Source organism: Scardinius erythrophthalmus (assembly GCF_964197995.2).
Source record: "Scardinius erythrophthalmus genome assembly, chromosome: 11".
NCBI classification, from domain to species: domain Eukaryota; kingdom Metazoa; phylum Chordata; class Actinopteri; order Cypriniformes; family Leuciscidae; genus Scardinius; species Scardinius erythrophthalmus.
Genome location: NC_138231.1, coordinates 29,617,050 through 29,689,138, shown reverse-complemented (window position 1 = coordinate 29,689,138; position 72,089 = coordinate 29,617,050). Strand labels below are relative to the sequence as shown.

Here is a 72,089-nt window from a genome sequence, read left to right as displayed (position 1 = left end):
TATATATATATTATATATATATATATATATATATATATATATATATATATATATATATAATGTATGTATGTATGTATATATATATAATGTTGACAGATTTAAATTGGTTATTTATGATATAATATAACTGCGATAAAATTGTACTTTCTTTGGATGGCAAATTTTTTTTGCCGTTATCTCAAACAATTGCAATTAGATCGAGTAACCACGATTAGACGATTATTAATAATTGCGACAGGCCTACTTTAGAACACAAATTTTGTACTGTCCCTTTAAGACCACATATCAGTACACAACTGTGCAAAGCACATTTCAAAATGAATATTTATCACATTCACTATGTATGTATATATATATAATGTTGACAGATTTAAATTGGTTATTTATGATATAATATAACTGCGATAAAATTGTACTTTGTTTGGATGGCAATTTTTTTTGCCGTCATCTCAAACAATTGCAATTAGATCGAGTAACCACGATTAGACGATTATTAATAATTGCGACAGGCCTACTTTAGAACACAAATTTTGTACTGTCCCTTTAAGACCACATATCAGTACACAACTGTGCAAAGCACATTTCAAAATGAATATTTATCACATTCACTTGTAGCAAACTGATTTTCGTTTTTAGTGTGTTATTTTAAACTATAGATTTAGAATATCAACCAATGAGATAATAAAGCCATCTAAAAAAAAAATAGTACAGTCTTTGTGTTAAGCTGAGAAATCACACTTCTGCTGCTAATTATGCATTTACAAAATTGTGAATTTTTGCTGTTATTAATAAAATAAACATTTCATTGTTTTGATTTTAGGGACTTTTATTTTACAACAAACTATTTTTGTTGCTGTGTTCGGTCACCACTTGGTATCCAGGCCAAGTTGATTCAAAATACAGAAACAGCAATGATCAAAGTGATGAGAAATACCAGACACACTCATTCTGATCGACATGGAAAATTCCATCCCCTGTCAAATCAACAGAATCGCACAAAAACACTTATTGGCCACAGCAAAACGGCATTTGTGGAACATGTGGGCTGAAAAGTCATGCATAGAGAAAGTGTCACACTTTTGCCCAATAAAATGCCCTTTCAGACAGTTTCTCAGGACTGGGCTCAACCCAAATAGTTTGTGCACATCACATGTGTGGGCGCTCACAGTGGGGACATTACAAGAATGGAAACTGGAGCTTTACCATCCTCTTCTAGCTGGATAATTTAGTAGGCCTAAGTGTCATTTGCGGGTAGTTATCTGTTATTAGTTATTTTGACATGGAAAGTTACACCTCCTGACCTCAACAGTTAGGTTGACCCTCTAATCCATTAAAGGGACAATCTTAAAAACAAACTCACATAAATTTAAACAGGAGTTTCCCAAAAGGGACATGTCAAGGCAAAGCTCAATGAGACCACACTTATGAGACATACAACAAGACCACATGAAACAACACCCTGAGGCAGGTGGTTTAACGAATAGCTCTAAACTAAACACAAACTGCTCTCATTGAAATTCCACTCAAATCTACCTAATATCAAAATAGGCTAATTAAAAAAAAAAAACTCAAAACAAAAGTTCATCTATATTCTCAGATATTTAAGTGAATAATATCTGCCTGTGGCACGTCTGAAGAGCTTAGCTTCAAACCAGCCATTGCCATTCACGGTCAACACTGCCCTCTAAAGGACTTTCTACTGCACTTTAAGCTGTAGTTACCACATCATACATCAGCTACAACACTCAATCAATATTATAGTCCGTAAAGAACTGAAATGAGATCAGTTTTGAGATCACTTACATTATTTTGTATTTCCGGCTTTTCGCTGGCTCCAGACTGCTGGCTGAGATAGATGTAGATGCCGAGGGCAGCACAGGCGGCTGTTAATAAACCCTGGATGACGAACACCGCGAGCACTTTCCTCCGGCTCCGCCTGTTGCCACAGCGACAGCGCGCGCCACCGCCGCTCTCTAAACACTCTCGCGCATCCTTTGAGTCCATACCTAGTGACGGACAGAGTGAGTTTATCTGCCCTGAAAAGAAACTCCGCGCTTTTATAACTGCGAAAAGGCGGAGGAGGGAACAAACGAAACCCCGAAAAAAACATCCCCTTCCAACGCATCGAGCCAGAGGCCGTGTGCGTGGAGGATGCTGTAGTTTTGATGTGTTTGGCTTATTCAGACCGATCTTTCACACACTTACCTCAAGCAGGCTGATCGCGGCCAATGCAAAGTGAAATGCCTGCTAAATGGTCTTTAGGCTTCAATAATAATAATAATAATAATAGTATGTATTTCTTATTTACAAAGAAATGTTTACACGATACGAAATTCATTTATTCCATATATATATATATATATATATATATATATATATATATGTGTGTGTGTGTGTGTGTGTGTGTGTGTGTGTGTGTGTGCATTTTTTGTAGCGCATATATATATATATATATATATATATATATATATATATATATATATATATATATATATATCATTTCATTGCTCTAGTCTAGAAAGTTGTTACTGTTACTTTTACTGTTACTTTCTTTACTATCTTTCTGTAGATATTGAGCAGTAGTTTATGGTTTATTTTGACGTGACGGTGGTTAATACTTTCTCAGTAACAGTTAACGTTAGCAGTCAGTGCAGTGCACATGGTAGGCTAACAATTACTGTTAAATATATAAAAAATATAAAATGTCAATATGAATGATGTAAAGCAAACAATACTGTTTAATTGTGTGCATTATTGCACCTCATTCTATTATGCTTTTATATTATATTAGATTAGATTTATCAAATAGTTGATAAATAAGGAATAAAGGGGGAGAACTCCTTGGCTGCCATGCTTTCAGTTTTAAATGTTTATATTTTTTTCTCATATGAGATTCTTTGTTTGAATATTTTGTCTAATAAATGTAATTTATTCAAAGTGACATTGAATTTGGGAAAAACATGTCTGGATTATTTTGATAGTTTTTTGTATTTTGCTATTCTGTTTACTGAAGAAAAGTTTGCACTTTAAAATGTGTAGTGTGTGTTGGCTATTCTACATGTTTACAAAGTCAGCAAAGCTGTGAAGATTTTACTTTCTCTTTTTAGTGTTCTTAAGTTTTATACTGTGGTGCTGCCATTGTGTTATTGGTATTGAGTTATATGTTTGGTAATAAAAAGTTAAACTGGCAAAAACAAACTTTTTTTTTCTCGGGGTCGGGGTGGGGGGCATCATAAAGGAATTATGCTTAGGGCACCAAAATGGCTAGCAGCGGCACTGGATGTATGCACTGTAAAAATATATATTTGTTGGTTTAACTTAGAAGTAAGTAAGCTGGTTGCCTTAAAATGTTTAGTTAGGCCTAATTGAAATAAAAAATGTGAGTTAATACAATACAGGAGATTGATTTAATCAACAGAAACTCAAATTATTATGTTATCTGAACCACATGAATGATCTAAGTTGATTTGACAAAAGAAAACATTTTTAATAACACATATAGTAGAGTTACAGCATGCTAATATACATCTTTTCAAAATCTTTTTCACAACTCAGACTCAAAGTGGTTTAAAAATCAACAACAAAAGGCTGGCAGCTTATTCCACACATATTTCATCCTTTCTCTTTTCCTTTCCTTTTGAGATTAAAGAGGCATGGCTTTCGTTAACAATATACATCATGCTATGTTTCCAAAAACGGCATTAGAACAAACACTGTCTCATTTAACAAACTGTCACATTTAAAGTGAAACTCAAGGGAAGGCCAATGTGATTTTTACCGTATGGTAACCCATACGACCCCAGGGGAATAGGCGTGTGTGACAAAAAACTAATAGTATAAGCGCGTTGTGGACTAGGCTATTTATCAAATCTTATTTTGTTTTTGGATAAATAAGTGAATTAGTTAGAGTTAAAGGCATGTTTACACCAAGAACGACAACTATAAAAAATAACCATAAAGATAACTAGCCTTTATTACATGGCTTGGTTGAATTCTAATGTAGAATGCGGTCTGTTATTTCTTGATAACAGACGGCTGCTCAGTATAACCAAAGTCCTTGTCTCTGGTATAACAGACCGTTGCCATGAAAAACAGAGCGTTGCTATGGACGCAGGATTCTAACCTTAGAGACGGAAAGGACTATTTTCTTTAACAGAAGCAATACAATCGTTTTTAAATCAATAAACTCCTTTTTAAATCAATATTTTGTGTCAAATTATTGATTTACTTGGTAGGTAGCCATGTAATAAGCGGGATAATGTAGAGCGAGGCGGTTGTTATAGCGCATACAACCCCTTCAGGCTGATTCAAGGGGTTGTATTCTCTATAACAACCGCCTCGCTCTACATTATCCCTTACATAATTGAGTCTAACACCAGCGGACAATATCGTTATTTTGTTTATTCTAAGCGCGTGCTTGTCTGTCACTTTAAATGCTGGAGCTCATTACAGTAGAATGGATTCTGATTGGCTGACAATGTTTCTATCGTTCATCAGCTGGAAAAAAATCGTTCTGAACGCGATTCCAACCATATCGTTTCTCTGTGCCGTTATCTTTATAGCTGTGGTATGAACTCTGCTATTCTTTAATAATGAGAACGATTTTTAGAAATATATTTAGTTATCGTCCTAGCGTAAACGGGCCTTAGCCTTTTTTTTAACCCTTTTCTCTAAGACTTAAAACTCTATGTATCTGAAAAAGAAAAGAAAGCTGTGAAAACCATAAATCTTTTCAAAAGGAAGGAGCATTATTTACTCGCTCCCTGGAATAATACACTTTGCCGTTGACTGTTAGCCTAGAAATCTAGACGCACCCTAGCGGCAGCAAAATGTATTTCGCAGCCAGGTACGTCTAGCAACTCTCAATAAACCTTCTCGCTGCAAAAACCCAGATTGGGTCAGGCCAATCACGTTGTGTATAGAGTAGGCGGGGGCGGTCTTAACATACACGACAGAGTTGACGGTTACCTGGCTGCTGCTACTTGAAAACAAAGAATGGCGGCTGCTGATGGAGAACAACGGTCTTTCGAATCGGCTTTGGCCGCGACTCTGGAGGACTTGGAGTTAAGTTTTTCTTTGAGAAAAGAGCAAAGAACGGCACTTAAGTCATTCTTAAAAAAGGAAGATGTGTTCGTTGTTTTGCCGGCCAGATATGGCAAAAGTTGAATCTATCAACTAAGCTCCGCTGTTGGGAAAACGCTCTGGTTGGTTGAAGCGCTGTCCTACTGCGTGCAGAGGGAATTTGAAAGACAGCCGTTTATCCCGCCCCTCGGATTGAGCCGTGACTATGGTGAGTTTTTAGACCTAACATCTTGATGTAGGTCTGGCTTGCCAGGCTAGTTGACTGTCACTTCTCACTTGAGTTTCACAGCTTGCTGACAGTTGGCTGGAAGCGACGGCTGACCGTTTAAAAAGCTTACAATATTAGTATTTTCTCTCACAAACATATCGTTTTACTTCAGAAGACATTGGTTCATCAGCTGGGGTTGTATGCTATGGATTACTGTCGTGACCACTTTGTGTGTTTTTTAAAGTGTCAACTTTGAGAGACTCATAGGCTACATTTGCATGAGGGACTGGCAGAGCTTTTGTTTGTTGTTCATCTGAAGAGAGAAAGTCAGACATCTGGGACGGCATGACATTCTATCATCGTTTGAGGGTGTTGCTTTGTAAGAAATCACAGCTAAGAATTTTGTAAATTAAAAATAATAAACAAAGAAGGCCTAATCCTTTCCTGCGTTATAGCCTAAATCCCGAAATAATGAAACTGCACACCATACACAGAAACCACAGCACAAAATGGTTGATTTGTCAACGTCTCTTTACTAATGATCAGGATCCCGATGCAAAGTGCATCATTCTGAATGGGTTTAATTTGCACAAATCACTGTCGCAATGCCTACATGAATCCAGTTAGCCTATTACTTCCATAATAAATAAAGGAACACAAAATATTGATTTGAGTTCAATTTTTATCTAAGCTTCTGCTAAGAAAAATAGACCAGAAATCCATTCGCTAGACAAATTACTTAACAACACGAGCAATATTAAATACATATAATATTACAATACTTACATAGCCTATTATGTTTAAGATACGATCCAAGTTAGTCTAACGTTACTTGTCTTTCTGTATTTTAAGCTGTCATAAAGCTCGTTATTTTAGGCAATAATGCGGTGCATTACCGTGATTTTACGACAATTGAGTAGCTTTTAGACACATTGTTTTGTATCACTGTATCATGTCACGCTGCCTCTCGTGAGCTATTTCTTTATTCACAATCCCACCAGTGTTTTGTACCTTTCGAGCAGAGGTCAACTAGTCAGAGAACACTTAAGCATAGTGTCACATTTGTAACCACCATCAACAGTTGGAGTGGGGAAGCCCCTCTGGGACAGGAAGGCAGCAGAGGTAATTTCACAGAGGAGGGAATGCGAAAACTAATTGTTTAAAAATTAGGCTGGGCAAGTCAGCTACAGAAAGTTTGTGTGAAATTCTCTTATGATAAAAGAGATAAGGGTGTAATAGCTACGTGTTTGGGACTTCTCTCACCTTATCTCACTAAAGTACCTGAATCATCACATACACACATAAACCGTTTTGAAACAGAAAGAGTTAATTGCCAAATGTGTGTGTGTGTGTGTGTGTGTGTGTGTAATATATATATATATATATATATATATATATATATATATATATATATATATATATATATATATATATCAAGCTTGTATATTTAAGTTCAATAATTTCACTTAAATGACAATGCAAATTACCTATTAATTGTCATTTAAGTGAAATTACTTAACCTAAATATACAAGCTTTATAAAAATGATCATTCTAGAATAAAATTTCAGATGGCACACTTAGAGGCTTTTGCATCTGAACTCTTCATATATATATGAAGGAATGTCCAGTCAGTCAATGAAATGTTTTTGGATGGTTCCTAACATTCCTTTTTCTTATGCCACACTCACTATTTCCCCACTACAAATAACCTCATCCATGTCAAATTCAGTTCAGCTTAATACATAACAAAGAAAATATTTAATGACTACAACGCTTGATTCATCATGGTAAAGGATTCAAGTTGTTAAACTATAAAAAAGTAAAAGTTCTTCTTACAACCTCATCATGAGATGCTGCATCATTCTTTTGGATGCAGCCATGTTCATTTTCACAATTTATGTTATTTTTTTTTAATCATTTTTACAGTTCTTAGTTTTGTTTGACAAAAAAAAAAAAAAAAGTGTTGATAGGCAGGCACAGTGTTCAGAGATGTTCGGTACTAAAATAGAAAAGGAAATATATAAATATATATCCTAATCTTTAGCTCATTTTAGTCTTAACCTTTATGCAGCAATTTAAAGGTTTCAAACTTTTTTTCAAAGGTTGATTGTTTCAGGTTTGTTTCTTCTGTAAAATAATGACTGAAACTTTATAAAACAGATAAATGTATCACACGGAGAAACTAAGCACAAGCAAATTTGAAAAAGAAACCGAATCTTTGTGCTTAGATTGATCCATCAATGTAAAAGGTGTTATACCTAAACCCTGTGGGCAGACAGAGCTTTCTGAAGATTGGGATTGGTAACTGAAATGTTGTCACTAAATCTCTGATCGCTTCAGAGGGACTGTCCCTGTACCAAATGTACAATATTGTCGTGTTATGCAGGAATGACAAATGTGTAAATTCATGTTTAAATGGGGACTGTCATTGTGAACCAGGGACGGGAGGAAGACATTGGCACAGTCCTCTGTGATTAAAGGTGTAAAAAGTACAGATGCTGTCAAAATGGTACTTTAATTAAACATCTAAGTACCTAGCCAGAAAATACTTTTTACACAAAAATTTTACACAAGTGTGTTGTAAACAAGTAAAATCTTTTCTTAGCTTTTTAAATTTAAACAAGAGTTTAAAGTCACCTCAACACAGAATGATGCTAAAAGCATAATATATTAACTTAGCATCTGTCATTTAGGGGACAATCCCACAACCATAGCTCTCTAATAGCAAAAAGTTTGTATATTTATGCTTGCAAAATGCAGGGGGAAGTGCCCTTTCACAACTGATCAGTTAAAACCTAAAATTAATCATGTTACCACTGTGGCCCTGTTCTTAAACTATACTTCCAGTAGAGTTCACTTACGATTATTAAAGTAGGTCTGTAAAATGACAAAACTTAAGTTATCAACATTTATTTAAGCCACAACATTTTCTATCTATTAAATAATAATGTTTACTGAAACGTTGGAATTTTAGACTTAAGGTACATCTATTAATAAACCTCAGTCAGGGTAGCACCATATTTAATTTTTGACAGGAATGAAAACAAGAATGAATACAATGGTTCAATCGATTGTGCTGTTGTTTAAGAATCCAATTGTTAGTTGACTAATGTCTTTCTGGAGAGAAAAAAAAGTTCACTCGACAACATACTCATGACGTCATACACACTCACACTATCAGTGAAACAGCACGAAATAAACTCATAACACAAAATTAATGAATAAAGGAAAACATGAAACATACAATAACACTACAACTGTACTTTATCTCCGCATCACTCGTGCTAATCGCGACACGTTTGCTAACCAAACCGATCGTTAACACTAAACAGAGTTTATAGACACACTCTCTCATATAGGCTAGGCTACATCGGAAAACAATTAATACAGTGAACAGTTCTAATTATGAAGCTATCCACGACTTTCCCGAACTCTGACCTTTCCCGTGATCGCTATGGCAACGTAGAACAAGCCGGTAACGAACTTCCGGTTTACGTTAGCCTGAAGATACTGCTAACAGAGAGCCTCAACAAGCCCAAACAATTTGCTTGGATAATGAGGAGTAGAGCTTAGATCGGGCCCAAAAAATCAAGCCCGACCCTACCTGAGCCCGTTGTGTCCGAGCCTGGCCCGACACATTAACTGTAATTATGAGCCGAGCCCAATTTAGACCTAATCATTTTTAATACGTGGGCTGTTATAACCAGGGGCGGTGCCAGATAATTTTTTAACGTGTGCTGAGGGGGTGCTATATTATATATATAAATACTTTTAATAAATGAGCAAAAATTGGCCACTTAATATTTAATATTCAATTATTTTAATGATCACAATTAAAGTATTAATTTTATTAAATTGAACAAGCACAACATTCGGCATTCAATCAAATATTATTAAAGATTTATCATTAATAATGTTATTTCAACACAATATCTCGTTATTTCGACATCAAATGTGTGCCGAGTGTGCGTGCAATAAGCAAGATGTGCATTTGTAAATCCGGTGACACGCGTGCATTGATTTTTATTAGTAAACTAGTGTTTTCTGTCAGTGTCTGCTGCAAAGATGAAGATGATCATGGTGTTCACTTTTCATAATCAACATAGATGGAAAAAATTACATTATAATATTTGAACAAATATTTAACTAAATGCTCTTATTTAATGGCTACAACAAATATAGTAGGCCTACATACTCTCTATTTGCACAAATTGCTGCACATTCAAGTTAATTCTCGAATTAATTTTCACATTATTGAAAACAATAAACATACCACTTAAAAATATATATACGGTTGTACTGCAGTTTTTTCTAAGTAGCGTTACAAGAAACACTCTCTCTGCGTAGATCGAGGTCCGTTTATGTTGGAAACAACTCCCATTCATAAAATCCTTCAGTTTTCGCGTGTTGTTTGTGCACCTGACAACGGTACACGTTGAGCCACAAGGAGCCATTGCTTATCTGTCAGCATTACTACTTGTCAGTAATCAGTTTCACCCGTTTGTACCGCGACGCGAGTATCCCTTGTGTGCAAGCTTCATTGAGCGTTACGCTAAACCGGAACTGAGATACCGGCAACAGGAAGTATCGATTGTCATGGCGACGCCCATTAATACTCGCAGGAAAGTTGTGGATAAGAACAATGATGGTGTGCATTTTATACATTTGTTACCTGTAAAGGATGATATTATGCCCAAGCGATGGTTCATCCGTTTACCACACAACCACACATATTAAGTGTCGTAGAGGTGGTGAAATCTGGTGTTCCTCAAAGATCAATTTTTGGCCCTTTACTCATTTGCATCTACATTTTTCCAGTTGGTCAACTTTTAAGATCACTTGGTCCAACTTTCATTTTTATGCAGATGACACTCAGATTTACATCCATTGAATCCAATACATTCAAAACCTGATGATAATTTGGCTATTGCCTTTCTGTCTCAATGCGATAAAAAAAAATGGATGTCTCGAAATTTTCTTTGTTTAAACAGTGACAAGACTGAGGTTATACTCATTGGTTCACCCCACCAGCTACGTAAAGATGGGTCTTTAAATGAGGATGGCTCTATTTTAGAGATTCAAACTAAATTTTAATCTTTAAAACATTGCCAGACTACGCCCTATGTTGTAATTGCCGGTGGCTGAAAAGTTAATTAACACTGAAGGGGGTGGATTGGAAACCACTGCTGCTTCAATGTATATGTAATGAGTCATTATAATCAAGGTATTAATCAATAGTTTTCCTTCTAAATATCACATGAGTTGAATGACTTCTCTGAAGATTTTACTTTGTTATAGAAGTTACCAGTGTGATCACTGAAATGTTCTTTTAATGTATTCTTTAATATCTGTATTTGATATCTGAATGCAGTAACAGTGCTTGCTTATTTAGCCCGGCTGCAATAGGGACTTGTTTTGTGTTTGAGAAAGGTCTTCAGTGTGTTAAAAGTAACATATAGGGGTCATTGAAGCCAATAGTTTAAGGGACCATTTCTTTGTTAAAGCCTTACTTTCCAGTTAGACTAAAGTGTAGCTCTCCTTCAGAGAAAGAACGTATTATCTTGATGTTTTGAGAAAACTCTCCTGTTAGTTAGAGCCTGGCCAAATCCAACCTTGCAAAAGCTGTGTGTCGGTGTGTGTGTTAGTCTTCTTGGTTAAGGAACCACTGGCATTATTTGAGATTGACTGAGTTATTGTTCTCGACATGCTGGTGCCCAGCAACCCAAATCTGCGACCAGGAAGGTCACGACGTGCCTAACTTCAGCGTCCGAGTGTCAACTGCATAATTGATGGAGATATGCTTCCGTCTATCTGTATATGTGTGGAAAATTACTATGTTTATCTATTTCTTAGCTAATCAGAAACTGCAACCTGAAGCAAGGACGTAGCTTAGACCTTGGTGTAGGGTATAACTGCTGTGATCTTTGTAACTGTAAGAGGGGTGGCCTACGAACTCCTGTGCGAGTCTTGAAGCCGACTTCTGCTGATAAAACTACAAACTATCTTCAATAAAACTTATCTTCAATTTATTATAATTCTGACTCGGGGTCTTCTTTCAAACATCTGAGGCCTCATTTATAACCGTTACGTACGCACAAAACAGGCCCTGAAAGAGGCGTACGCCACTTCTGACGCATAAGTTGTGATTTATAAAAACAAACTTGACGGGAAAATGTGCGCACCTGCACGCAAACTCTGACCCATGCGTACAAACGTTTTGGAGATGGAGCAGTTTGGCGACACCGATGGTGAACTGGAGTTAAATGTCTTTTTGGTCACTTTTAGACAGAAAATCTAAAGAGAATTAAACATATACAGAAAGATAATACAAATATAATTTCACTCACCAAGCCTGTCACTGAAGCAAATATCCATCCCTTATTAAATATCCGCGCCAGCGAGCGCGTTGGCCGTTTAGTGAAACTGACGCAAATAACAGTTGAAATAAATAAAATAATTATTTAAACTATGTTTTACTTATGATATAAACATTTAGATTAAATATGCCATTCAAATTAATGGAGTTAAACACTTAAACATGAAATCAATACTGAGAAGTTACAACATTTTTTATATTCAATCAATAGAAATATTTGTTGTGGATGCGATTGTTTTTGAACACTTTTCCTGTGGCGTGCTGTGTTTAAATGTTTTAACCACAGAGATAACTGCTTATCATGATAATAGCAGATTGTCTGAGAAAATAGTTTTGTGCAAATAATGCCCAAGGCCTATCTGTTTCCATTAAAAATCGCCAAACTGCTCCATCTCCAAAACGTTCATACGCATGGGTCAGAGTTTGCGTGCAGGTGCGCAAATTTTCCCGTCAAGTTTGTTTTTATAAATCACAACTTATGCGTCGGAAGTGGCGTACGCCTCTTTCAAGGCCTGTTTTGTGCGTACGCAACGGTTGTAAATGAGGCCCCTGGTCCTTGGGTTCTAAGCTGTTACCCCCTAACAACACTTTTGTACTTTCTCGCATTGATTGATTATTGCAATGCTCTACTGTCTGGTGTTTCAAAAGCTACTCTAAACCAAATAACTGGTTAGTACGGTGACCGGGAAGGGACATGTTCGGTTCACTTATTTTTGTCGAGGCCACAACATATAAACTCGTGGGTACGTCATATTAAGTCGTGGGAACGTGATTATAAGTCGTGGCCACGAGATCATTTTGTTGAGGTAACGACATCATTATGTCGTGGCCACGCGATGCAAAGTCGTAGCCTCGAGATCATATGTTGAGGGAACGATATATTTTTCTCGTGGCCACGACTTCATATTTTGAGAGAACGACATCTATTTGTCGTGGCCACGAGTTATGTTGAGGGAGTCAAAGCGGCCAATACTGTAACCGTAGGCTACTATAGACTGGGCTACAGCAGAGATGGAGATTACAGAAGAAATAACATTTTACTTTAAATTAGGAATGTCATAAGATATAGTGCGGTCTTTGGCATTATTAAATTGGATGGGCTTTTTGTCGCACTTTTGCACTGGCATGAAGTTGGTTTGTACGGTGACCAGGAGGGGACATGTTCGGTTCACTTATTTTTGTCGTGGCCACAACATATAAACTCGTGGGAACGTGAAGTCGTGGGAACGTCATAATATCTCGTGGGAACGTCATATTAAGTCGTGGCCACGAGATCATTTTGTTGAGGTAACGACATCATTATGTCGTGGCCACGCAATGCAAAGTCGTGGCCTCGAGATCATATGTTGAGGGAATGATATATTTTTTTCGTGGCCACGACTTCATATTTTGAGAGAACGACATCTTTTTGTCGTGGCCACGAGTTGAGGGAGCCACAGCGGCCAATACTGTAACCGTAACACAGCATAGACTGGGCTACAGCAGAGATGGAGATTACAGAAGAAATAACATTTTACTTTAAATTAGGAATGTCATAAGATATAGTGCGGTCTTTGGCATTAAGACATGGGTACGTTATAAGTGAAAGACACATGAAGCGCATTCTTAGACTTTTTTGTCGCACGCATATTTAGGGACCGTCTCAAAATTACATGGGACATTGGCATAAACGTTTCTAACTTCAATAGCATTTGAAGACAATGACTTACAGTCAAAAAAACAACTGTACATTGTTCACCCAGGTCTCATGTATGATGCACGCCTTTTAGATTTTTGATATTTCTATCAATAAACTGCTAAATCATATGCAAATATTGCTATGTATTTCACTATTGCCACATACCTGACACCTAGATGAACAATGTACACTTGGCTTTATTACTGTAAGTCATTGTCTTCAAATGCTATTGAGCTTTAAATATGGTCATATTCTGTATATGATCCCACACAGTAGTGAAATGCATAGCATTATTTGCATATGATTTAGCAGTGTACTGTCATAAATATCAAAAATATTAAAGGTGTGCATCATACATGAGACCTATATGAACAATGTACAGTTGGTTTTATGACTAAGTCACTGTGTTCAAATGATATTGAGCTTTAAATATTGTCATGTTCTGTATATGATCCCATACAGTAGTGAAATACATAGCAATGTTTGCATATGATTTAGCAGTTTATTGTCATAAATATCAAAAATATTAAAGGTGTGCATCATACATGAGACCTATATGAACAATGTACAGTTGGTTTTATGACTGTAAATCATTGTCTTCAAATTATATTGAGCTTTAAATATGGTCATCTTTTGTGTATGATCCCATACAGTAGTGAAATAGGCCTACATAGCCATATTTGCATATGATTTAGCAGTTTATTGTCATAAATATCAAAAATCTAAAAGGCGTGCATCATACATGATATATGTTGTGGCCACGACAAAAATAAGTGAACCGAACATGTCCCCTCCCGGTCACCGTACTTTTAACTGTTCCGTCAGCTCGTTTAAGATCTATGGCTGATAGTTTTCTCTTCACATGCTCCAAAACTATGGAACTCTATGCCATCTGAGATTAGGCAAGCAAAATCTCTGTTTTTAAATCTTAACTCAAAATGTACTTCTTTAGGGTAGCTTTTATTTGATTACTTCTAACAATGTCTTCAATACCATTTAATTATGGAATTGTTTTGATTACATGCTTTATATGTGTATTGTATATTTGAATGTACTTCTGTTTTATGAATGCTTTTCTTTTATATTGTTGTGAAGTGCTTAGAGATGTATCTTTTACAAGCGCTATAGAAAATAAAGTTTATTATTATTATAGTGGCTCCACGAATAATTGACTTTCTGGTCTAAAGATGGAGTTTTTTATTGAGAGAATGACCTTTAAAACTCACTATTTAAGGTGCACCCAGGGTACACTCAAAACGAGGCGGAGGTGATAAAAATCCTGATCATGTATTTTAATTATTAGATAATTAAATTTGTATTTTTCGTAGACCATCATAAAGCCTTCTGTGTTTCCCACAGTATTTTTGTGGGTGGAGCCCGGTACCTCTAGGGGGGTCCGGGGGTATTTTTTTTCCCTAATTTTATTAAATGTATCCTCCATCTTTCATTTCAAATTCTTAAATCAATACATTCAATTAGAATAACAAGACTCTAGGCTGTTACCAATCAAATTCAATAATTTACATCGAAAAATTAAAACTGTATTAAATGAGATTATAAGATTGTTTTAAATATTTTTTGAATATACAAAAAAGGAATGTTGAAAAGAATGATACTTTGAAACTAAACCGCCAGTAGGTGGCGGCAGGTGACCGTCTTAATGACCGAGTCATTGAGTCATTCATTCAAACGATTCGTTCAAAAGGCTGATTTATTCAGAATGAGGCAGTTTATGAATGGGTAATTGAATCTTTGATTCAACCGATTCGTTCAGACCGCTGAATCATTCAGTAATGAAACATGGCTGAGTGTTCCTGTGTGATGCGCTCTGGTTCTGCTGTGATCTTTGTTTGGAACTATTTTCGCTGCTGAAACAGAAGTGACTTCATTTTAACTATTTTTTTTTTTTGAACTGTTATGAAATCAGTGTCTCGGTTCCAATCGTGATGGTATTCAGGAAAAAAATCACTCTGGTCGTGTGATGTTTCTTAACTGTATAACATGTTATAACTAACTGCGTGAGCCTCAACAGCACAACTTTGTTGCCGTCAGTAGACCTACATTAGGTAGGCTACACTGTATATATATATATATATATATAAAAAAAAAACTAGCTTTACGGAATTTTAGCCTAGTTTTATTTTACATATTTTTTTATGTGTTTTTGAAATGTGGTAAAAAAAAAAAACCCGTCAAATTACAGAAATAGATGGCAAATTTACATGAAAAACATGTAAATGTCATGTAAATTTCTGTAGGCTAATTTTACGTTTTTTTTTTCTGGCACCCCAGCTGCCGGAATATTAGCCTACTGTTTTTTTTACGGGGATTTTTTTTACAGTGTAAAAAAACTATAGGCTATCAGTCGCCACTTACATTAAATTAAATAAAATCAGATTCATCCTCGCGTTTTCGGTGATTCACTAGTTTTTATTACATTTTTATTTATTTATTTTTTATTGAAAATTGTTTTCATCAGGGCATTTGTCCGGTTGGGCAAGTACAATTCTTTCACTTGTCCCTTCAAAAAAACAGAACCGTCACGGTGGGAAAAGTGTATCTGAGCATGTGACTATTAGCCTGACGTCGTCATACTCAGATTCTAGTCAGAATATGAGTCACTGATCTATATAATGACATGTCATTATATATAGATCAGTGGTCTGATAGCCTACTGCTCCATTGGGCTGTGATTATGGGGCGTGTTTTAACCGAACCAGGAAGGAAAATGCCTCTGCACTCAATTGGATACAACCAATCAGAGCAACGGAGTAAGTGACGTATGTTCTTCATTCATCTTTCCGATCGACAAATGCCTTGATCGTGGTTCTCTGTTCCTCTTTTCAAATTAATGCGCTGTCGATATCTTCTATAACAGACGCGATGGCGGAATATACACATGATGTTTCATAGTTCGGGAGGAGCACGTTCAAATAATCAATCCAATCAACTTGTCATCAAACATTATGTCTACCCTATCAGCATGAGAGGAAGCATATATTTATTCACTCTGTCAACTCACCTAACATTCCTTGACAGTTTTCAGCATCCCTCCACTCACTCTTGGTTTGTTCTTCCACAGCCTGGAATTGGGTTCGGGCCGAATACCGATCCCGGAGCCCTCTCCTCGGACAGCACGCCAAATTTGCATTTATTCTATCGGACTTATTTGTAAGTGTGAAATCTCAACTCTCCAGCGGCAGTCATCTTTGTTGTAAACGAATTCAACCCAAGCGCTCGTTGGTGACGTGGATGATTACGTTATTGTTGATCATCTGTCTATCATCGTATAAAGCCCGCCCTGACAATTTGATTGGTCCGAACAGCTCTGGTTCGGACATAGTTGCTCCACAACGGATCAAGTCCAGACCGAACTTCCCGACCTAAAATTGTTGTGGGCGGGGCTAAGTTAGGCTGGCATCCAGACTGTGTGTCCGAGTTTTGTCAAGAGCCTGAAGCCCAATTTATAGTTCTGCGTCGAACTCACGCCGTAGCTACGTCGTAGGCTGTGTGTAGCGCGCGTACCCTTGGCGTTCCCTGACGTGCACCTCTCCAAAAATGTAACAACGCGTCAACTCTACACGGACGCAAGCGCTGTGATTGGTCTGCTTGGACCGCTCCCTCGGGTTTCACATGCTCCCTCTGCGCGCGTGAACGCGGACAACGACGCAGAAGTATAAAGCCTGTTTTAAGGCCTCATTATACTTCTGCGTCGGACCTACGCCGGAGCCTATACGCCGTAGGCAACGTGTTGGTTTTAATTTATACTTCTGTGTCGTTGTCCGCGTTGACGCGCACCTAGGGAGCATGTGAAACCCCGAGGGAGGGGTTCTGGCAGACCAATCACCGCGCTTGTGTCCGCGTAGAATTGACGCGTTGTTACATTTTTGGAGAGGTGCACGTCAGGGTACACCGTAGGGTACGCGCGCTACACACAGCCTACGACGTAGCTACGGTGGCAGTTCGACGCAGAAGTATAAAACAGGCTTTCTGCGTCGAACTGCCGCCGTACCTACGTCGTAGCTAAGTATAATGAGGCCTTAACAGTGCGTGTCCACTACAGCGGCAAAAGTCCGCTCAGTGCCGCTGGCAACGCTATTACGTCTCCGCTTTGGGGTGTGTCTGTTGCGAGTGTGTTTAATCTACGTTTTTTTTCAACACACGGACAGTATAATCATCAGCGATGCACGCGATTACATTTAGAAATAGACAAGCTTTGTTTCCAAATGCACCAAGCAAAGATATCCTTTCAATTTTATAAACTTTTATAAACCCAGCCAATGTAATCACAATGAACACATCCAAAATAAAATATTTAACATACTGCAAAGCGTCTAATTTGTAAACAAAATGATTTACGCACTAAATCCAGCTTAAACTCCGGCACAATTTGCATATTTTTAAACTCTCGAAACAGACGTCACATCCCGAACCTCACAGCAATTGGCTGCCGACCGCGTTTTTCGCTTGATATTGGCATAAAGTCGAGAACTGCCCAACCTTTTGACGCTCTCGGTCGCTCTCAACGCTTTCTCCGGTCCGCTATCAATCCCAAAATGCACTGCGCGAGCGTGAAGCTCGACTTCCATAGGAATGAATTGAAAACGCTCGCTCCGCTCCGCTCGCACCGTGCCAGTGGACACGCACCGTGAATGAAAACCAACGCGTTGCCTACAGCGTAGAGGCTCCGGCGTAGGTCTAACGCGGAAGTATAAATCAGCCTTGAGGCGGCACAAAATTTGACGGAGGTGGCCGCCTCGTAGTAAGGAAAAGCATGTTTCCTCCTTCCCATGACTCAAGTGTTCCAAATTTGAAACTTATTGCTTAGCTTCAGCTGCCCTTATTGTAATAAGCGCTCTTCTGAGAATAAGCAGGGAGAGCGGTGAATCATTTGCTTTCTACTCCCTCTCTGCTGCTACTTCATAACAAACACTGCGATTAAAATATCGTTATCTTGTTGAATACATACAATTATTGCGTGATGATGAATGTCTAGACTGTCAGACACAAACATACTCACCCTTAGCCCACAACCTACGAAGCCACATGCGAGACACCAGATCAGCTCATAATCAAAGGTTGATATTTCCCCCCAGGCTGTAGTGGGCACACACCTGTTCCACTTCTTATGAGCCCTTTCAGATCGATTGGTTGATCAGTTATGCATTGATATTTATGCATTATTTTTCGTCAGTTCTTTCACGATTCAGTTCTTTATTATATGATTATTACGAATTATTAAAACAAAACAAATATTAAACATATGATTCCAAAATAATAATTGAAAAAACGAAATAAAAAATTCTACTTTAATTTTTACAAATATTTATAAATTATTTAACATATTTATGATTATTTTAATTTTTTTTAAATCTACGTTATCAAAAATATACAAACCAATGGTTGTTTAAAATATGTATGATTATTAAATACAAATAATTAATCAAAAATAATTGTAAAAAAAACCCAAAAAAACATTATTCTGCATTCACATTTGATTTTGATCATGTTGAAATGTTGTGTGTTTTTAACAGTCATTCGTATTCCTGCTTTCTCTTTATTGCACTGAAATGTACCGTTTGTTCTGCTATAACTTCCCATCATTGGGCTCTGAACAGCCCACCGGGCTTTCCCCGTTCAGTGCATAGTCTCCACCTGTACTAAGAGAATGACCTCATTAGTCAATATCAGCCCTTATGTCAGGCGAGCCCCCTTCCCACAGCCCACAGAGAAGTGGGTGGTCAAGCCCGACAGCCTCAGATGAGCAAGCACGTTTGAGGTGTCAGATATTTAGGACAGCCAGTCGAGTTTAGAGGTGACTGGAGGGAGAGATAAGATTCACTGCAGCAGTTGCAAAGAGGACGCTAGCCACACGAGCACCAACAGAGGCATGCTGGAAATCCCATAGCCAAGCTAAAGGACACCGTTCAGCAGCAAGCATGCAAACATCAGATTGTGTTGTGATGTAAACAACACTATCAGATAATGGGGTTAGAGAGGAGTTTTTTATAACAAAGTAGCATACTCTCATTAGGAATATTCTAAAACCTTTCAATCAAAACTCTCGACAGTTTCACTTTTAGTCAGTGACTATATGAAATGATTAATTTTAGGCGAGTCTTGAAACTGGAGTCTACTTTTTCAGTCCATACCAAAAGTTTCCAGTAAACCAACAGTACAGTTGCCCCAAAAATTATTTGAGCACTTGCAACAAATTAGATGCCAATGGCATTAACACAGTGTTAAAATCACAAGTTCTCACAATTAACCAAATTCTTTCCAATGACACAGAGGGTGAGTAAATTCAATTTTTTAACTTCGAACATGATCCACACAGTGTCAAAGTGTCAGTTGTTTTACAGTTTAACAAACTTCTATCCATTTATACATTTTCCAAGCCGCCTGTGGTATGTAGGGTCGCGGGGATGCTGGAGGCTGTCCCAGCCAAGGGTAACACTCACTCGGACCGATGGCCAGTCCATCTCAGGGCTCACACAGCGTCCAACTGACTGCTGCTCAATTATGACAGAAATCACACTGTTATTTTGGTCAATACTATGATCATGATTAATTAACACGATTAGGAGTGGGCATTGTGACCTTATTCAAGTAATTCTTTTTTACATGATAGCAATATATATCAAGGATAAGTTGCTATGAAATCAAAAATGTAGATTGTAATGTAGAAATTTCACACAATTCTCAATACCACAGTGGAAACTAATACTATTCTAACTAATGCAAGTTAAAAAAAAAGTCCTCAAACAATTATTGAAAACAGGTCAGTAATAGGGGTGTGACGAGATCTCACAATATTAAAACGTCGTGACAATAGGCTATTTCTCATTTAGGTGAAAAACTGTCTTGCGATATCAGCATGACAAAACCTCTTACAGTGCCATTCATTAGCCTACATGATTAGTTAAAGGGATTGTTCACCCAAAAATGAAAATTCGGTCATCATTTCCTCACCAAAACCTGTATATATTTCTTTGTTCTGTTGAACACCAAGGAAGATATTTTGAAGAATGTGGGAAACTGAACAGTTCTGGGGCACCATTGACTTCCACAGTATTTTTTTTTTTCTTTTTCGTCCCACTATGGAAGTCAATGGTGTCCCAAAATGGCCTGGTTACAAACTTTCTTCAAAACATCTTTCTTTGTATTTAGCACAGAGACTCTCAACCTTTTGGAACTACATTCTACTTGGAAAGCGATAAAATACTTTGTACTCAAATTATGCTCTGTCTGTTTTGTTTTTTTCTTGAAAACATTTCAACCACTGGGGGGAACCACTGATTTAGCAGAACAAAGAATTATACAGGTTGAGTAAATGACAGAATTTAAATTTTTGGGTGAACTAACCCTTTAAAACATTTCAAAATGCACCTGCATTGTTTTGCATTTTGTGACTTTCAGTCAAATAAAAGACTACTTTTGATATATTTCATCATTGAAGATTTCTTAAAATTATAGTATTATAATATCATCTCGGCTCTGTAAGGCCAATTTTTAATTCCAATTTACTTTTATCTGACTCGATTTTATCGTGACCTCAAATTTAGGTTGGAATGCCAATTGGTTATTGGTCATTTATATGATACTTTATCTAGACTTTCTTTTGTTTAACTCTTTACTTTATATTTTGCTCGTTCACAGAGAGCCTCACGCTGGCCGTTTAAAGCTGGTCTCATGATCATAAACCTCGTCAGTTGTTGTTTAGAAGGCCACCTTCATGCTTGCTTTATCTAAAAGTATTTTGTTTAGTCCCCATAGATCTGTATACACTTGAATTAAAGTAACACGATCTCTAGTCAAAGGTCACGACTACTATAGATATAAGCAGACCAACGTTAGTTATCTAAGGCTCACCCTATTTAGGTTGGTTGATCAACATTTTGTTGTCCTAAACGGAAATGGTCTTTTTAGCCTTTACAACCCAAGTACACTTGAACTAGCTCAAAATATTAGCTGGATCTCTAAAATCAGTTGTTGTGCCATATACTCCACTCAAAACTGGACTTTAGTCCGTTACTACCTGATACAGATTTGCGGAAACATCAGCCTTTGACTTATTTTCTGAAGTAGATTAAGTAGAGTAAATTCATATGTAACAACTTATTATTAGTCAGGTAAATGTATCATGCCAGTTATATAATCAATTCAAAGATAATCAATACAAAACATCAAATGCTCTGGAATAAAGAGTAAAAGATGCATACATGACATTAGAAAAAATACATAATGCTGACTGTTTGAGGACAGTCAGCATTATGGGCTGATCTGACTACAAATCGCCCTCAGCCTTTTGCAGCATTTCATTATTCCCAGACCAATACAAAACATCCCCCAGTGTGGAACATGACCTTACAATAGGAAATTGCATTGACCAGGGTCATAGACCTAGTTTACAACTTTTGAGGACAAAAAGTCATTTGTATGAAAGACAAAAGCAAGCTAAGATATCTCTATCTCTCTGTAAGCAAGATATCTCTAAACTCTTAATAACTTTATTACCTTTTGGTTTACTACTTTGGGAATGAGACCTTTGTACCAGTCGCACTGAGACATTTCAAATGACAGCAAACATGTATAGTGTTGTATGATCACATTAAACCATATAGATTTTTGGGTGAATTTCAGGTTATCCCAGCATGAGGACAGAAGAGATGGGGGGATGGGTGAGAGGGGGTGAAGGGAAAGAAATGTAAATTAAGACAATAGTGAGGTGATTGACCATCGGATGGGGATGCTAATTTTACAAGAGAGAGTTCAAATGTTAATTTCCAGAAAGGCCCTCTGTTTTCTCAGAGAGTAGCCCAGATGGCTCGGCATCTTCCAGTTCTTCCAGTCTTACAGCTCGTTCTTGTGAACCCAATATCGTTTATATAAATATATATATATATAAAAGAAGCAAATTACAAACAATAGGACACAGGGCTCCAGACTAATTCTTCCACTGGTTGCACTGGTGCTACCAACTTTCTCAGTTGGTTGCACCAGCAGATGATTTGCATGCTGATGAATAGTTGTTGTAATCTGCATTCTAGTTTTGCACTGTAAAAAGACTGACAATAACACGAGACCTCATGTTGGCAAAATGTTTTAATCTTAACTATGAAATGAAAACCATAAAAAAAAGATTAAAAAAAAAATCTGATTTGAAAATTTGATTATATTTTTATTAGTGCTGTCAATCGATAAAAACAAAACTAATTGATCACACATTTTTTCTGTAATTAATTGCGAGTAATCACACCTAACATTAAAGTTTTTAATATATTCTTGTATTGTAATTTCACATTTAAAAATCTCCAAATTAATGTAGAGACAACATACAGTATATTTTCAATATTTGATCTAACAGGTAGAAAATATACAGAAATTTTTAATGAAGTTATTAAAAAGTCTTCACTTCATAAATTATAAATTAAATGTAGATTAATCCTTATTGAAGATACAAAAGTTCAGTCAAGAGCAGTCTTTTCTGTCTTTCGTTCTTTGATTTACATTAATGACACACATCAGCAGCAGGTTTATTAGCCTGCTGTCACTTTAAGATCTGAAGCACGTGACGCCGATCCGAATCTGAGGCGCATCGATGTCCTCACAACTCTTTGCGTTCATTTAACACCTTTTACCTCATTTAAGACTGTGCTTACGAGGATTCCCGAGAAAGCGAACATTTTGGCATATTCAGTGTTTTTGTCCGTTCAAGTGTGAAAGAGAACTCAATGGGCTGCACGGATTACTTAATTACTTAAGTTATGTGCGCTGGCTGAATTAACATCACTTTTATTAATATCTTTCACATCTACTGCAGTCAGATTCACCCGTGTTCACTCTGAAGGAATCACTCACATTGGCTGGGCACTTATAATGACACATCACAGATGTTAAGAGGCTAAAAGCAGGTTTAAAACTTGCCCCATTGAAGTCAACAGGGTGCAAATTTTAAAAAGAGGATAACACGGTGTAGGCAACACTGATTTTCACTACAAATTTACAAAAAAATGAGCTCAATGTTAAAATTGACTGGAGTTCTCCTTTAACTGCTACTTCTTGACGTTCTATTGTTAACCGAACCATCTACTAGGGGAGAATAGCATTTGCCAGTCAATGTAAGTGCAGGTAGGCAGACACCGATTGTGTGCGTGACCATGCACTCGCACAAATGCGACCACGTCAAATTTTAACTCGCACATTCTCAGAAAATTAGCCTAGAAATCTAGACGCACCCTAGCGGCAGCAAAATTTATTTTGCAGCCAGTGTAGTCTAGCAACTCTCCGTTGACTTTCGAGCTGGAAAAACTAACTCTAGTCAGGCCAATTAAATTGTGTATAGAGTCGGTGGGCGGGCTTAACATAATGATGGCAGAGTTGTGACGGTCCTGCCACTTGAAAACAAAGAATGTCTTCTGCTGCTGGCGAACAGTGGTCTTTTGAATCAGCTTTGGCCTTGACTCTGGAGAACTTGGGAGTTAAGCTTTTCTTTGAGAAAAGAACAAAAAACAGCACTTAAGTCATTCTTAACAAAGGAAGATGTGTTTGTAGTTTTGCCGACCAGATATGGCAAAAGTTTAATCTATCAACTAGCTCCGCTGTTGGGCAAACGCTCTGGTTTGTTGTATCCTATTGCGTGCAGAGGGAATTTGAAAGACAACCGTTTATCCCGTCCCTCGGATTGAGCCGTGCCAATGGTGAGTTGCCAGACCTAACATCTTGATGTAGGTCTGGCTTGCCAGGCTATCAGAAAATGGTCGTATATGCGACCACAGTCTGGAGCCCAAGAATAAAAAATACAGGTGAAGTAAACAATGCTTTAAGTTTTTCTTGCAATTCTATCTAACAGAATAGAATTCAGCTAATGGCCTACTACAGAAATTGAATAATCAAATGTATAATAAAACACGTCATAGTCTTCACAGTATGAATTAAACTTACAAAACTAGCATTATGGACACAGACGGTAGAAGGTACATTAAGGCACCTGATTTACTTCACAAGAAGTAGCGAAACGAACTGGTGTGATGTTATTTCTAACAAAATCAGGGCTACACAAACTTAATTTGTTTTGGTAGTTTGCTTTGGCTGGTAAACACCTACGAACTGCCATTGGTCCGTTGCGATTATTATTTTGTGGTTCTGAGGCTCCGTCTGTCATGGAAATCTCATCTGGTTAATTTTTTTTCTGTTCAGTCCGTCAAGGTCATATGCGAGTAAATACATGAACATATTGGAGAGCTGTTTTACAGTAGAAATTGAAGGCTGCTGTCATTTTAAAACCTCATGTATGGATCTAATATCTACCCTTTTCTGAGTAACTTCTGTTTAACTGTAAAAAATCAGTGAAAGGTTTGCTTTATGAACACAATAATAAGCATTTTCACAAACTGGGCACAATGAGATGACATTATTTTACTCACCCTTCAGTCAAACTAATGGAGAAGGATTATTTGTAGAGCAACCTTACGATTTGAAATGATTTGTTTGTCTTTTTGAGTGGACATTTCCCAAATCGAAAGTGCCTCCCATAATCTAAAACGCAGAAGGATCATTAGGAAAAAGGTGGATACTGACATGCAACCGATTTCTTTCCCAACTGTTTACATTAACTCAAGATATAACTGTGTTTGTGGATACTCACAAGCCCAGCATTTTGACATTTTTGTGTGTATTTGACCATTTAGATGTGCACACAAAGCCCTCACACTCTCTGGACATAACTAGTAGAGCTTAAAGGTCCAGCCACATCATATCTTATTCCTAAACCTAATTAGGTTAAGCTCCGCCCATTACGTCCAAAGAGGGGGAGCTGGTCAGTTGGCTCTGAGTCTTCAGTGAGCGCCACTTGTTCAGAAAGTCCTCCAGGTTCTCAGGACTCAAACTCATTCATTTTAGCTGTTCATACAGCAGCAAACAGAAGATTAGCATCAGTACAGAGTAGACAAAAGCTGCAGCAACGGGTTGCTGTCCCTGTCATTTGTATACGGTTTTCTTTAAATAAGTGTTTGCTAATTATTCAGGCCATAGAAGCTTATCTTGTTAACAAATAGTTCATACACAAACTTTTGTAAGTTTAAATATTTTTTAATGGCGAAAAAGTCTTACAGCAATATCACAATGCTGTTGTCTTCATCATCTTCACTGAACATCAGTAGCAACAGTGGCCCAGCTCTGTACAACACTGCATACAGAACACAGCCAATCTATCATAACTTGTTTTATATTTAGATCAATAATATTATTACTCCGTATTATTCATAAGCTTGCTCTGTGTTTACAATCTGGGCGAAGAGATCATGTAAAAAGTCTGTCAATAGTGTTCTGGATCTGTCATGGTCACATTCCAGCTTCTGGAGTCTAATTAGGCCAAATATCTCATTCCAAGTTCCATATTTGTAAAAGCATCTTCCTGCAAATGGACTTGGATGACAGGGTGAACGGTAAAGAAAAGCAATAACAGGAAACAGGTGTAGTATATTCCACCTACATGTTGTCAAGGCCTCTTTACTTAAAAGTGGCTCTTCACAGAGTCTTCTTGGCCTCCGTGGTCTGTCTTGAATGAATCCAGTGAAACAAACTCCCCCAGGTCGGCTCCTAAGGTTTCTTGTGGCCTTCGGGTCTCCAGCTTCGTAGCAGGGAGGCGAAAGGAGCCTGTGCATCAAGAGTCAAACACATTTTCACTTCCCTTGTTTCTCCAGTGTGTTTAAGGATGAGGCAGGTTCATGCGGTCCTCGATCAGGGTGTTGTCCGCACCCTGCGTCTCCATGCACTGCTGTACGGTGGCCAGCACTCCGTTGAGACGGCGGTCGAGCGCGCTGAGATGCGGCCCCGTCAGCACCGGAAAGGCGGGATCGTGGGCCGTAGCCTGTGTCATTGCTGAACTCAACACTCCACCTTTCAGCAGGTTTAACCTATTCCAGGTGGAGACGCGGATCCTTTTGAATACAATCAAAAAGAGACAGAAATAACCTATCAAATCCTTTGTGTCTGGCTCTTCTAAAAACAAAGTGAAATGACAAGATGCAACTAAACAGACGACAATGTCTTATTTTAAGTGTAACTGGCGCGTTCGCAGCACATTTGCATAACGCTGAACACTGTCGCATCATCACTAACGGAAAATGAAAGATTTCCGATTGATTTGTTGCTTCAAAATCTGTGTCAGTTCGAGCGACCTTTAATTCGGATGTAATCAGGCAGAAAGTCTTTAATGCACATGTACAATTAAAGCAGCATAAGGCTTTTCTTCTGTTAGTCAATCAATATCTCATTAAGGACATAATGAGTATGTGGAGCACTAAAGCATTCTGAAGACTAATCAAAGTATTGAATATCTCCTAGATAGCTTTATTCACCACAATGCTAAATTGCACTTTTATCAGATTAAAAGTTTGGGTTTTTAAAAGACATTAAGAAATGTTTTTGAAATAAGTCTCTTGTGCTCACGAAGGCTACAGCACAACAGTGTGAAATATTATTACAATTTAACATAACTTTTCTATTCCAAAATATTTGAAAATGTATGAAATGTTGAAAACAGTTTTGCTTAATATACATTTTTCAGGATTCTTTGGAGAACGTTTAAAATAACAGAAATGATTTAAAATAGATTTTCTTTGTAACATTCTAAAAGTCTTTTGTCACTATTGATCTGAGGCCAAACTTTTGAACAGCAGTGTATTTTGAAGCAATGTAAAAATGCTTAAAATCATTGGTTTTATTAGTTAAAATATTGTTATTGATATTAATTACAATATGAATGTTAACTAGTACAGGTTGTTAGTTGATTTTTCCACGGTAAATTGTGTTTCCAAATGCGTTGAATTCAGAAATCAACAAATCGTGTAAATATCAAATGGAAACAACATTTTTTTATTGAACTCAAAAAAACAAGAAACAGAGAAAAATTTTCTTCTTAATTCCAAAAGTTAAGCACACGCAACCGATGATGGTGTCATTCATATAAATGAACCTACAAAATAAAGCTAACGAACGTGTGAACTACCAACACTTTCCAGAAGAAAACTTGACTCATGTTAACACAGAAACACTCAAAATCAAAACTCGTTTTGTGTAATTGAAGGTCAACAGCGAGTCAGCATTTAGACCTCTGTTTATTTAAGAAAAACAGACCGGGAAGCATTTATCACCACAGTAAACAAATGAAGACAGAGGTTAGGGACTGCCTGAGGCCTGTCATTTTTAGAAACCTAAAGTGGTTTGAAAGAGGAAGTTAAAGGGGTCATGAACTGAGAATTCAAACTTTCCTTGATCTTTTGACAGTTAAGAGGTCGTTATACTATAAAAATATCCTGTAAGTTTCAAAACTAAAAACTTTTATTGAAACTTTTATTATAGGAAAACTGCCTTTTATTACTAAATTATGACCATTTTTGATGTAAAAATCATATTAACATTATAAGGGCACACCAGGAAACATTATAAAATAATAAAATAATCCAGTTCATGACCCCTTCAAAGTCACCAAGAAAAATCAATACTTACTAATTTTTCTTATTCTTTTATGAATTATTGCAGTATTTATTATAAATGACTTATCCGTGTACATCATCATCATTATCATTTAATTTAATTCATGTGTCTTTGTAATATTTAAACTAAATAACTTCCCCTCCCCACTTGACGTGTTAACTGCTGTGAGGGCTTACAAAAAAAAAGTAATCTCGATTTTTTTCAGAACGATTGACCGATTTCGATTTCTTTTTAATGTTTAAGTGGTCAACTTACAAACGTAACTACAATATGATTCAAGTGAATCTCTTTATTAATCATCTGTTACAAAAGTTATATTCCAAGTGCACTACATCTAAAGTGATCAACATGGTGTAAATGTAAAACAAATGACTTTTTTTGATAAATATCTTTGCAGAAAATATGCATGAAATATGAAAGCAAATATTGCACATACTTATCTTAAACATTTCCTATATACTTTCTATATAGTAAAAGCAATGAATAACGCCAGTAATAGGCTATTATTAACAGCAAATGATTTGTAAAAACAGAAAATAACAGCACCTTTCAACCTGTCACCATCATGCAAACATGAAATATCAAATATACAGTAGTAGTTCTTTAAAAGTTTTTGCGTTCAATTGAGCTATTTTTCTATAGTTTTTATGTTTGGCCGACATGTTTGACTGTTGCACTCATGTCTTTTGCAGCGTCTCACCCTTGAAACGGCATTCTAAAAACGTGGCACTCAAGTTAGAAGAAAGTTTAACTCGCGTCTAATAACTTTTTTTAACTGCTTCTTTTACCATTCGACTGCCCGCGTTTCGTTTTTTTTTTTTCAACGCAATAACGCATTTCTATGTGAACAGCTGCTTGAAGACGTGATGTGTTCTACGCTCATAGAGCGTGTCACACGAGAGCGGTTAATCAGGCGCGCCATAATGTGGTCGAATAATTTTTATCATTGCTGGATTGTCACCGTCTAAATGTAACATTTGCTAACATTTGTTTTCAAAACTGATTTCTTGATTTATAAATGATAAAAAAAATCTGAAGAACTGCCCAGCCCTACATATCTCGTTCGAAAAGCCATTTCACACATGTCACAACAGGGGACAAAAAACTAATCGCAACTTCCGTTTCATGCTGACTTTAAGGATCACTGTGTTTGTGTGAGTACTCACATGCAGCACTGATAAAGAGGGGCGAGAATACTCCTCTCATCCAGAGCGGGGTTCCCAAAACTGCAGGAGAAAACACAATTTTAAACTTAAATCTTGCATCTTGTCCACAAAAAAACAAAAACCTTTCTCCAGATCACTGCTTCTCAAATGTTTTCAGGTGGAATACCAGTTCAACAGACAGATTTGTGCTTTACATTTATATAATTGAAGTGACTAGTGATATAATCAAAATTATTCAACCCCCATTCTTTTGACATGTAAAGCTAAATTCTTTGCCATGTTTCTAACATGCTGTGAAATAGATATTTCATGTGTTCTAGCTCAAGCACACCTGGTGCAACTAATGAAGCCCTTGATTACACCTGTTTTGCAGATTTGTGCTGTTGTGATGGATTCTATTTAGGGGGTTGAATAATTTTGACACTGCAGAAGTCATTCAAAGTTACATGTTCAGTTGAATTTGGAGAAACACTTGGAACATTTGTTGTGTTGAGCTATTTCAATTACTTTTGTTTGATTTGTTCATTGCAAACAGCTGAAAGTCTGTAAATTTTGCCAATAAAAAAGCTGATTTGCAATGGGGGTTGAATAATTTTGATTACAACTGTCAAGTCACATTTATTTATATAGCGCTTTTTACAATACAGATTTTTTCAAAGCAGGTTTACAGAGAAAATAATGCAACGTTTGTTTCCAGAAGAAAATAGTGTCACATTCCAGCTTAAAGGGATACTCCACCGTCTTTTCATATTAAACTATGTTATTCCCTTAACTAAGACGAGTTGATACATACCTCTCTCGTCTCAGTGCGTGCACTCAATCGCTCTGGCGCGCGGCGAAACTTTGTTCACTCAGTTCATTCAATATGGGCCAAGCAGAGAAGCTACCAAACACCTCCACGTTTTCCCTATTTAAATACAGTTACTCGCGTAGTGTAACTCGACCTAGGACGGTGACACAAAACAAAACGTTGCGCTTTTCTAAGCGTGTAAAATGGATAACTATATTGTATGGTGGAATACCATTGCAAATGCTTGTAAGCACTTCGTCTTGGCGGAGTAATATCTTCACCAGAGGGAGCGGGGGCCGGTGAGAGGATTTTTCACGAGTGAAGATATTACTCCGCCAAGACGAAGTGCTTGCAAGCATTTGCAATGGTATTCCGCCATACAATATAGTTATCCATTTTACACGCTTAGAAAAGCGCAACGTTTTGTTTTGTGTCACCGTCCTAGGTCGAGTTACACTACGCGAGTAACTGTATTTAAATGGGGAAAACGTGGAGGTGTTTGGTAGCTTCTCTGCTTGGCCCATATTGAATGAACTGAGTGAACAAAGTTTCGCCGCGCGCCAGAGCGATTGAGTGCACGCACTGAGACGAGAGAGGTATGTATCAACTCGTCTTAGTTAAGGGAATAACATAGTTTAATATGAAAAGACGGTGGAGTATCCCTTTAAGTAAGTTCAGTGACGTTTCATTTTTGTTGTAAAAAAATTATTCATTTAGTTCATTTATTTATATATATATATATATATATATATATATATATATATATATATATATATATATATATATATATATATATATATATATATATATATATATATATATAGCCACTCTGGAGAAAAGCGTGATGTCATCGTCCAGCTCAGTTCAGTTCTCATATAATGGTGTCAGTGCAGGCAGATCAGTATAATTGTTGAATATTAAATTAAATGTCCCCAACTTTAATACATATTATATATATATATATATATACACAGTGAGGAAAATAAGTATTTGAACACCCTGCTATTTTGCAAGTTCTCCCACTTGGAAATCATGGAGGGGTCTGAAATTGTCATCGTAGGTGCATGTCCACTGTGAGAGACAAAATCTAAAAAAAAATCCAGAAATCACAATATATGATTTTTTAACTATTTATTTGTATGATACATCTGCAAGTAAGTATTTGAACACCTGTCTATCAGCTAGAATTCTGACCCTCAAAGACCTGTTAGTCTGCCTTTAAAATGTCTACCTCCACTCCATTTAGTATCCTAAATTAGATGCACCTGTTTGAGGTCGTTAGCTGCATAAAGACACCTGTCCACCCCATACAATCAGTAAGAATCCAACTACTAACATGGCCAAGACCAAAGAGCTGTCCAAAGACACTAGAGACAAAATTGTACACCTCCACAAGGCTGGAAAGAGCTATGGGGAAATTGCCAAGCAGCTTGGTGAAAAAAGGTCCACTGTTGGAGTAATCATTAGAAAATGGAAGAAGCTAAACATGACTGTCAATTTCCCTCGGACTGGGGCTCCATGCAAGATCTCACCTCGTGGGGTCTCAATGATCCTAAGAAAGGTGAGAAATCAGCCCAGAACTACACGGGAGGAGCTGGTCAATGACCTGAAAAGAGCTGGGACCACCGTTTCCAAGGTTACTGTTGGTAATACACTAAGACGTCATGGTTTGAAGTCATGCATGGCACGGAAGGTTCCCCTGCTTAAACCAGCACATGTCAAGGCCCGTCTTAAGTTTGCCAATGACCATTTGGATGATCCAGAGGAGTCCTGGGAGAAAGTCATGTGGTCAGATGAGACCAAAATAGAACTTTTTGGTCATAATTCCACTAAACGTGTTTGGAGGAAGAAGAATGATGAGTACCATCCCAAGAACACCATCCCTACTGTGAAGCATGGGGGTGGTAGCATCATGCTTTGGGGGTGTTTTTCTGCACATGGGACAGGGCGACTGCACTGTATTAAGCAGAGGATGACCGGGGCCATGTATTGCGAGATTTTGGGGAACAACCTCCTTCCCTCAGTTAGAGCATTGAAGATGGGTCGAGGCTGGGTCTTCCAACATGACAATGACCCGAAGCACACAGCCAGGATAACCAAGGAGTGGCTCTGTAAGAAGCATATCAAGGTTCTGGCGTGGCCTAGCCAGTCTCCAGACCTAAACCCAATAGAGAATCTTTGGAGGGAGCTAAAACTCCGTGTTTCTCAGCGACAGCCCAGAAATCTGACTGATCTAGAGAAGATCTGTGTGGAGGAGTGGGCCAAAATCCCTCCTGCAGTGTGTGCAAACCTGGTGAAAAACTACAGGAAACGTTTGACCTCTGTAATTGCAAACAAAGGCTACTGTACCAAATATTAACATTGATTTTCTCAGGTGTTCAAATACTTATTTGCAGTATCTTATTTACTTATTAGCTGTATCATACAAATAAATAGTTAAAAGATCATACATTGTGATTTCTGGATTTTTTTTTTTTAGATTATGTCTCTCACAGTGGACATGCACCTACGATGACAATTTCAGACCCCTCCATGATTTCTAAGTGGGAGAACTTTCAAAATAGCAGGGTGTTCAAATACTTATTTTCCTCACTGTATATATATATATATATTTTTTTTTTTTTTGGTTTCTACAGGCCTAATTACTTTATCAACTTGTAGGTGAATGGATCTCTATATTTTTCATCTGTTTCTTTTCTTTCTACCTTTTGGCGTTGTCCAGAAGTATGAGCATACTGGCTCCTCCATCATCTTGGAAACTCTCATAGTGATGGCGGTCAGCATTACCAATAAGGTAATCAAAGATGGCTGTGTCGATAACATCCAGAAGCCGTGGACCGGCATCATAAGGGGGCATTTTCTTCACTGCCTCACAGTAGCTCTCATCATATTCCCACCTAACACACACACACACACACACACACACACACACACACACACACACACACACACACACACACACACACACACACACACACACACACACAGATCAAACACAGCCATTGATCAACACAATCAATAAAAACAGACACATCCTCTTGAACAGTGTTCATCCATTGACTCCGTCGGCTCTGGATAAATGTGAATTTCTCTACAGAGAAATCTCATTCTCACTGTGTTCCAGGTGTCAGATGCTTAGCGCAGGTTTATGTGCTCTGAAAACCCATTAGGTCACCTGGCACTGCATATTTAGGGAAAAAGGGCTGATTTTCCTTTTTGAAAAACTTATTTTCTTACCATTTACAGACTCAACGAGTTAGAGACGATGGGACCAGAAGTGCAAAAATGCTAACTTAAATTTCCAAGTTTTAGGACTCCTGTAGTACTCCAAGGACATTAAGAGCATATAACAGGCAAAACTGAACCTGAACAACTGATCAAGACAATTCGTGCAAACGGATAACTTTAATACATTCGGTTTCAGAGAACTTCAGACCAAAATATCCGTTTTGCTGTTTAGTAGTCACAATATGAACTGATTAGTAATAGCCAAACTAGACTCGGGTTTCATTAAATGGCTGCTAAAACCAAAAGTTTCCAGTTAAGTGTCAAAGATAGAGATAAGGTTAATATGTAAGGGTTTCATGCATTTTATACTGATCTGCAGCATCTAGTAGTAGCAAACAGAGTGTAGACTTTAAAGATAATTTGAAAATCTGCTAATGTTACACCTTTTTGGGGGTGAAGTTGTAAAATTCTGATTGGTCAGTTTGAATGTCTTACATTTGGGTTAAAGTCACATGGTCAAGGAAGGGATAAAAGAAGATTGTAACAATTGCTTGCTCTCTTTATCTCGGTCTTTGCTCTGGCTCTTTTCCTCTGGGTAACATTTTACATATATGCTGGGTACGATTAATGGTATAAGTTATCATCTCATACATATATTTTGTAACTATTTTAAGCCCTGGGATATTTTTAGAGTTGTTGTTTTCTGAGCGAAACACACAAAAGTAAAGACTCATAACTCCAAAACTATAGCAAGGAAAGTCAAAAGGTAGGTATCGTTTGATAGAACACTTGCATTTTTTAGAAAATATACATTACATTAGGACATTCTCATGCAGAGAAACTGCTGAGAAAAGACAAAATATATATAAATTAATATTTTAGATTTTGCATATCTTTCTTATTTGACATGGAATAACTCAAGGAGGAGGAAAATTCTGAAAATTCTTATGGTGATAGCATTAAGTAATCAAAAGTTACAGCATTTGGAACAAAGGTAGCCTTTTTGTTTAGTCCTCACACATTTGGAAGTTGTTTTCTGAGTGACATACACAAAACTAAAGACTTATAACTGCAAAACTACAGCAAGGAGAGTCAAAAGGTGGGTATTGTTATATACAAATAGGTATCATATATATATAAATTGTTCCTCCTTGAGGAATATCTTGTGATCAACGCAATTGATTATGTTTTGTTTGTAATCGTGAGCATCTGCTGTCAATGAAGATGTTCGATTTTCCAAAATTCATGCATGTTTCATGGAGTTATGAGTGAAAACATCACATCAATCCTCCTGCTATATACTTCATTGGATGTGCGCCTGCATATGCAGGTCATGTGTTAGAAGTCAATGAGGAATATCTTTAGATCTGAGTGATGGATTATGGTGAGTTTGGGCTCTTTTTAATCTTAACAATCTGCTGTAAATAATGATGTGAAATTGTTTACGATCTGTGCATGCTTCATGAAGTTATAAACAAAAAAGCAACAATTTTTTGTTTTAGAACTCCATGAGGAATATCTTTAGGTATGAGTGATGGATTATGTTCACTTATTGTAATCGTGAGTATCTGCTGTAAATAATGATGTGCCATTTTCCACAATCGGTGCATGTTTCATGAAGTTGTGAGCGAAAATGTGACATTAATTTCGCATCCTTAAATTATTTATACATGGGTCTTGAGGGGCTTCATGTACAAAAACTCAAGTTTAGTAAAAAACCCAAAACAATTATGCTTGTTGTATTCTACTCTGTGAGACCTTTCAAATGACATATGACACATGACTATCTGAGCTGTATGATGTATTTGACATTGCAGTACATAGAAACATTTTTTTTTTCATAATTTATGAAATACTTCTTTGAACTATTTATCAGCAAATAACTCAGCACTACATAGGAGTTAATCAAATTGGCTACATTCATTGTAAAGCTTTCAAATGAAACCCATTTTGTGTTGATCAAGGCAGTAGTTTTGAAAAATATGATTATTAATTTTTTCGCAGCTTGGCGGTACACTCTGTTTTAGAGGGACTACGCAGCACTCGTTAAGAATTTATCAAAGTGGTTAGATGCATTAAAAAAAAATAAAAAAAAAGATACATATTTTGTGTTCCATTCAGTGGTTGCTTAGTAATTTGATTTTTTTTTTTCATTACATTTACATACAAAAATCTCCTTCTCTAAACTAGAAATACAAAACTAAAAGCAGTGTTTGGTTTTGGTTTTGCGTTTGTAGGTTTTGAAATAAATTAAGCCTCATTTCAGAAAATGAGAAACCAAAAACCCTACAGTCAGAAGTTCAATGCTATGTGCTGTGCTTTCACTTTAATCAGAAGTTCCTGCACCACATGTGTGAAAATGGCAGTGACTATACTCTAAATGCTGGACCATCCCATCCTTGGCTAACTCAAAGGCCAAGAGTTTAGTAATGCTCAGTGAAAGTCCCCATTGACCATTAGACACTCATAAACAGCCCAACCACAGACCATCAGGCTGAAACTGCACTGAACCGCTGATAAAGATAGTGGTGTGTACCTGTACACTCATTCGAGTCAAATGTGAAAAAAAGGTGAAGGGAGAGAACCAGTGAAAGACAGATAATTACTATACCTGGCGAGTTTTCCCTCTCGATACGTGCGTCCCCACGGGTGTCTGTGTTTCTGTAACGGCCAGACGTCAGGAAGCCACAGGGTAACCGATCCCTCCATCACATCCCCTTCTGCACACGCAGGCTCAGTCTCACGACAGTAATAACACTTCCCATAGAAACATGTATTATTTCCTACAAGAGAGACAATATTATCAATTACCATTGATAATGTTGCTTAAAAATATGTCTGGAAGGAACTGTGCTGTTCATGAGAGGATTGTTTTGAAGGGGAGAGCAGTTGGTTATGAATCTTTTTTTGCAGTGAACTCAAAAATACTGCTCGACAATTCTGTTAAACAATATACCTCCTATTACGTGTCATTTTTTTAATGAAAATAGAAGGATGGAACCCATGGAATGGAAACTTGTACTTAAGTCCCGTTCACACCACCAGCATACATTTCAATGGAGCTGGTAATTTCCGACAGTTGGTGGCAGGATATAAGAGATGCGACAAAGGAGAGAAATGTTTAAAGGGGCCCTATTATGCCCCTTTTTAAGATATGTAAAATAAGTCTGAAGGGGGTGGATTGGAATCCACTGCTGCTTCAATGTATATGTAATGAGTGATTATAATCAAGGTATTAATCAGTATTTTTCCTTCTAAATATCAAATGAGTTGAATGACTTCTCTGGAGATTTTACTTTGTTATAGAAGTTACCAGTGTGATCACTGAGATGTTCTTTTCATGTATTCTTTAATATCTGTATTTGATATCTGAATGCAGTAACAGTGCTTGCTTATTTAGCCCGGCTGCAATAGGGACTTGTTTTGTATTTGAGAAAGGTCTTCAGTGTGTTAAAAGTAACATATAGGGGTCATTGAAGCCAATAGTTTAAGGGACCATTTCTTTGTTAAAGCCTTACTTTCCAGTTAGACTAAAGTGTAGCTCTCCTTCAGAGAAAGAACGTATTATCTTGATGTTTTGAGAAAACTCTCCTGTTTATAGTTAGAGCCTGGCCAAATCCAACCTTGCAAAAGCTGTGTGTAGGTGTGTGTGTTAGTCTTCTTGGTTAAGGAACCACTGGCGTTATTTGAGATTGACTGAGTTATTGTTCTGGACATGCTGGTGCCCAGCAACCCAAATCTGCGACCAGGAAGGTCACGACGTGCCTAACTTCAGCGTCCGAGTGTCAACTGCATAATCGATGGAGATGTGTGGAAAATTACTATGTTTATCTATTTCTTAGCTAATCAGAAACTGCAACCTGAAGCAAGGACGTAGCTTAGACCTTGGTGTAGGGTATAACTGCTGTGATCTTTGTAACTGTAAGAGGGGCGGCCTACGAACTCCTGTGCGAGTCTTGAAGCCGACTTCTGCTGATAAAACTACAAACTATCTTCAATAAAACTTATCTTCAATTTATTATAATTCTGACTCCGGGTCTTCTTTCAAACATCTGGTCCTTGGGTTCTAAACTGTTACCCCCTAACAGTTATGGTAGAGAATCTGACCAATTATTCTTTGGTGATATCCCTGGCTAATCAACAAACAAGGTAGTACGATTTTATTATTTGGTTAGGGCTGTCTGAATGGAAGAGACTAAAAAAGGAGAGCAGAAGAGCTTCACTACGAACACGGAGAGTGAGGATTAATTATACTAAAGTATAAGAAGTCGCTGATGACGTTGTTAGAGGCAGCGCTACACACGAGTGAGAGCTAAATAATTATGCTGAGAGTATAAGTCGTCGCTGATAGCCTTGTTACGGTTAACGGCAGCAGAAAGTTCAAGCAACGTGCTCACTGTTGGTGTAGCACCACCCCAGCAGAGTACGTCCCTGGATTGTAGGTCCAGTGCGCCACAAATCTGCTCCATCTTTTCCATCTCAGATAGGGGATCCCCGAATTTAGTGAATCAGGCAGTTAGGGATTAGGGCTGTCACTTTACATTTGAAAATCGATTGCACAATCGAATTGGATCAACCAACGCAAGTTTCGAAAACGAAAATAGGGAATCGCTTTTAATGATCTTTTCTCGGAGCGCGTCCAGCTCGTCACGATACGCCCGCAGCGAACGCTTGTCATATATGTAGCCACAACGACATCTGTTTCTAGTTAAGTGTATCATGTTGATCGAAAACACATCGTTTTTGTTCTGCTGGTTAATGTTTACCACGACTTAATGAAATAAACGAACAGGTCTATATTGTTTCTCAAGCTGTCACGGGGTACTACGACAATTCCCTTACTATGTCTATCATTGGTTCTTTGTGTACTGAAGGCAAATTTAAAAGACTGACTCCTTTCAGTTTCAGTTCTCCAGGACCATAGCAGCATCAATTCTAAAACACCTCAGGCTGGTCCACAGAACTGCCATTGTCTTTGCTGAATGCCATCTTCCAATCGAACACCCCCCCCATGCCTTGGGATCACGTGACAAGCCATAGAGACACACACACCACACACACACATGGAACTTTCCATGAAACTCTTCAGAGTAAACTCTTTAAATGTTGATATGTATTCCTATGTTCCTCAAAGTGTTCTAATCCTCGTCGCGAGACGAAGGAGATTTTTGGTAAGGGACTGTGATAAACGTTATGGTTCCATGCATTTTAATTCCCCGAGCATAATATCATATTTTGCCCCCTCGTGATTCCACACGTGGGCCGAGCTGCATTAACACACATAGGCAAGAGAGCAAAAGTTCAGCGGCAGCATGAACTCTCAGTCCTGGTCACACACACACGCACACACACACAGAAACCCACATGGATCCTACCACGCGTGATCGAAATCATTTGGTACAATGTTTAAATGTATTTTCTTGATGTGTGCATGATCCCTTGTCCCAAATACTATGCCTATATAACTTTATTGGTTTGTAATCAATGTGATGTGACTATAATCGTGTATCTGTGTGTAATTATGTCATAGCAGTGCCATTCATGGTATCGTCTTGTTCCAGATATCCCAACGGTCTCGAATGTTTAACGCAACATATCAGAGGATGAATTGTTTTATTAATACCAGTGATATTAATGTTACGAACGAATCTATCGTTCCAATTTCTAAGAGGAAGGGGGGTATAGATCTCGAAACGTCAGGAGGTGTGCCCGATCCGTTGTTAAAGACGGTTGGCCCACGTCCGTGAGAGGGCGTGAGTTTTGGCCCCTTCAAAATATCATGCATCCCTTCTCTCTTGGTGCTTTTGCTTTTACTTTTGCTCCTACTCTCCTCTCCTCCCCTGGCAACGCTTCTCCAGGACCCTCGGGAAAGGCTTTGGACATTCTCCTCTGACCAACACATGGTCGAGTAGCTGCCTTGTCTTTGCAACCAAGATTTCCGACCTCTCCCATCCCGGGAGACGAACTTTCTCTGTAATAGTACATTTCAGTGAGCCTTTTCAAGCTTCGCGCGACACCGGAAGACGCAGCAGAACAGGACACGCGCACGCGCGCGCTCCCTCTTCTTCAGCCTGACCAGAAAGAGCACAGAAACTTGCAAGTAAAGCTACATTGTCTGATAAAAGCTGTTTTTCCCGGTGTCTCGTAACTTTAGGGTTCTGTATGTAACAATTACTAGCTTTCCATTTTCTTTCTTTCTTTCTTTCATGTCATTTTATTCTTATCACGTATGTTATTATTGTTTAAATGTTTGTTGTGTTTATTGTTTGCATTTTTACGTACGTTTCTATTCGTAGCTCATATAATCTAGTTAAGTTACACTTATTAAAATCCATTTATACTTTTCACTGTCTCTGTGTTTCAAAAACCCACCATTCTAAAGTCACTGAAATAAAAGGTCTTAAGCTACAAGCTCGATATTAGACTACATTCCGTAGTTTTAATTAATAAACTCATAAAGTTTACTGTTCGTGGCCAGAACCTAAACTTTATTGGAGTTTGTTCTTGACTGTGATGATCTTACAGTCTTCGCTGGACGAATAACTGATGATTAGACCAGTCATAGAACGAGGTAATCTCGATAATTGATAAAATAAATGTACATACGACTTTTCCCTATATCCTTGAGCTAATTCAAATTAACCCAGAGTCGTATTCGTTACATGTTTGGTGGAGAATGCGGGCAGTTTCAAACTTTATTTTGGTGGGCAAAAAAATTCAGTTTCAGTGAATGTGTATTATTGGTATTAATATTTGTAACGTTACACGCGCGTTTTGAATTGTGAGGTAAGTCGCTGAAAAAGCGAACTCACTCAGCTGACGTAGGCACAAAGCCAGCTCAGCTCTTCAAATTAACAGTTTCAAAAATGTCTAAGCATTTTTAATCACTGTTAAGTGCTAAAACTGCAGTTCATGATATTACAGTGTCCCTGTAAAGAGAAGCAAAACTCTTTACAGTTAGTTCATGTAATACGATTTAAACCGACTAAATGAAGACGAAGGATCTCTTTTAGGACGAGGACGTAAACCTGATCTGAACAGTGCTTCAGTTTTCAGTCGTAATAGGCCTTATACAATACGTTAACGTTAAACTCCTGGTCAGAAATTGGCGTCGCGAACCAATTTTGAAAAACCTACGCATAAAATCATAAAAGGGCTATTTTGATTAATGCTTATGGGAGATGAGTAGATGATAATTCCTGCTCATAGCTGTTTGATGCATGTGTGCTCACGGCTTAAATTCACAGATGTCTAATCCCTGTCGTGCTCATAGCTCTAATTAAGTAAACAGAAGAAAAATTCCTGTTCACAGCTGAAATAAAACAGAAGTTCTAATTCCTGTTTTATTGTAAACCGTTTCATATATAATGTGTAATTGGAGACCAGTTTTATGAATTAAAATAGATGATAATTCCTGTTTTAATTCTAAACCGTCTCAATGTGTAATGTAAAATGTGTAATTCCTGTAGTTACATGTTGTGAAACTCGCATTTTCCGCATGCCACAGAGCGCGAAATACTCGTGATTTCCACAGATAAAAAAATCTGCTGTCTAAATTGCTGAATCACGTCACCGACACTAGAGGGCAGCCTCTAGGTGTGTGGCAGGTTGTCAAATCACGCGCCCTACACCGACGTCATCCTGCGTAAGCGTCGCTTCCCCCTGACGTCAGCCTGCACGAGCGCAACTACGCCATCTCGTGGCGTTCTAAGATAATACCTGCTTTCAATTTCTTTTTCTCTCTGCATTCATTTTCTCTCTCAAACACTTAACTGCATTCAAGCTTAGCTTATGCTGATATTATTTGGAGTTAGACAATTCCCTTTTCTGTTTTTGACTGTCACACTTTAAGTGAAGTTCTAAAAAACTTTTTGAGTTAGAGCTTAGACAGTCTCAGTCTGCATTGGTGTCTCATTGCTACCCTCTTCGTTTGATTATTTTTATAAGCAATACTAATAACTTCAGTGTTATTGTAAGGATTATAGGAAGTCATTCTGAATTTCAGTTTTAATTATTTTAGTATTGATACATCACTGTATCATTCTAATTTTCTTTCCTTCCTTATTATTATTACTTTGGACATCTCCTTGCATGCTTAGTTGAATTTCAATCTAAACTAGTTTGAATTTGAATTTAAAATTTTGTTTACTCAACCAGGTAGACCACTGAGAGGACATACGCCCCTCACCTTTGTGGCACAAACCCACTGCCGGGGCCTATCCCTCTACCTGCGTCTCAAGCCTGTGTTGTTTATTCAAATTTTTATTTCATTGAATTTTTTTTTTTTTTTCCTCCAGTCTCTCCAAGGGGGGGTAGGTTATTCTGATAAATCACTATCAGTTATCATAATTTCCCTTTTTGTTGTATCACTATTTTATTTTATTTATTTTTTTTTTTTTTGTAAAGCCTTTACCTCTGACTCCTGCATACATATTTACTCAATTTGATGAAACCAGAAAGCCTTAATTTACATTAAGTCTAACCTCTTAATCCCTTATTGTGTATCTATTGGCAGGACTCAGTCAGTGTTTATAGGCTCAGGCCTCTTTATTTTTATTTTATAACACTCCCGTGTTATTGTTTGTGACATTTCATTGCAGACCAATTCACTTCCTTGTGTTGTGTTTCCCTTTTCTTCCCTACCTCTAACTTTGCCTTTCTCCATTCTGTTGTGATTTGTTGCTCTCATTTCACTTACAGACAGAACCTAAGAGAGACCCCAGGAAAGCGAATAGATTAACGATCAGAGCCGGCGTCATTAGACGACCCCCAGGCTACCGCCTGTCAAAATCTCTATTGTGGGTTTATCCATACCCACAAAATTGGCTCCGCTAACTGTCGGCATCAGTTAGCCCCGAAATTCTCATAGACGGCATAGCCGTATGAGTATAGCTCATTTGACCCTAAAACAAACTTGCATTTTGTCTCTTTTTGTGTGTGCTGTGCTTCTCTCACCACAATAAGCAGAGATGTCGAGCTCACCCAGTTCCACAGAAGCCCTGGAGGACCGAGCACACACACAGAACCGTCTAGACCAGCTACTCTCCCTGACCGAGGAAGAGGACGAGACGGACACGACGCTGCAACAGGAAGTTGAAAGACTTCAAAATGCCCTAGATGATCTTCATCGGCACACAGAACAAAGGCAGCAGTCGGAGGAACTCACCCGGAAGGAACTCGACGAACGGCTCCAACGGGCTGAAGCTCTCCTTGAGAGAGCAGAGACTAAAATCCATCAGCTCACTCAGCAGAGACACGAGCTCCAAGATGAACTTGACACTGTTCATGCAGAACTAAAACATGCTTACAGATTGCAGAGTGTCTGGAACGGAGAAACACACATCACAGAGTTTCTCCCGGTCAGCCAAACACCAAAAGCTGAGGGGGGCGGAGCTGTAAAGGGTCAGAATCCTCTCCAGACGGATTGGGCCCCCAGCAACAGCTCTCCTCCCAAAAGCCTTGATAAACTAGCCCGCAACATCCCTACGTTTGCCGGAGACCACAGTGTCAATTCGTACCTTCAAGACATTGACTTTCACCTGCAAACTGTCGCCAACCTGACAGCTTGGGACAAATTCTACCTGTTACGAATCACCGCAAGTAGAGATGTGCGTAGTTTTCTGGACCGCCAACCACAGGCGGTCAAAGCAGATTACAAGCAACTGCGACAAGCTTTGATCCGCGAATTCTCTGATCCAGAGGCAGACCAAGGGTTTATCGCGGCCTTTGACGTAAAGCAGGGCCGACTTGAGCCCCCACACTCCTATTATGACCGACTCCGACAAACGTTCTTCGGAGCAACCAACTCCCCAGGTATGGAAGAGGATGTGAATTTCAGAACATTGTTTCTGCGAAATCTACATAGCAGCGTGAGTGGACATCTTGACGTGCTTGTCTGCCCACGAACAATGTCCACTCGAAAACTCAGAGACTTAGTCCACAAGGCTTACACCAAGCAAAGGGCTATAGATGAAAAGACTGTGAAACCACACACAATCTACTCCGTCTCTGAACACTGCTCCGAGCCAGACAGCAGGTGGCAGCACGACTGTGACGGTGCTCATCCAAAGCGTCGGACCGAGCGCTCCGAAAGATTCTGGAACCAGCATCACCCGCCGTCCAGAACTCCAAGCCCTGACCGTCAAACCTGTAGCCACTCTCTCCAGAACCCTGATGAGCCTGAGTCGTCTTACACAACAGATGAAGACAGTGCAGCCACGTCTGACACCGACACAGAAAACGAACACTGACCCCTACTGCTTCGAGGTCATCTCTGACCTGCAGTGAGTAACCAGACTGATGTCTGCGCCACATACATACCACCATCACGATTGCAGTGATTACACAGCACGAACAAACTTTACCAACTACACTGCACGCCTCAGAGCCGCTTACGACACCTCAGCTGTGTACAAAGAAAGGTCATGCGGACCTCTGATGAACAGACCTTTCCTATGCCAAGGGTGCCCATGTGCTGAACACCGCAGCACGAAAGCCACGCATGGCACATCGAAGCACGTGGCATACCAACCTCAGCGAAGCAACAAGACGGTCCTAGACAACCAAGGACATCCATCGCTGAAAATTATTCCTCCCTTTCTCTCTCTCTCCCTTTTTCCTCTAACAGGATGCTGTGGTGGTTCGCGAGAAAGCAGCCACAATCGGACATCACCAGTACCAGACTCAACGAGACGTGAGCATCCACAGCCAAGCTCACAAAGCCGTGTCTGGCGGGGGGGGACCCCTCAACCTCACTTGAGCTGAGTCATCAGCCTAACAACCACCTGCTAGTTGTCCATCATGATCCACCTGCCATCCATTGTGCCTATTTGTTGTTCAACGAATTCCATCCCGAATTTCGTTTAACAAAAAGGGGGAATGTAGCCACAACGACATCTGTTTCTAGTTAAGTGTATCATGTTGATCGAAAACACATCGTTTTTGTTCTGCTGGTTAATGTTTACCACGACTTAATGAAATAAACGAACAGGTCTATATTGTTTCTCAAGCTGTCACGGGGTACTACGACAATTCCCTTACTATGTCTATCATTGGTTCTTTGTGTACTGAAGGCAAATTTAAAAGACTGACTCCTTTCAGTTTCAGTTCTCCAGGACCATAGCAGCATCAATTCTAAAACACCTCAGGCTGGTCCACAGAACTGCCATTGTCTTTGCTGAATGCCATCTTCCAATCGAACACCCCCCCCATGCCTTGGGATCACGTGACAAGCCATAGAGACACACACACCACACACACACATGGAACTTTCCATGAAACTCTTCAGAGTAAACTCTTTAAATGTTGATATGTATTCCTATGTTCCTCAAAGTGTTCTAATCCTCGTCGCGAGACGAAGGAGATTTTTGGTAAGGGACTGTGATAAACGTTATGGTTCCATGCATTTTAATTCCCCGAGCATAATATCATATTTTGCCCCCTCGTGATTCCACACGTGGGCCGAGCTGCATTAACACACATAGGCAAGAGAGCAAAAGTTCAGCGGCAGCATGAACTCTCAGTCCTGGTCACACACACACGCACACACACACAGAAACCCACATGGATCCTACCACGCGTGATCGAAATCATTTGGTACAATGTTTAAATGTATTTTCTTGATGTGTGCATGATCCCTTGTCCCAAATACTATGCCTATATAACTTTATTGGTTTGTAATCAATGTGATGTGACTATAATCGTGTATCTGTGTGTAATTATGTCATAGCAGTGCCATTCATGGTATCGTCTTGTTCCAGATATCCCAACGGTCTCGAATGTTTAACGCAACATATCAGAGGATGAATTGTTTTATTAATACCAGTGATATTAATGTTACGAACGAATCTATCGTTCCAATTTCTAAGAGGAAGGGGGGTATAGATCTCGAAACGTCAGGAGGTGTGCCCGATCCGTTGTTAAAGACGGTTGGCCCACGTCCGTGAGAGGGCGTGAGTTTTGGCCCCTTCAAAATATCATGCTTCCCTTCTCTCTTGGTGCTTTTGCTTTTACTTTTGCTCCTACTCTCCTCTCCTCCCCTGGCAACGCTTCTCCAGGACCCTCGGGAAAGGCTTTGGACCTTCTCCTCTGACCAACACATGGTCGAGTAGCTGCCTTGTCTTTGCAACCAAGATTTCCGACCTCTCCCATCCCGGGAGACGAACTTTCTCTGTAATAGTACATTTCAGTGAGCCTTTTCAAGCTTCGCGCGACACTGGAAGACGCAGCAGAACAGGACACGCGCACGCGCGCGCTCCCTCTTCTTCAGCCTGACCAGAAAGAGCACAGAAACTTGCAAGTAAAGCTACATTGTCTGATAAAAGCTGTTTTTCCCGGTGTCTCGTAACTTTAGGGTTCTGTATGTAACAATTACTAGCTTTCCATTTTCTTTCTTTCTTTCTTTCATGTCATTTTATTCTTATCACGTATGTTATTATTGTTTAAATGTTTGTTGTGTTTATTGTTTGCATTTTTACGTACGTTTCTATTCGTAGCTCATATAATCTAGTTAAGTTACACTTATTAAAATCCATTTATACTTTTCACTGTCTCTGTGTTTCAAAAACCCACCATTCTAAAGTCACTGAAATAAAAGGTCTTAAGCTACAAGCTCGATATTAGACTACATTCCGTAGTTTTAATTAATAAACTCATAAAGTTTACTGTTCGTGGCCAGAACCTAAACTTTATTGGAGTTTGTTCTTGACTGTGATGATCTTACAGTCTTCGCTGGACGAATAACTGATGATTAGACCAGTCATAGAACGAGGTAATCTCGATAATTGATAAAATAAATGTACATACGACTTTTCCCTATATCCTTGAGCTAATTCAAATTAACCCAGAGTCGTATTCGTTACATATAGCAACTGCAGGCTCTGACAAACACGCATAACAGCAGATTATACTTCTGCATAATGCGTCTCTTTTTACTACAAAACTGTGAATTCTGCCGGTATGCAGACAGTCTCATGCATTCAGATACAAATTCGGGCTATGCGTCTACAATCTCCTACGTAGGCAAAATTTGTTTGAGATTTCTAATCGTAAACACAGCCATGTTGAAGACTGAGGTAATGTTTTTAATTTATGCTATGGCAGTCCACTCTGCTTATTGTTTTTCGAGAATGTTGCACTCCTGTTTGTCATTGTGTATGAAACTTCACGCCAATAAATCATCAGAAATATTGCAGACTTGTGCGCGTCTCAAGCGCCCTCTTTACGTTCGTCCTAATGCCTGTTCGTTGTCCGTGGATTTTGCCCATATTTTGCGTCTTTGGAAACGTCTTTAGACATGGAAAATCGATTTTACAATCGATTCAATGAACACTTATGTCTCAAAAATCGAACAGGATTTTTTCACAAAAGTGACAGCCCTATTAGGGATACTAATAAAATTAGGGTTGTTTGCCAGGGATGCATCAGGAACGATCCCGAGAGAAAAATAAAAAAGTTGTGACCCAAATTGGTGTGGACCAGTATATGTAACTGTCATTTTGGAGTATACTTTGCAGTTTCATCACGCAGAAGCCAAGCTGTGTTGTTCAAAGATCACCGCCTCCATTTCTGCAATAACTTTAGGTGAGTTTGAACCGTGATTAAGATATGGCTGACAAATTGAGTTACTCGTTCAGTAACCTGAACAGTCCTGAAACAAATAGTGAGACAGAAGAGAGAAAACGCTGTAAGCAGCTGTGCTCTGAAGTCCTCAGAAATTATTAAGTAAAAGGTAGTCAGGGTTTTGATTCTGTTTGGAAATTTAAACAACCTGACCGACTACAAACAAAGAAAGAAACTGAAAAAAAAATAAAAAATAAAAGTTTTAGCCTCGTATTGCTTATGATGATTACAAAAAGCAAGTCAAGGAAATTTTGGGGTGTTGGTCATTTCCTTGGACAAGTGTGACTTAAGATAAACTCTGTAAAAAACCCTTAGAATATTTTGAGCATTTCCGTGCAGCTTATGAAAATTAATGTGCTGCCAATGATTATGATTCAGCTAGTGTAATTGAATCCGCCACTGGGTGGACTGTCAAAATAATACAGGAACTGCTTATCAGTGGCTCTGTTTACATTCCTGATTGGGACACACTGCTTCAAGGGTTAGCAGTAAGTTGGAGCTGTTTGCAAGCTCACAGTGATCAAACTGTAGGCAAGGTGTCTGCTGCTGTAGTTGAGGCTGATACACGAATTCACCCAATGGCAGAGAGTGTTTTAAATGTGGCAGCAGGGCCATTCAGAAGGTGTACACATTTTTTTTTTTTTAAGTGACGTAAATTTCTGGTGTTAATGTGGGTTTAAAAGTAGATCAGTGTTTAATATGACAATATTAAAGTTTTCGTCTGAAAAAGAACAAGAGATAAAAACCAGGTCAAAAAATTTAAGTCTTAAAGGAATCCTTTTGAAGGAAAGATCTATAATATTTTTTGTAAGTGAATTGATGAATACAGGTTGATGTAAAATTAATGACTCCAACAAATGTGAGTTGCAAAAATATATAAAAATTGTGTTTATTTGAAAAAGTATGTCATTTCTGGCAAAGATGCCTTAAGCTGGGCTAGAGTTAAAAGACGGTAGATAAAGTCTGATGTTAGAAGTCTATGAGAGTGCAGTGTACCAGTCCTGACTGCCTCAGAGTCTCTCTCATTCAATGTCAGCTAAAAGCTGTTATCTGAGCCTGTGTCATAAGTGGTAATAAGCTATTTATAGTAAGGCACATTGTTTCAGTTGAAAACCATAGACATGGAGATGTTAAAAGAAATCATGCAACAGGCAGTTCAGATTTTATACATTTAGGGCGGGCGTACACGGTGTGAGTTCGGACACTCGGGAGGTCGTGAGATATTGCACACGTTGAGAGTCAGTTTAACTGATAATCGCGTCAAAGCAGCTGGTACACGGCACGACTGTCCTGCACGAATTTTATATTTTATTTAGAGGGCAATTTGTAAATGTTTTAAAAGTAAAACTGAATGACTTTAAAGAAGTCTTTAAAATAATAATACAGACCTTAAATGATAGAACTGATTTTTTTTTTTTTTTGACTAGTTTAATTTAGGACCAGTAACAACTTTGTCTCATTTTAGTCTCCACCGTACAGGGCCAATGGGTCCGGCTACAGATTTAACAGTACACTGAATGGACGCTGTGATAACTTAATTCACTAAGTATAATCTCAGCATTGCGATTTTGCTGATTTGGAGATGTTTAATGGATTTTAGTTATTAAATACGGCTGTTATTAACCTGTCTCCATGTGTTAACACTATTAGGCAACCTGATGGCTCTGGTGACTCTTGAATGCGCCTTCCCTACACTCCAGAAAATAACTGATTATGTTGAAGAAAACTGCCAAAGATTCTGTTATGGGAAAGTGCGGTTACCACAAGGTACAAGGTGATTTCTCAACGACGGGAAGATCCTCTCAAGATCCTCTTTGGCCTGACAGAGGGCAACCTAAGGCAGGGGGTCACAGCCACCACTGGGCATCTCCTGATGGGAGGTGTGTTATGTGAGATGGGTATGAGAGTGGAGCAGATGACTGTGAGGCCAGCAGCATCATTACATCATTAAAGAGGGGGTGAGCTGTGAGAAGTTACAGCAGTTTGACCCAGAAATGTGAATCACTCCATAACACTCACCAGAAACCGCATTGCTTGGATGGCTTGTTTTTCATTGTGACAAGTGTCTGCAACTATGCCAGGGGAAAACACCCTGAAGAAAAGGAAATTATAGATAAAGAGCTAATGGGAATGGGCTTTCAAAAGCCATCTGAGATGAGGTAGGTGACTGTCATTATTTGTTGTGGAGACAGTAACAAAACTTTTTATGATTATGGGCAAGAAAAAAAAAAAAGAATAGAAGTGTTGATTTTGAACTAATATGTCTATAACATAGTTTTAACTCCTGAAGGTCGTTAGACATGGTGGTGTGGCTAAAAATGAAGACCGCTTTTGTAGATTCAAGAAAAGGTCTGGATAACAAAGGTGAATGGTCAAAGGTTATTGTAATGAATTTAATATTACATTCTGTCTAAGTTACAGTCTTAGGAGGCTGTTGAAAAGATTATTTGTTTATAGTGAGAGAGACTGCTTGAGTGGAGGAAGGGATGGTACTCTGTCTGTCTTTCTGTTATCGGCCTGCTAAAGCAAGCTTAAACAAAATAATGATAATGAACCAAAACCACCCAGCTGACTTTTCTAAAATCAAATTAATAATGAACAGACATACTTTGAAACTGACTATGTAAAATTAGGTAAAACAGAAAGAAAAATGTGATTTAAATATTTTTAGAGTTAATATCAAAAAGCAAACATTGAAAATGAGCAGTTAACATATGTGTTTCTAGTATGAGTGTGTGTGATGGTGACAGCATTTTGTGTCTTGTATGTGTTAGTTTGGGGTACTCTTATTTCCTGATTTTGTGGAGATTGTGTCATTAACCTCTGGAATGGGTGTTTTATCATGGGTTACAGATGGGTTAAGTGAAACGACAAAACTTTAAAGAAGCTGATAATTCTGAGTAAATTTGGTGAAAAGATGATACAGAACATGTGATTTTCCAGCTCTGTCTGCTATTGGTAATTATGACTACTTTTGTCATTTATGATGTTGATCTGAATTATTCTCTGGATTAGTATTTATGTAAATTGGAGTTGTGAAGTGAAGATTGCCGTCCATTATGGGGTAAAAACTCTTGTCTAAATTCAAATGAGAGTCTAAATTTAAATAGACAACTAGGTGGGTGGGATCACTATGTTAAACATAAAAATAATAGCCTTGACAAGTCTCTGATGTCCCCTGAGTGTACATGTGAAGTTTTAGCTCAAAATACCCCAAGATAAGTTTTTATTGCATGTTAAAATTGCCACTTTTTGGGGGTGAGCAAAAACAGCGTTTCTTCGTATCCCTTTAAATGCAAATGAGCTGGTGCCTCCTGCCCCCTTTCAAGAAGAGGGCAGGGCTTCAAGAGCTTGTGCTCCGCTGCCAGGACGCACTGAAAATATCTGAAACTCTCAGTAGTGGCGTTCAGTTTGAATCGGAGTCAGACAATAATGCCTACAGACAGAGCCAGAGAATATATGCTGCATGAAGATAGAACAGGTATAGTTTAGTTTAATTACGGTTATATTTAATTTAAATTTAAATAACTTATGTTGTCATCTTGCTTTTATCCATTTTATCCACTACAAGCCTGTTGTAGCGGACCGCGTCTGAATGATGGCCAAAACATGAAGTGTCCATTGTCACTCCAGAAAATCACTGTAAGAGCTGAATAAACACAGTACAAGAAGGACGCATTAAAGTCTTATCCATTAACTCTCTCTCTCCCTTGCATTATCATCAACATACACAGCAAATTACACAAAAACACTTACAACTAACAGCAAACAAATATTTACAGACATTATGCCTTTTCGAGGGGTGCTTAATAAACCAGTAAACTTTATATTCGTAAAACAACTCCTATGAACTGTGATAAAGTGCCGGCTCTCCCTTTCATTACTGCCGTGATCAGTATCGCTCCGGAGACTATAAACTGGATCAGGAACAGTTGGTACTGATCCATCCTTAAGTAACAACTTCAACCATGGTGTCAACAGTGAATCAGATGCCGGGAGTCTATGGAGACTCTTATGTTCATTGGTTCATTGGAGACTCTTATGTTCAATTATTTATGGGGATTATAAAACAAGCATTGGGTAGATTTGTAAAATTATAGGCTGGTTGTTTACACACACTGTAGACACACACTGGTGTTCAAACACCTTTTGCTTAATAGGTCCCCTTCAACTTTATGCAAATGACGAGCAAATATTAGGAGCGACAACCAATAGGAGTGAAGACTGTCAATAGTTCAGGCATAACTGGACAGCTAATTTATATAGTGATTTCACAGTTCAATTCAATATCATTGGTCAGTAAACATATTATATATATATATATATATATATATATATATATATATATATATATATATATATATATCATAGATTGATAGTTCTTGTTGGTTATATGATGTAACAACCAATTTAACACAGATGGAGTTCATATTAAAACAGTTTTCTCTTTCTCCTAATGTTCATTATTAGGGACAAGAAAACTAATGATTTGTCAAATTTGAAATTTGGCAGTATAAGCCAGTTTAAATTCTATTTTGATAGATTGTTCATCTGGTTAATGATTTCATGCACTAGCAATGCTGTAGTGTATATAAAAACACCTTCCATTAGCATTCAACAATATTTATCATCTGTGATGGCATTTTCTAAATATCTGTCCAGATGTGTTAATTGTGGTACCAAAAAATATACATAATGCCACTTCGGTGACAGTTGATTATTGTATTATCAACAAAACTGAGGTTGGTTGTTTTACATATTGGTCAGATGGTCTCTTCCTGTCCAAGTAGGGAATTATTGTCTAATACAAGCCCCAAACTGGACTAGACTTTATGCTGAGAATCAAAAGTCTGGTTGTGTGACACTTTGCCCCATAGCTTTCTCTCTGGCCAGTGGCCACATATCCTCATTAATACAGGCTCAGCATATAAACATGACAAGCAGTAAAGCTGCTGCTGTGACTAACAGAAAAGAAAAGCATCTAAACGATGGAAGTACTTTGCATAAGTGAAGAAGTTTTTCTGTGCTCCAGCGGTTCCAGAATAGAGAAGGAAGATGAGGAATTGTGATAGAGAAGCAAGAAACGAAAAAATTTAAACTGACCGTGCATCAGGAAAGTGCTCAGCAGTTGATCTGTAGCTACTGGCTTTATCTCTGTACGCAGATTCATAAACCTCCCCACCACCAGGGGCGCTCTCCTAAAACCCAGGATCCTGCAGGAACAGATCAAGAAGCTTATGATACAGTAATGACACATCAGCATACAATTGATTGTCAGACTAGGGGCCAGATTTACTTAACAGGGCAAATTAGCGTGAGCGCGCAATTGACCGTTCGCAAAGACCCATCCCCTTTAGTTACTGTTGCTATGGCCGGCAAGCCACGCCGCTCTCACGCCCCACCATGTTCTCACGCAGTGAAATATACATCGCGGCAAAGAGGACACTGACAGTGCACTGACAGACAGGACAGAGCAGATCACTTTTGATTCTAAAGAAATTTAAACAATAAATACCATTTTATGGCTCTTTAATGTGTCGAAATAAACATCAAATAAACATGAATAAACATCAGAAGAAATGTTGTTTCAACCGTGGAAAGACGTCAGTACACATCGTTTTTCAAGTTCAACTCTCCAGACTGCTTTGTCGGACAAAAATGGCGGATTATGATTGGTCAGATCGCCTGTCAATCAAACTTCCTGCGAAGAGTGAATTCCACAAAAGCGCAGATGGGAGTGTAAAGTTCAGCGCGATCTACTGACGACACTCAAATTAAAGAACACAGACGCAGTCAGATCATATCCATAATGACCAACGCAATCTACCAGGTAGCGTCTAGTTTAAGACGTGCTTTTTTGGAGGTAAATAATGGCGCAAACACCAGTACATTGACGAACCCAAAGCTTAATCACCTAGTAAATTACCTTGCGTGATTCAATGAAATACTCTCCTCCCATAAATTGTGTGTCTGAAAGGGAAACTCCCACAAATGCATATGTTATAAGATCAGCTGTAAAAATAACCCTGTCCACACCTTTGCTTAGTAAATCCTGACTGTAGTTTTTTTAACACCAAAAGAGGGTTTGTGCTGGTGCAAGCTGTTAGTAAATCTGGCCCTATGTATAAATGCCATGTAAGATGGACAGGGTTTTTTTGTGCACTACTGATAGTGTTTCAGTGACATAATTAATCATGTATTGATCAAGATGACGATTAGGAATTTTCACTAGAGCAGGGGGTTTTGAACTTGGGTCTGGGACCTCCAGTAGGCTGCAAGGGCCCATGGAAAAGTTCAGAGAAAAATATTATTCTAAATAAAACAGATTTGAATCATCTGACATTATTACTGTTGACTGTTATTCTGCTTTCTAAAAACTGGTAGCATGAGATTAATTATTTTAATCTATTGACAGCTATAGTTTTAACCGTATTCTAATATTCAAATTTTCCAAATAGTACTTTACACATTTATTTTTTCATAATATATAGGGGTCTTTAAAATATACTACTGTTCAAAAGTTTGAGGTCAGTAAGATTTTTTGGTTACACTTTATTTTAAGGTGTCCATATTACAGTGTAATTATACATTTAATAACGAGTAATAATAATTAACTACATGTACTTAGTATAGGATTAGGTTTTGATTTAGGGTTAGTTGCGTGTAATTATGCATAATTTATAGTTACTACTACAGTAATTACATGTAAAGTGTAACAAGGACACTTGAAAATAAAGTGTTACTGATTTTTTTTAAATATTTTTTTAAAAAAGTATCTTATGCTCACCAAGGCTGCATTTATTTGATAAAAAACAACAACAACAAAAAACGGTTAAAACAGTGATATTCATCATCATTACTCTAGGCTTCTGTGTCACACGATCCTTCTAGTCGGGAAGCCAAAGTCCCCGATTGTATAAAAAATTTTTAGTGTATGCACCCTTTATTTTTTATCAGAAAAATGTGAAAAAATGATTTTTTTCCTCAAATCCTTAGTGGGTTCGGTAGGCTGTCAATAAATGCATTCCAGATACTCAGAACACATGTGCTGACAACATCCACTGAAAAAATAACTCTTAAAACACATTTCTACATGATTTTGTATAAATTTAATGCAAAAAAATTAGCCGTTTTCTCACTTTTTTCCAATAGTTTCATCTTTACTTCATTGGCAATCAACTATTCCCCCCAAGTTATGACATCAGTCAATATGTCATTCTTTTCACCAAACAGTATACTCATTCCACAGAAAAAAATCATAAAAATCCAACCAAAATCAATGGATCTGTGATGATTTCACTAATAGTTGATCAGCAGGCTCAGAACCTCAATAGAATTGTAGGCTGCTCTCAAAATTCCGAAAGACATATAGTCCATGAGCCAGGGGGGTTGATCGGTATCATCGGGGGGAAAATGCTATCATTGTTTTTTGGCAAGGTATACACCCCTAGTATTAGAAAAATCACGATAGCAGTGCAGGGGTGGTAGCGAAATCACCTTTTTCAGCTCATGAAGTTACTAACCCCCTAAGATAAATTCCGTTTTTGAAATCTGGTGTATATCTGGTTTAGGCTCATGCTAGGGATATTGTCAATATTCTATAATATGGTGCTTGGTATCGCTGGAAAGAAGACCTTTTAGGCTTTCATTTAAGCCCAGTACTGAACCTGTCTGACAAACACAGAGGTCACATGACTTCTTTAAACTAGAAATAACACACATTTTTTCACAATTTCCGGCTAAACTGTATGCTTTCTTTTATCCCTGTGGCATGAAAGAACACCACGGACACAAAACTCAACAACTTCAATACTCAAGGCACTCTGATGACTCAGAAAATGTATAATATACTATTTATTTGTGAGAGCCTTAAATTAGACTTGTGCAGCCAGCACAAGACTTCAAAATAGAATAGAGCCAATAGAATGGACAAATACACTATTAGTCCAGGGCCAAATGGCCTATTTATTCATGTACAGTTGTAATAAAAAGTAATTGTTTCAATAGTGTTGTCAACATAACACTTGTAATTGGTTTAACAAAATGTTTCTATCATGTATTTTGATATTCACCCACTTTCAGTTAGAATGTCAGAAAGTAGCTCATGCACGATGGATTTTGTTGATGGATTTTGACGAGGTTTTGTCAGCTTTGTGAAAAGATTGTTGGTTCAGTTGACTGGTTATAACAACACTACCAACTATGCCATCTTCAATCAACTTCCACTGAGTTATAGGGGTATTAAATGAATATTATATATTATATTCAGAAATCATTGGTCAAGAAACATTTCTGGTTATTATTATCAATATCCAAAACAGTTTTGCTGCTTAAATTGTGGAAACGCTGAAAAAATAAAAAATAAAAATCAGGATCCTTTGAAGATTTTTCAGACTTTCTTTTTTTTTTTTTTTACTTTCTATTCATCAAACTAATTTAATACACACACACTATATACATACATACAGCTGTGCTCAGAATTAATGGCACCCCTGGTAAATATGATCAAAAATGGCTGTAAAAAATAAATCTGCATTGTTTATCCTTTTGATCTTTCATTCAAAAAACATTGATGCAAAAGAATTGAAAGTGTATGTGTGTGTGTGTGTGTGTGTGTGGGGGGGGGTATTCTCCTATACTGTCTGAAGAGTTTGGAGAACACCTGACAAGAGAGCTGAGACCATTCCTCCATACAGAATCTCTCCAGATCCTTCAGATCCATGTTGGCGTTTCTCTTCAGTTCAGCCCACTCAAGTTTCTATAGGGTTCAGGTCAGGGGACTGGGACGGTCATGGCAGAAGCTTCATTTTGTGCTCAGTTACCCATTTTGTGTTGATTTTGAAGTTTGTTTTGGACCGTTGTCCTGATGGAAGATCCAACCACGGCCCATTATAAGATTTCTAGCAGAGGCGGTCAGGTTTTGATTTTTTATCAGTTGGTATTTGCTAGAATCCATTTCATGTATCTGAACAAGAAGTTCAGGACCTCCAGCAAAAAATAGGCCCACAACATTAAAGATCCAGCAGTATACTTAACCATGGGCATGGGGTACTTTTTATCCCTGTTCGCACCAAACACATCTGGTGGGTTTGTTGCCAAAAAGCTCCTTTTTTAATTTTCCTTTTCCTTTTAATTCGCTCTTCGTAGGATTGAGTATCTTGCCAGAGAGAAAGAGTGCGTTTAATGCTATGTCCTGCTATTGATATGAATCTGTATTGTCTAAATTACCTTATGTAAATATTGGGTGATTTGTACTGTCAACGTATTAAGGGCTGTATAGGAGGTTTGACGCCATTTCTTTTGATGTACATATTTTGCACTCTGTTTTTTATTTAGGGAGTTAGGGAAGGATTGTGTATTTCATTTTCTTTTCTTTGGTTTAGGAATTTAGTTCATCTAACACGAAGGGGATTTTGTTTATTATTTTGGCCTTGTCATCCTATACACTCTTTTTCAGAGTACTTACATTTTAATTATGTATTGGTATATAAAGATAGTTTAAACAAATTTGGGAAAAAGTTTTTTTAGAAAAATCCTGCCTACCCTGCCTTTAAGCTATTTTCTTACAGCCACTTTCTATTTTGTAAAGCTCAACAATCTTTTTCTGCACCGAACGAACTACATTCGTTGGTTTTACTCATTGTGAAGGATGATTAAGTGAATTTGGACTTTGTGTGCCTCATATTTCACTCCTGTGAAACAAGAAGTCATAGCGAGACAATTTCATATTCCTAGTCACCCTGGTGTGCTAAAAAAAGGTAAATATTAATGGGAATATACTTCAGAGATATTTTACTCGTAAAAAAATTCTAGGGGTGGCAAAAATTGTGGCCAATGTGTTTTGGAGAAAAACATTTATTTCATTAATGTGTTTTTTATTTATAAGAGTTTCTAGACAAGCTGAGCACTGTAACCAATCAAAGACAGAAGTGAAACTGAGGCCTAAAGAGATTATTTTTTATTTATTTTTTAAAGAGACCCCCTTTTCCTTTAACTCTCATGTCATTCCAAGTCTGCATGCAGTTATTTTTCTTGTTAAACACCCACGGCCTTCAATGCCACAAAAAAATGTGAGTGAGTTCACACAGTATCCTCTGGAAATAAGAAACATTGCCTGTCAAGAAGCTTTAGTGGAAAGAAAAATGTTGGCAATTTGCAAATTACTCTAATGATCACAGTCAAAGTTTTTTTTTGTGTGTGTGGCTTTTTTGGATAGGACAGTAGAGGTTTTTACAGGAAAGTGTGGGGTAGAGAGAGAGAGGGGAACAGGATCGGCAAAGGACAGTTGCGCTATATGTTGCACAGTAACCACAAGGCTATCGGCGCCCACCGATCACAGTCAAAGTCGTCAGGCAAGAATGTAGAAAGACACTTGCCGAACCAGCTTCTAACACCATGTTTGCGAACAGTCAATAAGCTCACGCTGAACAGGAAGTCAAACAAGTCATATGAAACCTTTGATCAATCTCTAGTCAGAACATTCAAGTTTTGGTCAGTCATATTGCTTACAAGTGTAATGTATTTGAAATTTCATTGTCAGGATTTTTATGTGGTGTTGATTTTCTGAAGTATAAAAGCAGTTATGTAATTCAGAAGCATAATTCTCAGCTTTGATGTTTTAAATGTGTACACTGAGCATTTCTGGGAGTGTCCCAGGGGTTAATTTTTACTGAATCGAACAGATTCAATTTGGTTGTATATGAGACTTGTGAAGAAAACAAGGTAAAATCAAGATAATTATCACCCTAAAACACTGTCCACAGTTGGAGAAATGCACAATTCCCTGTGTAATTATTTGTTATAATTATGCAGCCCTAGTGTGTGTTTGTGTGTGTGTGTGTGTGTGTGTGTGTGTGTGTGTACACATTACCTGTCCAAGTGGAAAGCAGCAATTTCTGCATTATGCCGATCGTACCCTGCATACGGCTCTCCCTCGACCACATAATCTCTAGTGTACCTAATAATGAGAGAAAATAAAGTAGATATATACAACAAAGGCAGACACAAAGATGCAACTTAAAAGACTAGAGTTACCCATGTCCTAATGAACTCAGGCGAAACCAAGTGTGCAAGCTATTCAATTAAATTATTAGTTGTCTTCTTCATGTCTGGAGTGTCGTGTTGTGTGTACACACCCAAACTGAATCCTTATGGGACCAAATTACGCAAGGAATAATTGAAGACAGGCCACTGAATTGGAAGAAAAATAATTGTGTGTGCATGTTTATTTTTCTAATAATTCAACTGCTAGGAGTCAATTATTCCGCTTATACTACAGTTACCAGACCTCAAAACACTGTTCAGATTATGTATTTCAAGACGTTTGTCCAGTTTTTGTCATAAAGCGCTCTTGTATAAGTGTAATACTAATTTCTTACGCATCTAATCCCATGCCTCCATTGCTAATTCCAAAACGTCATTTTAGAGTTAGTAACAGAGGTTTGAGCCACTGATAGCAGACTAATGCTGGGGACACACTTAACGACTAGCTGAAACAGACTGAACACACTTACAAAATGTTTCCATCGACTGCAGCAGATTTTAAACACCGACTGTGTGAACACAGACTAAAAGCGACCTTTGGGCATGATCAGTTATAAGTATCAAATTACATTCATAATCGGCCTTACAGTAAGTGTGTCCCTGGCTTTATGCAGTTATTAATGAAGTTATTAAAGAGAGAGAGAGGAAGCAATAATGATACAGAAAAGCATGTGCATCAATATTATTTAATTTATTTATTCAATTCGTTTTAATTAATTGGTTAATTCTTTTTTTCTATTATTGACAGTAGGCTAGCCTAATTAATGAAACACAAAGCCCTTTTAACAAGTAGGCCTATCAATATTTATTTATTTGTTATATTGTCAGCAATAATTACGAGAACCCGTGCAGCAGGACTATCAATTTATTTATATACTCAGTTTAATTTTCTATTGATTATAGATAGGACTATATACTTTATTTATTAAAATTAAACTGCACATTTCCATTGATTGTGAAGTTAGACATCGAAAATGGCAGATCAAACATGGGGCTGCATGTTTTTTCTTGTGATGAATTGTATCCTTTTTTCCATTATTACAGTCAACTACGCAAAGTGATATGGAACTGTAATGCGGTCAAGACCTGCCTGGAACTACTTTAGCCGTGCGTTTCCCTGAAAATAATCGCACACCTTAGAACGTTCGTCAACGAATCAGATTCAAGCATTCAACAGCCCTGTAGTATGACCGATATTAAATATCAGACATGTTCTGGCTGGCTATGATCGTATGGTGTCACACAGCATTTTCACATTCAGTATGGACACTATGTTATGATTAGAGTAATTAGTCAAACTACTCATAATGTAAATACGCACACACACTACATACCTGTTATTACTTGTTCCTTAAACAGCAGGATGTAATGAGCAAGCATAATATTGTTTTAATAGTTTCAATATAACCCAGGACTGTCTCCAACACACAACGCCCACATAAGTCTTAATGCCAGACCAATCTTTCAACAGAAACTTGTTGGGTAGACTGTATATAATCCTATATATAATACAGTGGCTATTACACCCACAAGAAACATGAGTACTGTGGCCATGGCCTGCTTGGAAACCTGAAATATATATATATTTTTTTCCTTTCCAGAATATATTGATGTTATTGAGGTTAAGAGTGCTGTAAAAAAACAAACATTGTTTTCACATTAAGGCAAATGCGCAGACAGCATTTATTCTTCCATGTCATTCTGAAACTATAGACACTGCAGCAGATTTTTTAAGAAGAAAAAAACAAACAAAGTAAAAGCTCAAAGTAATAAATACTCCAGGTGTAACACTACCGTTGCAATCTATTCAACATTATACTAACTTCCTATTTGGAAGATATCCCACATTCCACTTTGAATGGCACACCCAATTCAGCCGTTTGGGGCCAACATGTTCAGTGCGCATGGACAGTGAACGCTCAGTCTGGATGTGAAGCCATCACAGATAAGGTGTGTTTGATCGATGACCTCAGTGATGAAGGGCAGCAGGAGAGTTTCCTCACTTATCTAAAGTCCCTGTAGATCCACGATAAATCTAATAGGCTCAGATGAGAGCAGACAGCTAAACTAACCTGAAGTTATGTCAGATCAGCTTTGAGCTTTAAATGCACATGCTATTTTATTCGAGAAATATCCTGGGAATACTTTACAAATAGGTTAAATAGGTTAAATTTGTTAACATAACAATAGTATTTTATGATAGCTAATGCATCAACTAAACATCTTTTACATCATTTATTAATGCAGGCTGATGTTAATTTACAAATACACTGATGCTTTTTTTAATTAATTAATATTTGTATACATTAACACATTTTTATTAGTTTAAATCAATACTTTTATTCAGCAAAGATGCATTTAATTGATCAAAAGTGACAGTAAAGACATTTTAAATGTTACAAAATAAATGCTGTTCATTTGAACTTTCTATTCATCGAACCCTGAAAAAAATGATCATGGTTTCCAGAGAAATATTACGCAGAACAACTCTTTTCAACATTGATAATAATCAGAAATGTTTCTTGAGCAGCAAATCATATTAGAATGATTTCTGAAGGATCATGTCACACTGAAGACTGGAGTAATGATAATGAAAATTCAGCTTTACCATCACAGGAATATATATATATTTTTTAATATATTAAAATAGAAAACAATTATTTTAAATTGTAACAATATTTCACAATATCACTGTTTTATTGTATTTTTTATCAAATAAATGCAGACTTGGTGACTATAAGATACTTATTTCAAAACATTAGAATGGTAGTTTATACGTAGAAAATACATTAACCTAATTTAATAAATGCTAAGAAAATGATTTTGGATGGCTGTGGTTTTCTACTGCAACAGGAATTGTCCATTTTTTATTTCATTGTGCCTTTAAGATGGGCGGCAGGTTCTAAACCTCGGCTAGCAGATGTTTGGTAATTGATTGTTTGAGTCGCATTTTTTCTTATGCTTCCTGTTTGTATTTTTGTTTCATTTGTATTCTGTTCTACTGTAGTTATGCTCTTGCTTTACTACACATTGTGAAGCGTGCTCAGGTCCCTGAAAGGTGGAGTATAAATAACAAAGACTATTATTACGTCTCTTATTCATTCATCTCTTTTTCCATTTCACTCACTGGCTTTTTCGTTCTCTAATTTGCTCACTCGCTCTTCCCCTCACTCTCCCTCTCGCTAAATCACTCACTCCTTTCATTTAGACTTCATTCAGACTCTCATTACTTTCTCTCTTTCGTTCCCCATATTAATCATCTTCTCCTCACCTCTTGGGTTTGAATACCACTTTCTGTCCTCCGTCGAGCACCAGCAGGGCTTTCAGCTGGGTGCCTTTATAGCCCACATCCGCCCTCTCCACGCGAGCGGTGGCCAGGGCGTTCAGCACAGCGTCGAGCTCGGGCGTCTCGTCCGGGTACACCTCCCGCGGACCCACCCACTGGGCAGCCACTTCCCAGGGCGACTGCAAGGTGTGTGTGAGGCGAGCTCCTTTGGCCAGGGCCAGGCTGGCCTCCATCTTGCGAAAGGCCCGGAGGTCCCGGCGGCTGGCGGCCGATCCCTCTCCTCCATCCAGCAGGAAGACCTTGGCCAGGCCGAGGAGAAAGAGCACAGCGCACAGCACCACCACACGCTGCTTCAGCTTCATCACCTCCCGCAGCCACCACGCCTGAGTCTACACGCACTCACGCCTGGGACATGGCACTGCCCGCTGTCTCACCAACACCACCACCACTGGACGGGGCAGGACGGGGGTGAGGAGGAAGACACTTCCTGTGAGAAGAGAGAGCGCGCTTGTCATTTTAACCGAGCACAGAATTTGACTCAGAATAGGTCTATCATGAGCCAGTGCTGTTATTTATTAAGGCTGTGAACAAAACTTTACTAAACATTATGTGTAGCGCACTTTCCATCTCATAACTGCGATAATCTTTATGCTTTGTTCCTTTTGATAGTATCAGCTTTCAAATTGTGCTAATTTTGTACCACTTTGCCACTCTTTAATGTGGTGTGAATTGATCATCTCTTCTATTTTTCTACTACCGGTAGTTATGGCACGAAATAAACATGAATGAACATTTTGAAAGATACAGTACAACTTATTAAAATCTGTATCATGTCACATGTAATCGGTAAATTTCAATAGTGTTTCAACTGTGGAAAGACGACAATAAAACAGCTTGTAAACTTTCACATAACATTACATTTACTTCAGAAAAGCCAAAATTTGACAGTTAGCTAGAAAAATTTACTCTAGTGAGGAATATTTTCTAAATATGCACTATATTTCGTATTCATTATATTTTTAATTAAACCTGTTCTTCAATATTTAATGTCTAAATGAATCCATCGAATGAATAAACGAATAAAGTAAACATTATATCGATAACACCATTTTACAGTGTCCTTGTTACACGTTACATGTAGTTACTAAAATAATAACAATACATTACGCAAAATCACAGGCAACTAACCCTAAATCAAAACCTAAACCTATAGCAAGTACAAGTTAATTAATATTACTCAGTAGCACTTAAATATTTCATTTTACATTGTAAAAAGGACACCTTAAAATAGTGTAACCATTGTATCATTAAAAGGTTATTATAAAAACTGCCATGTGTGCAATTTAAAAGTATGTAATAATTTTCATTTTAACCTTTAATATTGTAGTAATGTATCAAATGACAGGGTTACAGGTTTACAGCATTAGTTCAGAGATTAATTTTCCCTTGAAAAAAAAACTGGCATGTACTGTACCTGATATACATCCTAACGAATCGATATCGAATTGAATCAATATTGGAAATGGATTGAATCATGAGATGTGTCAACACCCTATGGTTTATCTTGTACTGTGCGACTGACAATGACAGGCACACTTCACATAAGAGCACTCACTGATGCAGGAGAGCTTCCTCTGTTATATAAGGTTGTGTGTGTGCGTTAGCGTTTGAAGTGACGACCTCTCACACACTTCAATCCTGCTAACATATGATCTGGAGTCCAGCCCAGTGTTGTGTTCAGGGTGGGGCTCAGGTGTGTCTGTCTGTTACTGTCTGGAGGACGAGTCTGCTTTCTGTGCCATCTCTCTGAGCAGTCTTGATCTCCTTAAAGAAGAAAAACAAGACAAAAATAAGAACACAGCTTACGGTGCATCAATAATTACAGCTAAACTAGGTGGGTCAATGCAGTCTATCAATTTATTCAAAAAGACATTCAAAATGCAATTCATACATGAATTTTGTGCTGCTTAACATTTTTGTGGAAACCCTGATTTACTGTCACTTTTGATCAATTTAATGTGTCCTTGCTGAGCAGTGAAGTATATTATCTTGTACCGTCAACATACATACATTGAGTATGTATATATATATATATATATATATATATATATATACATACATTGAGTATGTATATATATATATATATATATATATATATATATATATATATATATATATATATATATATGTATATATATATATATATATATATATATATATATATATATATATATATATATATATATACTGTGATGAGACAACCTCATTTTGATGAGAGGATGGATTAGACCGACTGTCTTATAACAACAAACGTGCAAGACTCATGATGGACCTCAGGGTGTAAATAAAAAGAGAAAGAGCCGCCCAAGCAGAAGCAGCAATCTCTCGGCCCAAACTCACTGCGGTGCTGCTGAGCAAACACAGACTTCCTGATCTCAGCCTGGGGCTTATCTGTGTTTGAGACTTCTACTAAACACAAATACACATTTACTACAGAGCTCTCTGAGCTCACCGAGCCCACTCACGGCAACGGCATAAAGCCAATCGATTGGCAGACATCCATAAAATACATCGCTTTGATTATAGAACATAAGACGAAAAATCACAATGCAAAGGTTTTTTTCTAATGCTATATCGATCTGTGTCGATTCACTCTGGTGCCTTTGTGAAAACATCTCTTTAGACCTAAGATGACAAATGCTCATCCAAGGCTCTATGATAAAGATGGCCTGATGGACTCATAAATCTTATATTCTATAATTATGTGCATGCACTTTTTTCATACAAATAAAAAACATATAAATTGGTTTTCTGGGATGCACTCATTGCACTTAACATTGTTTTTGCAAATTTTGTTGATTTAAATGTGTCACGAATGTCTTCATCCGTCATGGAGTTTCATTATAGATGTAGAACTTCCAGCTATTATTGCAGTTATGTTCTCGAAATTGTTTAGTCAAGCGGTATGCCAAGAGTGGAGCTATTGAGTCCAACAACTGAACTGAAACATTTCACTGTTATGTTCCAGACTACAGTATGTGAGCGGAGAGGAGTAAAGCTGAGCATTCAGAAGTTTGGGGTCAGTTAGATTTTTTTTTAAGTTTTGAAAGTCTCTTATGCTCACCAAGGCTGCATTTATTTGATCGAAAATACAGTAAAACAGTAATATTGTGAAACATTATTATAATTTAAACTGTTTTCTATTTGAATGTGTTTTAAAATTGTATTTATTCCTGTGACCAAAGCTGAATTTTTAGCATCCAGTCTTCAGTCACATCAGAAATCATTCTAATATGATGCTCAAGAACCATTTTGTGAAAACAGTTGTACTGCCTAATATTTGTATGGAAATCAGTCTGAGATACATTTTCCCCCCCAAAATTCATTGATGAATAGAAAGTAAAAAAAAAAAAAACAGCATTTATGTGAAATTAAAAAGTCTTTACTGTTTGATCAATTAAACACATCCTTGCTGATTTAATATCAATTTCTGTAAAAAATCATACTGACTCCCACATTTTTTAATGGTAGTTTATCTGAGAGATCTTCCTATTCGACACTATCACAGGGTGGCGATACGATATATATTGTGATTTTTAAGAATTGCGATTCTACAAGTATGCGATTTTTCTTTGCTGTTCTAACTATAGACCATGGGGAAAAGTTGAATGATACACTTATGCATGATGGTGCATGTCATATATCCGTAGATGTCTCTCCGTCTGCCATTTTTCACTTTCTTGTGTCCAGCTAGTAAAAAAAATATGTACATCATGAAATACTCACTGATACAACACATATCGCCCTCTGCTGAAATAAAAGAGGTAACTTTGTATAGCCTATATACTGTTGAGTTTATATAAAAACTATCATATATAAAACTTAATATATAATTAGTATATATATATATATATATAATTAGTATATATATATATATATATATATATATAAACAGAGAAGAGCTCTCACACAGAAAGCATTTTATCCATATTAAAACAGCCCTGCATTTGAACACTACTAGCCCTGATCATCCAGATCTCTGCAAATGTCTGGTCTTCGGTCGAGTGATCAACTCATCATCATACACACACACATCCAGGTGAGTGTAACATTACATCCATCATGACCGCCTGCAGCATATCCTGTACACGCAGGCACTAATGATGCACACTCCGCCATTCATACGGACTCCAGCTACACGCTAACACACGGCTGTCACACCTAAACTACTAACTGTTACACAAACAGGTTCAAGTGTAGACTTGTGCATGAAAACAGACGTGCTTTTACATGTAAGATGCTCAGTAAGGTGATGCTCCACTGCTGTCATGCGTTTAAACACACCTAATACTGACTGTTATCATATTTACGCAATACAAGGAATCAGTTGACATAAGAACAGTTTGTTTAATATCCAAATGTCAATAGAAATGTGTTTTCCCAGTCAAATTAAGCTGTCGCGAAATTGTATGCATTTTAAACGTTATAGTGCTAATGGCGGTTAGCCAGCTAGCCCCAAATTCCCTCGTTTTCTTCATATTATAGCGATACAATCACCACAGATATAATTCAACGACAGCTCTGAGTTCACCTAAGGTGTACCTCTTTATACGAGTGTCAGTAGTTGCTGTTAGTGAGTTAGAGTCCTAGTTTTTAGTCAGAGTATACCCGCACGGCTAACAAGCTAACAGTGAAACCGTGACATTTGAATGTATCGACTCACCCTTGCGCTACTGATGAAACAGAAAACCCCCGACTCTCAGTTGGTCGCGGTTAAGACGCGTTTATCATCGATATCCAGCCGTCTCTCCGTCAGGCTCCATTCACTGCAGCTATTCATGTGTGTGATTCTCTGTGTGCGGCTCTTCCTGGCTGAATGTGAACACACAAACCCTCCGCGTCTTAAAGTGAACACGGCATATTAGTGTTCATGGGCATTTGGTTATAACGGGCATTTAGTTATATCTTAGATACACACAAATTATGTTTTCATGTTTTCCATAGACATGATTTTATACTGTAAACTGTATATTCTATCCCCTTAAACTAACCCCACCCCTAAACCTACCCGTCACCGAACACTTTCTACATTTTCAAAAAACATCTTTGTGGGGACATTTTGTCCCCATAACATAAGGTTTACCGGGACACACACACTATTGAGCTATCTAAATGGGGACATTCCATAGACGTAGGCTAATGGTTTTTATACTGTACGAACTGTATTCTGTCCTATCACGCAAAACTTTCTGCATTTAAAAAATAAAATAAAATATCTTTACTTATTTTTATACCAGATTTACAAATGAGGATGTCCCTAAAGGGAGGTTTTGGTGAATTCTGGGTACAAATTTGTCCCCGAAATATAGTTAAGTAGGCACACAGAGATTTTCCTCTTGTCTGTCTCTTGGTGAACAGCAGGGGGAAGTATCACACAGTAATGTACTGTCTGCGACTAAAGGTCTGTATGATTATACACACATCAATCTAAAACATTCCTTATTCATTTGCACCTAATCATAAACATGGGCTAAGGTTATTTCACCCAAAATGAAAATTATACTCATCACAAAGTTCAGTTTTGGTGGCCAGTGACTTCCATTATATGGATCAAAACAACAAACAAACAAACAAACAAACAAAAATAATAATAATAAATTAATATGTATTGAATGACATGAGGGTGTGATGAGTGACAAATGATGAGTGGGTGAACTATCCCCTCTTCATCCAAAAACAAAAATTCTGTCATCAGTTACTCGTCTTCATGAGTCATTCTCATTCTAACCTTCATTCATTTCTTTCTTCCTGACTGATTGTCTGAAATACAGCACAAATGAATGGGACTATCAATCTCTAACACAACACTGCAGTATAGACACTTTTTTTTTTATATGCCCAAATAAAATTGATGAGCTACAGCAGGCTAAGATTTTAAAGTGAACGACTTTAATTTGTCGATTCCTCACGTGAAGCCCTCATATGTCTTCGCAAGACTCTGTTGTGTCCTCTGTAGAGCTTGACAGCTGTAGTCACCACCCTCTGTCCTCGTAGTTGTGTAGTGTTCACTGAAAAACAAAACCTCAGTGAAGCCCTTTCTGTGTAAAATGTAGCTTTTCACACAAAAGGACATCAAGAACATTCTGCCGTCCTCCACCTCCCCGTGCACATTCAGCAGAACAGTATGGTTTGCACATCTTTAAAGTAACTCACTGTAAGTGCAGCTAAAAATACCCCACTGAAAGATAAAGGATCTCACATTTAAAAGTGGAGCATCGCATACAGCCCAATCAGCTGGTAGTATTATTTAAGGCTAAAAATAACTAAAATTAAATATAATGCTTTTTTATGCGTTTTTTATTATAATAACAACTTTATTTAATAAGTACAAATATAATAAATATGTAATATAATAGCCTACAACCCTGGAAATCCAGAGTTCTCGCGAGAGCACAAGTTGAATTTGCTTAGCAAGTTACTCTAGTGTTGAGTAATGATGCATGTTAAATATGCCCTTGTATCCGAGCTGCACCAATCACACCGGGTTATCTGATATAGATAACCCGATGCCAGAGGCGAGCTAAACAGATGACGACAGCGCTGTGACGTCGAAGTAAACATTGCAAGATGGCTATGGATGAATACCAGTTGTTTGAAACGGCTTTGGCCGCTACAATGAACTGTTATGAGTTATGAGTTAGACTTGACTTTTTATCTAAAAGAGGAACAGAAGACGGTGCTCGAATCGTTCCTTTGCAAGAAGGGCGTTTTTGCTGTTTTGGTGACCGAATACGGCAAGAGTCTAATGGTGCGTTCAAATCCTCCTGGGAAGTTCGTACGTACGAGGTGGGAAGTCGTACTTATAACGGCATGTGCGTTCAAGTCACTTTCGTCTGAGCAAAATGGCGGAGTACTTTCTCTTAATTAATTACACAAAAATACAGTAAGGTTCTTAAACTCTTGTTCTAGAAAATGAAGAACAAATGTGCATCAGGTGTAGGCCTACTTTGTATTTTTATGTTTTTAATTAATTTATGAAGCCACTGCCAACACATCATTACATGTTGCATTGTTATATTATAATACTATCATATTCTGTGTTGGCGATTAGCTATAACTGAGCTGTTAATAGAAAAGCCTGACAATATCACAGCTAAATACCTTTACGTATTGTGTATTCCGCCATGTTAATCACTGACACGCCCCCAACTCGTACAGATCGGAGCTTAGAGAAAATCCCGAGCTCCCCACTGGTATAATTACGACATTGTGGTGGCGTTCAACTCGTAAATACTATCTATACGAGATGACTTGAACGCACCATAATCTACCAGTTAGCTCCACCGGTGGGGCTTGTTGTGATTGGTCGTAGCGTTATCCAATCGCGTGCAGTGAGATTTTCAAATGCATGCTTGGTGCCGCCCCTTGAGCTGGCCGATTTTCATTAGTGGATGCCAGACCATTAATCTTTCAGATTTAGGTCTGGATTTCCAGGCTAGTAGCCTACACATATTTAGCAAAATACTAGCTCTTTTTTCTAGCCAACTAACGTGCTATAGCTATGGTCATTAAATGGCTTTCCTGAGGTAAATGTTATGACATAATTGTTCTCCAGTAACTGAGTAACGCACTTAGTTACTTTTCATGGAGTGTAACAATACACTGCTGCTTACTGTGCTGTATATACTGTACACCGCATGTTGTCTTAACAACATGAAACTGTATAGGGTATGCAACAATACATAATATTGTAGATTGCTGTCACATGACCTCAATGTTACATGCTTAATTCAGTGAATGGCACCAGAGACTGTACCCAATTATATCTGAAAATGATTTATGATAAATTAAATTATTTTATGCATAAGTCATCTGTGCAGAGCTATTATCATTAATGAAAAAGAAAACAAAAAATTAATTAAAAAGTTTGACTGAAAATAAAAACTAAGTTTGTAAATGACTCGCTTAATCTAGTCCTACTTTGTAAGTCGCTTTGGATAAAAGCGTCTGCTAAATGACTAAATGTAAATGTAAGTACAGTAGATAAAGTAAAAAGATTGATTGAATTATTTCATATTTTTCACTTACATTTTTTTAAACAATAACAGATACTGTACTAACAACTCTAACTGTAATTTAAATGATGAAACTAAAGTAAAAAAAAATCATTACTCCACAACCTTATTATTAAAAATAAGATAGTCACAAACTAAAATTAATTTAGTTTAGATGGTACAGTAATGCTATAAAACTTTATAACCCACCGCCACATGAAAATGCCACTAGATAGAAATAACACTTCACTGTGCTGAGAAGTTTACCGCCATTAAACATTTTTCAATGGAACCAGTTGTCACAGTTACAGTAACCCTAGTCTATTCAAACAATGACTCATCAAAGAGATGTTACAAATCATGATTGATAAATGTAAATTAGGGTTTGTACGCCAGAATGGAAATATAAAGGAATGCATTGTTGGATGCCCTCTTATATGCTTTATCTTTAGGCAAAAATAAATAAATGAATGAATAAATAAATGTAATCTGGTATTATGTGAATACAGAAAATCCACATACTACAAACTGCAGAAGAGTAGAACGTTAGTATGCAATTCTGAACAAAGCCACACACTCAGCTAAAAAACACACCAGACCACTGGATTAAAAAACAAACAACCAAAAGTGTTTATTATTTTTGTCCTGTCTGGAACCCAGGAGCACATCTCTCAGGTCAAAGGTCATAGCGCTACCCTGGGTCATGGGTCCCAGCGGGTGTGGGATCAGACAGGGAGGATCCGCGCTGGGTGGGAGCAGGTGACAGAGTGAGACACACACACACACACACACACACACACACACACACACACACACACACACACACACACACACACAATCAAATCCATTTCTGAAACAACTCACTACAAACCAGTATCAGTCCTTTTAACACACCACAACATAAAACAAGTGATGCGGTGAAGTTCAAACAGCCAAAGAAAGCGGCAGAGAAGATGAGAAGTCTGTGTGTATGATATCATACGCATTGTTCATATAAAGACAGCTAAACCGAATAGTACAAAGTATGTTGGAGAATTTCACTCATAATGCATAGGGAAAAAGAAAAGAAAATCCAGCAACAACAATTTATCATTACTGCAAAAAAAAAAAAAAAAAAAATCATGGACAATTTCATTAAAACTATCTCATTATTGTTCACAGAGAGGGAGGGAGAGAAAGAGATGTAGTGTGAAGTAAACAACTGGAACTAAAAAATAAAATCCAGAAAAAATTAAAAAGGTCCAAAAATGTATTTCATAACAGAGGCAGCTTAGTCACAATTCCCACTGTTCTTCTGTCTCCGTTTATGAACTATTCCATAACGTCAACCGTCATCCATGTCTAAGGAACATTTCAGAGAAAGAAAGCTAGACGATGCCAATAGCATTGTAATTTACTTTGGTCCAAGTCCTCGTTGGGAAAGGTCGGTGACTTGTCAAGATGCATAAATCAGTGTCTGGCGTGATGTTTACGAGCATACGGCACTCTTCCACTTTATTTAATTAAGAACATTTCCCATTTCAACACCTTTGTGCCAAGTTCATTTGGTTGGTCACGACCACACAAGATCTTCTGAAGCTTTTCTGCCTGTGCCATGACGACAAACCAGCCTCAGACCTTCACAGTTCGAGCCAAAATAACACTCCTCCAATCATGTAAACACTTATTTCTTTCAGACTTTCATTGCTTTTGTCTGCATCTTGTCTCTTCAAAGTGGCAGATCTCAGAGCTTTTTCACAACCCAAAGTGCTAATACCTGATATTAAAGGCTCAGAACATACGAAAACTACCCCGGATAAGCTTATCTGTCACAACCAGCATTTCTCAAACGTCTCAGTGTTGCCTGTGCTGTGCTGGACGCCCCCCATCTACTATAAAATCCTCCCTTTTAGGTCAAAGACAAAAATGTACAAAAATATTCTGTTTAACGAAGAAAAGCAACGCAAGACTTCCTCTACCTCAGCATCCAATCATCTCCACTCAAATCCAATGCAAAAACACCACAAAGCAAATGGCGATAACTTGTCAATGAAGTCAGGCCTTGTATAAGCCTGCTGCCAACTCCTCCATTACCATTTATTCATGTCAATTTGGTTTATTATTGTTGGTCGCTGCAGCACTTTGACGCTCTGGAAGAAGTTTCTCGCGCTAATCATCCAAGCAAAGTTGGATTTGTGGATTCATTTATTGCCCAAGAACTTTTCTCCTGCTCTCAAGAGTGTCTGAGACTCTGAATCTTAGTTTGACGTTCCACACAAATGGAAACAGTAGAGCTGAGCTTGGAAAAATAAACTAGTCCATGGAAAGCAGAGGAACAGGATCTAGTCACCATGAACATGAAAGATAAAGACGGACCCATTTAATGAAACATCCTGGTCCGGCGGGAAAACGTCTCCTGCTCCGTAAATGCTAATAATTTGTTCTGAGCTTAACAGACATCTACTCTTGTTCCCTATATAAACTGATATTGAAGATGTTCTCTAAATGAGCAAACGAGAACCTTAATGGCTCAACAAGAAGAAGCAAAAACTGAAGCCAAGTTGAGCTGGCGTAACGTTCGAAATGTAACATGTTAATGTAACAGACAATTAAAATAGTCTAGACATGTGCAACTATCCCAGTAATACTGAAATAAAACAATAAAATAAAACCACATCGAAGCAAAACATCACATACAAATAAATCATCAACAGCAGTAAAGGAGGGCTGTTGATGCTGCGGAAAACACAAGTGCCTTATCCCCTGCTCCGTCTCCCACCAATCACAATATTCCATTGGAAAACCACTGCTTAACTGGAAAAAAACCTAAATATAATAGGACTAAATACAAGTTTGGAGATGTAAACCTCTGCGTCCACTAACATTCACAGCTTGAAAAGTGTGTTTATGTACGTGTGTCCTCATAGACGACTCTTACTGTGAATCCAGAAGCGAACGAACGAACGAACGAACGATTCTTTTCCTGTTTGATTGAATTGGTGTAAACCGGTACTTATTGCTGATGTTTTGAAGCTGGACGAGTCTTCAAACATCTTCCTTTCTCAAGCTTTTCTTCCTA

The 72,089-nt window shown here is 37.8% G+C and overlaps 2 protein-coding genes across 4 annotated transcripts in view; both read right to left on the bottom strand.

Moving 5' to 3' along the window:
* Nucleotides 1-25,418: 25,418 nt before the first annotated feature.
* Nucleotides 25,419-66,036, bottom strand: fam20b (FAM20B glycosaminoglycan xylosylkinase). The gene is made up of 9 exons (XM_081378065.1): nucleotides 65,701-66,036; nucleotides 62,593-62,801; nucleotides 60,963-61,464; nucleotides 57,519-57,605; nucleotides 51,752-51,861; nucleotides 35,640-35,811; nucleotides 32,506-32,697; nucleotides 29,011-29,070; nucleotides 25,419-26,286 (listed from the first exon to the last, which is right to left on the bottom strand). The coding sequence occupies exons 3-9, from the start codon at nucleotides 61,337-61,339 to the stop codon at nucleotides 26,055-26,057; spliced, it is 1,230 nt and encodes a 409-aa protein (XP_081234191.1). The 5' UTR covers nucleotides 61,340-61,464; nucleotides 62,593-62,801; nucleotides 65,701-66,036; the 3' UTR covers nucleotides 25,419-26,054.
* Nucleotides 66,037-69,639: 3,603 nt separating this feature from the next.
* The window catches only part of ralgps2 (Ral GEF with PH domain and SH3 binding motif 2), a 135,647-nt gene continuing 133,197 nt past the window's right edge, over nucleotides 69,640-72,089 (bottom strand). For all 3 annotated transcript variants that reach the window (XM_081377761.1, XM_081377763.1, XM_081377762.1), the window contains one exon: nucleotides 69,640-72,089. This exon is cut by the window's right edge and continues 843 nt beyond it. The gene's annotated coding sequence lies outside the window, so the exon portion shown is untranslated.

Coding starts and splice junctions, on each gene's coding strand:
- fam20b (XM_081378065.1), bottom strand. CDS start 61,339: ATGAAGCTGAAGCAGCGTGTGGTGGTGCTGTGCGCTGTGCTCTTTCTC. Junction 57,606..60,962: donor GTGGTATTCAAACCCAAGAG/GTGAGGAGAAGA, acceptor TCTCATTATTAG/GTACACTAGAGATTATGTGG. Junction 35,812..51,751: donor GAGCACTTTCCTGATGCACG/GTCAGTTTAAAT, acceptor TCTCTCTTGTAG/GAAATAATACATGTTTCTAT.